The 72,089-nt window shown below is 35.4% G+C and overlaps 1 protein-coding gene, 2 long non-coding RNA genes and 1 pseudogene across 4 annotated transcripts; 3 read left to right on the top strand and 1 right to left on the bottom strand.

The window, feature by feature from the left end:
* Positions 1-37,309: 37,309 nt before the first annotated feature.
* Positions 37,310-45,605, top strand: LOC120091615 (uncharacterized). 2 transcript variants are annotated; one of them, XR_016531874.1, is made up of 4 exons: positions 37,310-37,964; positions 38,570-38,717; positions 39,914-44,858; positions 45,473-45,605. It is a non-coding gene; the product is annotated as an uncharacterized LOC120091615 (long non-coding RNA). The 2 variants fall into 2 exon arrangements; XR_005485753.2 differs by lacking the exon at positions 45,473-45,605 and having other exon boundaries at positions 39,914-45,312.
* A 1,311-nt stretch (positions 45,606-46,916) lies between these two features.
* Positions 46,917-49,320, bottom strand: LOC120091593 (cytochrome P450 CYP82D47-like). Its single transcript, XM_039049691.2, has 2 exons — positions 47,794-49,320; positions 46,917-47,685 (listed from the first exon to the last, which is right to left on the bottom strand). The coding sequence occupies exons 1-2, from the start codon at positions 48,766-48,768 to the stop codon at positions 47,062-47,064; spliced, it is 1,599 nt and encodes a 532-aa protein (XP_038905619.1). The 5' UTR covers positions 48,769-49,320; the 3' UTR covers positions 46,917-47,061.
* A 4,862-nt stretch (positions 49,321-54,182) lies between these two features.
* On the top strand, positions 54,183-56,760 carry LOC150033993 (uncharacterized). Its single transcript, XR_016531819.1, has 5 exons — positions 54,183-54,562; positions 54,663-54,764; positions 55,323-55,923; positions 56,323-56,392; positions 56,641-56,760. It is a non-coding gene; the product is annotated as an uncharacterized LOC150033993 (long non-coding RNA).
* Positions 56,761-57,375: 615 nt separating this feature from the next.
* Positions 57,376-61,106, top strand: LOC120090831 (GDP-mannose 3,5-epimerase 1-like; annotated as a pseudogene).
* Positions 61,107-72,089: the final 10,983 nt, after the last annotated feature.

Genomic DNA, 72,089 nt, shown 5'->3' with positions numbered 1-72,089 from the left:
CTCACGTTTTTCTCTTCCTCTCTCACCATCCCTCCCTCTCTAACAAAATGGTTTTGTTTGGCAGAGGGAGTAGAAAGGCTCTCAAACTCTGTGTGTGTTTTCTTCTTCTTGAGAAAAGAAAGAAAATTTGTTCTGTGATATTTCCAAATCCCAAAAGAGAGAATTCCACAATTCTCTATAGCCTCAATTCTCTACAAGAATATGGAGCTTTCTAAGTGATGGTGCCTAATCCCAATTCAATAGAAAAATTCTACAGAATTATCAAAAAGTTTGCAAGGTATAATTGGTCTTTTTGGGAATTGTATTCTTAATCGTTATTACCTTTTGTTCCAATATAAAATTATTTTGATTTTCAATGGCAATTTGAAAAATAAAATGATTCTGTATTTTGGCTTCCACTATGCCTTAGGGTTTTCATCCCTTTCACCAGAGACATCACTTAAGGGAACACTAATCTACTTACCACTTAAGGGAACACTCATCTACTTACCCTAAAGTCGGGAAGGAGTGAAATTCATTTATTATTATTATGTTCTCAGCTCCTCACCCAGTCTTGTTCCCAAAATGGTAGGTATTGAGTCGACGAACTGACCACTCTCACCCATACAAATCAAAAGACAATCCCTTGTGAACAGGAGTTCATGATACATTGAGGATTAAGATTAAGTTGTCTAGGTCATTCTATTGAAATAGAAACTCAACTAGTCAACGGAGTACTAGTGGTTACTATTTTGTGGTTTGGACTTATGTAAAGTGATTGCATAGGATACCCCTACTCGCATGTCATCTGCACGAACAAGTTGGATCATTACATTTGTATCAAATACAAAGTGGGTAGTATCCATAGTGTCACTAGGATAAGGTCTCGACCTTATTCTTATACTATAGACCCTTTAGGCTGTATCTTGAACATTGATCCTTGTATGTCTCCATATACAGTTCAAGTCTCATAAGATAACTTAGGATATCAGTTTGTTGGATTTAGGGTTTGAGAAAATTTCGAGATTTACGTCGTTAATAAGCCCCAGACTTGGTAGAAAGAAAATTTGTAAATACCGAAATACTCCTATAACTACCAAAATGTAGCAATAACGGTAAGTCCGAGTTGATCTGGAGGGAAACACATTTTGTTTCATTAAGCCAATTTTCTAACTAGAGCGGTAAATGGGCATTTTGGTGTGGAAGAGAAAAATGTGAGAAATTGAAATAAAAGGGTAAATGTTAATCTAGAATAAGGGTCTATCTAATTTCTAGAGCAAGAAAGAGTTTCCTATGCAATTTCTATCATGGAAATCAATAATTAAACAAACATTCCATTCTATGCCTACACAACTACTAACTCGATTCGACTTAATTAATCTCTACAAAGGCTGACAATCAATTAAATTAAAATCAATCAAGCATCCTAATAAACATTGTAAAGACCATACCCTAATTAAATTATATGCTCTTAATTCTACTAGGTTCATAGCGATCATATAGAATTAAAAATCATATGCATTAAGAATGAGGATTCAATCATTTAAATAAATGTCAGGAAAAACCTTTTTCAACTAACCAATTTATTCTTTAAATCTAGATTAAACATGCAATACCAAAATTCAAGGTCAGCCTATAAATCTAAGCATTCACATCTAATCTTTTGCTACCGGGGTAAATTTAAGAATAGACGTATATAAGAAAACGTGCAAGCTCGAAATTAACTAGCGGAAACATGCAATTATGATAGGGTCGTAAGTCCAACACACAATTGCAAATCTAATTACACCAAGATTTGAAGAAAAACATAGAATTGAAGAACATCAAATTTAATTATAGAATTCTCAAGGAATTAGACATAGGGCTCTTGCTCAAAGAAATTATATAGAAATTACCTCTTAATTCATAGACAAATCTGAGATAAACATTTGATCCATTGATCACAACCCAAAAGCAAAAGAAAAACTAACCTAAGATACTACAAATTAAAGGAAAAGAAGATGATTGAAGATTAATGTCGACCTCCACCAAATTCGGCCCCCCAAAATTTAGCATAAAGTTAGCCCCCCTCCCCTCCTTGACCTAACGATGTAGAGACATATTTTAAAATAAATCGCATCGTTGCAACGCTAGGGACAACATTGTAACGCTACCCTGCACCCCAACGTTCTGCCTTCTAGTGTCAGGCGAGCATTGGTCCAAGGTATAGGTTGAGCGATGTGACGCAAAAGTAGGGGAATTTTTGTCTTTTTGCTCCTTTGAAGCCCGGATGCTCAAATAGACTCCAATTTTCTTCAAATTAACCCCGTTTAGCTCTAAATACTCGATTCTACTCTTGATTGCTCGATACCTACAAAATAACACAATAAACACTTAAAATCCAATAACAAGCCCAAATTAAGTTAGAAATAATAGATCTTTTTGAGAGCTATCAAACACCCCCAACTTAATTCTTGCTCATCCGAGCAAGGTAAAAACACACAAACAAACAATCATGAATCGCATGCTTGCTTTAGTTGCAAGGTTGATGCTCCAGTCTCAACAGTCAATTAGAATAAAGATTACAATCAAGAACGAAATTCAATTACAATCAATCAATGAAGCATAATATCAAGAATGATTCTTAATCTATTCATGCATGAGTGAGCCTAAAGTCTTGCTAGTTAAGCTCGCACAGCCCATAAAAGTTTTATAAGATCCTCATCTTGTTTTCCCCTACTCTAGCTCGGTTATCGACCATGAACATACTAAACTTGCAAAAAAAAGGGCAACATTAAGACAAGGGTGCCTAAACACACACACACACACCAAACATAAAGGGCATTTATTTTACCTAGAGGGCTAGCGTTTACACTCCACCACCGGGAACCTATCCACTCTTTTCTCATGGGGCCCTAACTAGACACAGCGGAGGTAACTCTTTTCACCTCTATCCATGCACATATACACACTATTTTTTTTTGGCAGGCAAGCTAGCTATTGCCTTCTTTTTTATTTTTTAATTGCTTTTTTTTATTTTTTTTTTCAGAATTGCAACTAATTTGCTTTTATTTCTTTTCTTTTTTTTTTTTTATCTCTCTCTCTCTTTTTTTTTTAATTTTTTTTATACACAATAGGCCATATTTTATCTACTTTGTCTAGTTTTGCTTCAAAACAAGTAAGTTACTCATAATTCAAAGGTGGACCTTTCGAGGTGACAACAGAAATACAAACCAGATAACCTAATTCTAAGCATGTAAGACTTTAATTTCGCAAAACAATGACTTAAAGATGCATGAGAGAAAAGATTTTTTTTTTTTTTTTTTTAAATTGGGCTAAAAATCATGATTATGCTTTCCTAATGTTCTTTCATGCAAGTTTAATTATAGGAAGAGTGCGTCATAAACCATCAGAATAACAATAGAGTAATAGAGCAAACAAAACAATCAAAGAACATAAAGCATAGTCTAAGCATAGCGCTCAAGGACCCCAAGATAAAACTACTAAGACAAAACTACCCAACAGGTACCCCACCCCCAACTTAAAATAATACATTGTCCCCAATGTATCTCAAATAAAACTAAAAAATGAAAAGAACAAGAGAATAGAAAACCTCCATTGAAAACATAATCGCACAAGGGATGGTAGCAGTAGAGCTTGCCTCACAGAAAGATGCTCTTCACTTTTAGGTTGTCCCTACAAAACAAAAACAAAAAGAAAAGAAAAACAAAAGCAAAAGAAAACTACTAAACAAAAAAGAAGTTAGCAAAAACTAAAGGAAAGAAAAAAAACTACAAACTACAAAACAACAAAAACTAAGGAAAATAAAGAAAATAAGGAAAGGAAAAGAAAAATACTGCAGAGGGCACAAGAAGGAAAACTAGCCTCAATCGGGGTCGGGTAAGTCCAGTTCCCTTTGAAGGCTGCTCTGGAAATTGATGCTAGCATAGTAAAGATGGTTCTAGTCATGAATGTAGTTTACCGTCCTTTCCATATGCCTTGCCCGAGGAGCAATCTTCTGACTCACCCTTAGGGACTCGGTAGCCACCCGAAGGGCCTCAGTGGAAATCCTCAAAGCCTACTCCTCGAAAGACTCCTCTGCTACTGGCACATCATACTGATCCTGAGAATCAACATGGGGAAGCTTCTCTGCTATGGAATATCCTCGTACTCCTTTTCATCTTCGTCCTCTAGATCAACATCGCATCCACAGAAGACGACTACTGACGACTTGCAAATGGGTGCCCTAAGCCCCATTCTCTCTTCATCATAAGAGATCTGCACCTCGGAACTCCGGCACAGCTCTGTAATCAAGCTAGGGTGCACTAAGCTAACAGTGGTGGAGCAATGGCCATATTGACAGATCGAGGCTCTAATGACCCATCCCTCGTTAACAAACATAACTCGAACTAAACAGTATAGGAGCTTTGCTTGATCTTTGATGATGTCAGTAAGGCGTAGCACTGGCATCAATCTTGGACATACAAAGGCATGCCAGATTTGGCCAGAAACGAACATATCCACCCCCTAAACCTAACTACAACACCTCGTGACCTAGCCCACTCAACTCCATGTTGGGATTGGTCTCTTAATTCTCCCGGAGTCTCGTAGTTTGTAAACTTTGTACACATTGTTATTAATAAAATAAGAGTTATTTTATTTGCATTTACTCATTTCCAATAAAAAAAAAAGATTTGTGGTTATTTCATGTAAACTTAAGCATGTATTTAATGATAAAGGAGGGATACCTTATCCTGATGTCACTACGGATACGACCCGCTTTGTAAAGATTTACAAGTGTTGTGAACTACTACAGATGGTCTGATCCTGACCATTCATGTGGAGACATGCGAGTGGGGGTGTCCTATACAAAGAGTTTGTATAAGACCAGACCACGAGATGATTTGTCTCTTTATATGACGCCGTTGATAATTAAGACTTACATCTCACTATAACGACCATAGGTGACATGACCTTAATCCTGAGTGTTTTGGGAACTCCTGCCTATGAAAGCGATCCTTTGATTAGTATGGGTGAGAGTGGCTAGATTGCCAACTCAACAAACCTACCTTTTCGAGGATTTATCTGATTAGGGAGCTGGGAACTCAGTTATATAAGACGGAATTTACTCCTTCCTGAAAGTAGGAGTAAGTAGATAGATTGCTCCCTTAAGGGCTGATTCCGGATGTTAAACACAGTGGCCACATCCTCTCTTTGGAAGAGAGGACCTAGTCATAGTAGGAATATGACTTATTATTCATTAGAGGAATCAGTGGTACTTAAGGAGTTAGATGTAACTACCGGGGCAAAACGGTAAATTGGCTTAATTGTACTTACGAGCGATTTGTGAAGGGTTATCGCACTATTGATTGGTTGATATGGACGCAGAAATATATCTGTAATGAGAAGAGTGCAACTGTTAGTAGTGGAGTGTCCGACAGTTAACAAATGGTGGATCTCGTGGCTAAAGAGTTTACCGTTGGACCTTCAAGCTATAAGTTCATAAGGTCCCTTTGGTAGATCAATTGATTCAAATTGAGAATCAGTTCCTGGGGTTAGTTTGAAGTGTTCAAATTAACTAGAGAAAATTCAATTATATACGATATAATTGGTGTGATGTATGAGATACATCAAGTGGAGGAATTAATGTAAATATGATTTACAAGTACCATAAAATAGAAAAAGAACTATGTTTTATATGTTTCATGAGATGGAATATTTAAACTATAGGTTATAAATATAATATGGTAAGTTGGTTATCTTATTTATTTATAATATATTAATTATATGATAATTAAAATTTTTTTCTCTCATAACTGATTGAGTGGGAGGTTATTGGTGGTTTTATGGTAACCGTGAGATAAAAGGAAAAATGTTTTTCCTAAAATTAGAAGTTACTTGATTCAGAAAGAACTTAAAGAGAAAAGCTATCAAGTGAAATAGTTTCACTAAGCGATAGCTATCAGAGACTAAACGATCGCTTACCTTTGACTATACGATAGTCATTCAGCTGATCATAGCTACACCATGGAGTGGCTAAGTCTATACGATAGGCTGCCATTTACTAAACGATCGAGCACATCGTCTATACGATAGGTAGTGCATTATCTCCCACTTTCTTCCTACTTTCTCTCATAGGACCTATGACGGATTTGTAGATGAGAAGCTAACAAAAATTGGGTTTAACTAGGAAAAATCAGCCAAATCCTCAAAACTGACCCAACCCCCCAAAAAAATATATAACAATACAATTCAATTCCACATGCACACAGAGAAATCCCAACAATTTATTCCAATTTCAACAGATAATTCATCAACTAGATTTTTAACAAAAAATCAAATTAAGCCTAGGTTCCATTCAATCTAAGAGATTCAACATGTGCAGCAAATGTATAAAAGAAATAAGAAAAGGAAGGCTAAAAAATTTACCTCAAATGAAGCAATTCCAAAGATTGCCCAAGAAAAAGCCCTAGAATTCGATTTGGGTTGAAAACTCATGAATTGAAGGTTGAAAAGTGACGAAAACTTGAAGAATAGACTAAAGCCAACGAAAATCGCAAGAGTTTTGTGATTTGGGTGAAGAATCGATGAAAGATTGGAAGAAATTTGGGAGAAAATAGCTAAAAATAGAAAGAAGAAGATGAAAAGTTGCTGCCTTCGACGCTGTGTAGAACTGCGTTTTAACGCAATTCTACCTCGTAGCGTTGCAACACTGCAATCGTAGTGTCGCGATGCTATGCCCTTATATATATACACATATATAGATAGATAGATAGATAGATAGATAGATAGATAGATAGATAGATAGATAGATAGATAGATAGATAGATAGATAAATAGATAGATAGATAGATAGATAGATAGATAGATAGATAGATAGATAGATAGACATATAGATAGATAGATAGATAGATAGATAGACATATAAATAGATAGATAGATAGATAGATAGAAATTAAAACTAAACCAAACCCTACTTAAACAGAAAATAAAAGAAACTAAACTTAAACTTTTAAATTAATTTTAAAAGCTAATCTAGAAAAAATTAGAAATTAGAAAATAACAATTAAAAGAAGACTTTTTACCTGGCTGCCTTCAGGAAGCACAAATTTTTAACATCGGTTGCTCAACGTGGCTTGTCTTCTGTTAAGGTACAAAGAAATTTTCATATTTCTCTGGTCCTTTTTTGGATGAGTCGGTATGGCCTGGTAAGGCTATAAGGGTTTTCATCTTTTGAAGAGAACCAGATAGGTCGAATGTGGTATTTTTTATATTAGTAAAAAAGGTAAAAAGAAAGAATCAAAAAAGAATCAAAAGATTCAAGTGACCCAAAAGAGTCAAAATAAAGAAAAGACTCAATAGACTCTTGAGAACAAGAAGAACAAAACTAAAAAAATATACGATATACCAGGCGGTAGAACAGGGCGAGGTTTTTCAACCTTTAACTCTATCAATTGGAAATTGACGGTTTTAGGCTCAGATTATTCATAGTCCTCACAAACTGGCTCTAGGCATGGCATGATATCTTCAAACTCATCTTCGATATCGACATAGGTTACCTTATCACTGCATGCCTCGGTATTGTCATATGATGTGAGTAATAAGGATTCACATCCTCTCTCAACTGAATCAAAAGATTAAGTGATTGAGTTTCTCAAACTCTGAAGATCAGCTCCAACCTCAGTTTGAAAACTAAAGCTCTCCTACTGGAGGTCGCAGATCTCCTATTCAAAAACAAGATTATTAATACAAGTTCCCTAATCACATCTTCTAGTGACATACCCGAGTCGGCGGTGTGAGCTTACATCGACATATCGAATGTGGCAAGGTGCGGATCATAGTGGTACTGGTCCCATCCTAGGTTTCCATAGCCATAGGACTCCTCCCATCTAGGCCAATGAAAACCGTCATCCATATAACTATGATACCCTCCCATGGAGTAGTCTCATGGAATAGGGCTCCACTATAGGTTTGGACATGCTTGCTCAGGGTGATCAATCCTACATGCTTGCACTTGCTATGGTTTACCTACAACTAATTGACTAACCAAAGAAGTTAACTCAGCAAGTTGACCTGGAAGGTCACAAACCTCGTCACTAGGCCAAGAAGCTCTACTTGATCGTCTCCATCCTTGTTGATGATATCTGTCCATGCTTATACTACTAACACAAAAAAGGAAAAAAAATAAAAAGCAAAAGAATGCTCTATCTAGAAATTTAACTAACGAAACGTAATGACCATCCTCGACAACGGTGCCATTTTGTCAGGGCTGAGACTTACGTCGTTAATTAGCCCCAGACTTGGTCAAAAGAAAATTTGTAAATACCGAACTACTTCTATAACTACTAAAACGTAGCAACAATGATAAGTCCGAGTCGATCTGCAGGGAAGCGTGATTTGTTTCGTTAAGCCAATTTTCTAACTAGAGTGGTAAATGGGGTTTTGGTGTGGAAGAGAAAAATTCAAGAAATTGAAATAAAAGGGTAAATGTAATCTAGGATAAGGGTCTATCTAATTTTTAGAGCAAGAGAGAGTTTCCTATGCAATTTCTATCATGGAAATCAATAATTAAACAAACATTCCATTCTATGCATGCACGACTACTAAATCGATTCGACTTAATTAATCTCTACAAAGGCCGACAATCAACTAAATCAAAATCATTCAAGCGTCCTAATTATTAATTAAGGTCATAAAGACCATACCTTGATTAAAATATATGCTCTTAATTCAACTTGGTTCTAAGCAATCATATAGAATTAAAAATCATATGCATTAAGAATGAGGATTCAATCATGTTGATTAAATGTTAGAAAAAGCCTTTTTCAATTAACCAATTTATTTTTCAAATCTAGATTAAACATGCAATATCAAAATTCAAGGTCATCCTATAAATCTAAGTATTCACATCTAATCTTTAGGTAAATTCAAGCATAGACGTATATAAGAAAACACGCGAGCTTGAAATTAACTAGCGGAGACATGCAATTATGATAGGAACGCCAGTCTAACACACAATTGCAAATCTAATTACACTAAGATTCAAAGAAAAACATAGAATTGAAGAACATCAAATTTAACTACATAATTCTTAATGAATTAGACATAAGGCTCTTGCTTAAAGACTCTTAATTCATAGACAAATCTGAGATAAACATATTTATAAAATAAATTGCAGCATAAAGTTAGCCCTCTCCCCTCCTTGACCTAACAGCGAAGAGACACATTTATAAAATAAATAGCATCATTGTAACGCTAGGGACAACAATGTAACGCTACCCTGTGTCTGGGTCAAAGAAGACGCGCACGTGGACGGTCATGGGGAGCGCAACTCCAATCGGAGCGTTGCAACATTGTAGGCAGCGTTGTAACACTGCCCTGCACAACACCATTCTGTTTTCTAGCTTCAGACGAGCATTGGTCCAATGTATAGGTTGAGCGTTGTGACACTGAAGCAGGTGCATTTTCATCTTTTTGCTCATTTGAAGTTCGGATGCTCAAATAAATTCCAATTTGCTTCAAATTAACCCGTTCAGCTCCAAATACTCAGTTCAACTTCTTGATTGCTCGATACTTACAAAATAACACAATAAACACTGAAAGCCCTATAATAGGCCCGAACTAAGCTAGGAATAATAGCTCTTTTTGAGAGCTATCAGGGTTATTAAGATAAAATAATACAATACAATCAATAAAACTTATTGAAATAACATCTTTAACTCTTTATTAAGACAATCATTTTTTAATGATTTTTATTTACGAGTTGTAGGGTATAAAACCCAACAAGCTTGGCAATGCACTAGCTTTGAAATCTAAGTGTTGGTAAGCCAATATGGATTCATTAAGGAATGGTAAGCATGATAAGTTATTTAATAATTAAGTATGGACTTGAAAAAGGAAACTAGAGATAATTTTAGAGAAGTCAAAAGGAAACATAAAAGCTAATTTAGTTAAAATAAATTTAAGCTCAAAAGGGAGTCAATATCATTAACCAAGAGTTATTTATATACTTGGTAGGCCAAACAGAGATAGGGAAGACCTATAACCCCTTGGGAGCTAACTAGAGACAGTGAATGAAAAAGTTTTATGAATGTTGTACTTAATGTGATTTCGATACACATGTTTGATGGATGTTTATTTTAATGGTTTCAAGTATGTTTTATGTTGAATGCATAAGTTTTAAGGATGCTTTCTCTAAGTTGAGTTCAACACAGTTCACTCTAAAGGATGAATATGTTGGATGTATGGTCCACCCTAAACTAAGGTTTTCTAGCATATGCTAAATCATGAGTTTTCTCTTAAAGTATGCTATGTGCTTCAATGTTTTTAAAAGCACCTTATTGAGCTAGATGCTCCAATGGTTTCAAAGCATGTTTCAAGCATGAATGTTTTTTAAAGGAAAGTTTATAAACTATGAGGCTAAGCAAAGTCTTAAGCATGATTTAATCAATGAGAACATTCCTATATATTATGAGCTTCTATACTTTGTCAATCTATTTGAATGCCGATGTTTTCCAAGGAATCTTAAGAGTTAAAGTACTATTTATGTTCAATAAAAAGCATGTTTCCAATACTTCAGTAATAAAACTCGATACTCAAGGTAATGAAGGTATCTGGGGCAAACATAATGAATATGATTATATTAGCCTTTGGGGCACATCTACTTGTATGTATGACTATTATCGATGCTGATTGTACTAAGACTACCCTACATCAGCTAAGGTTATCGATGTTGAGTGTATAAGCAAAATGGGTTTTACCTCAACTAAGGAAAACGAGTACAAAGAAAAGTATGAATGTTTTACGAGATTAGACAAAGCTATGATTTAATTTTAGGGTTTTTGATATGTGCATGATATGAATTCAAAGTATAAAGTTTATGTACATGAGCTAAGTCTGTTTTTTTAACCCTGAAGATATGAAAGTATTTCTGTTTATCAGTCATTTTTTGAAGAACCCAATATGCCTATATTTTTTAGTTTATATTTTAAAAGTTAGTCACTCACTGAGAACTGGCTCACTCTTTAAAAAATGTTTTACTTTCCAGTAGCGGCCGATTTCCCAGAGCCTAGCTAACCACTGCCAGTCTGCCACAAAATATTAGGATTCTAAAAGACCATACGTCTGCCTAGTCCAAGTCTTGTCTTGTTAAGTTTTGGAACTCATAATCACGTAGTTGGGAAAGGGTAGATCCTTAAGTTGTAAATATTAGTGTGTAATGATGTGATAATTACCTGGTCGTGAGTATGTATATAAGCAGTGATGTGTTGTTCTGATGTTGGTTGAATTCTGAATGCCTTCATGGCTATAATTGGAATGCGAGATATGATGTGTTGTTAAAATATAAAACTGTTTGTCAGGTTGGACAGGTGCGAGAGAACAAGTCATAGGTACTAGTTGGATAGTAGATGTCATAAGAGGGTTGACATCAACTGTTTTCACATCTCTTCTCAAGTTAAGAAGGTAGCTTGGGAGGGGGTGTGACAAGAACTGCAACCTCTAACTACTCGGATCTAACAAAATTCTTGAATACTTGCTCTCAATTAAACTCAAGAACAAAATAAAGAAAAAAAAGAAAGGAGAGAACTCTTCACTTTAGAATGAGATACTAGAAATGAAGAACAAAGTTGCTATTTATAGACTAACAACTTAGTATTTCTCCAAAATATAAAATAAAACCAAATAAATACAAAAATTGAAACACTTGTCAATTTTAACTCAATCGAGTTGTTACTTGACAAAAACCAAACATAACTCATTCAAATTGAAGAAATTACAAATTTAACTCAATATATGTTAAAGTTGTACATGAAACATCATTTTAATTGGAAGTTTCAATTTAATTTGAAAGTTTCTAAACAATGAATTCAATCTACACAATTAAATCCAATTTTATGTTTCAAAATGATCCAATGCGTCCGCTATAGATTGAATTGTTCATTCTCTTCAAATATTTTTTAGATATGTATATCGATATATACGAAAGTTGAAATTCCGATATCGGTATTGATATCGATATCGATATCGATATTGACATCAACATCAATATTTTAATTGATATGGTTAAGAGCATGGTATTAAATTTCCATCAACATCTTAATATGTCTATTGATATTTCCACGTTTCATGGGTTCAACATTGACATGAGGGGTTAGACATTTTCATTATATTGTGGAAACATTCACGAAACATAAAAACAAGCAATAAAATGTTAATAATATAAACAGAAAAAACTTGTTACCTTGTTTAAAAATCATAATATTTTAATTTACTAATTTAAATATATTTTTTATTATTTTTATTTTATAGTTTTTCCAAAAATATTTATCAACTTGATATTTTATCAATATTTTCATCTATATTTCTGTAAAATTAAAATATCGAACATTTCTACTATATCGATATTTTTTTTAGTCAAAGTCTTTCTCAACGATTTAAATCCAACTTAAGAGGAGCGATTACTCTTAAAAAAAAAAAAGAAAAAAAAAAGAAAAGGGGGGCCACTGAAGAAACTTTATCTTGATGACAATGCAGGTATCTCTCACTAATTTATTACGCTTGGAAAATTATAGATTTAGAATATCAGATTTTAGTGAAATTTGTTGATTAGTGTAACAATAATTGAGATGACGAGTCAAATTACAAAAAGTAAGAAAATAACTGATTAAAAAAATAAAATCACATTGAAATATAAATTATTCTTTTGTCATTTCCTTCTTATTTTTTCCCATTATTCAAGAAACCAATCTCATCAAACCTCACTAAATGTAGTAAAAAGAAATAACTAAATGAATGATTTGAGAATATAGGTTTGCTATTCACCTCTTGCTTCTTCCTCAGTCTAGGTTCATTCCAAATTCGACAAAATATTAATGTTTCTTCAACCTCTTTATTCATGAGTAAAATATATCACCATTTTAAAAATTGATTTGACCTGTAGGTGGGCCGATTTGGGGGTTATTAGGTTTAAGGGGTGCTTTTGAAATTTAATTAGAGAAAAGGGGTATTTTGAAGTTATTTAGGGGAAATGAGTTCTTTTTTTATCCTCATCCGAATGCGTTTCTTGAAGAGACGCATTTGTGAATATTTTATTATTTTTTCCGACTGAATATTCTCTTGAAGAGACGCATTCATTAAAAAAAAAGATGTGTCTCTATTCCTAAAAAAAAAAATAATTTGAAACCCAACTCTTTAATTAATAAAATAATAATGGGATGTTAGGTGTAAAAGATATGGCAATAGGTGCACGTGGAGACTTTGCGCTGTTTGCCGTAAAAAACACAGTAAATTTGAAATTACCCAGTTTAATGCCCTGCATTCCTATATGTATGCAAGACTGAGTCAGGATCACAATCAATCTAGTTGCATACGCCATTGTACCAAAGGAAAGTGCTGACTCATGGGGTTGGTTTTTGAGAAATTTATGGGATCATGTGGTGCATAGAAGGGAGGGAATGTGTCTAATTTCAGATAGACACAAAGGCATTATATCTGCCATCAGAAACCCTAACAATGGTTGGGTTAGAGTACACCACAGATTCTGCTTGAGGCATGTGGCGAGTAATTTTAACGACAAGTATAAAAATAGTCTATTGAAGAGTTTGGTGTATAGTGCATGATCAAAATTTCAAGTTCGGAAGTTTAATGACTGTATGGCCGAACTTCAAACAGCAAATCCTAATTGCTTACGATATTTTGCTTCCATAGATCCTAAGCAGTGGATACAGTCACATGATGGTGGTCATCGTTATGGATTACTAACTATGAATGTGGCCGAAAGTACAAATGTTGTTCTTAAAGGAGCCAGAAAGCTACCCATCACTGCAGTAGTCCAAGCAACATTCTATCGAACTATTGCTTATTTCGCTGCTCGTCGTGTAGAAATAGAGACTGCTCTTGAATCGGGAGAGTGTTTCACAAGGTAAATTATTCACATCTTAGTTACCCACATTTTTATACTGACTGTAGAGATATTCTAAGTTATTGTCGTATTTGTCATAGGTATGCGGAAAAGAAAATAACTTGTTGGGAACAACGTGCAATTAAACATTCTGTCAACATATTTGACCATCGAATAGGGTTGTGTGACGTCACCACCTCAATCAATCCAATAAACTAAAATTCAACTTGTGATTGTTGTAGATGGAATGACAACTATTCTGTGATTAGAGTACCAACGCATGTTCTAGTACAATATAGGCACATACTAGATACATATATGCCTAACCAGGTAATATTTTATCCATTCATATATCATATACTCATAATGTTTCAATCTTCTGGTTAATTCATATTTTGACATATATGCATGCAGAATATTTGGGAGCCATATAATCATCTTATCCAACTACTGCCGCCATACTGTCTCGATGGTAATGAGATATGGACATCATATGCTTCTTTGTTGTGGAGTGGCATCACCTAGATCGTGTGATGCGTCAATTTGGGATGTTGCAACAAATTCCTCAACCTTGCAACACGGACACCCGACTTCATTCACACGATCTAAGGTGCAGGCATGAGCGAGACTAGATGCATATTTGGCTCCTCAAATTTCATTCTGGGAAAATCGACAGAGTTTAGTTGTTAATGGACCTTTTATTAACAACAGTGTAGGTACCGAGCTTGGATATATTGAATGGTATTCCATTATGAGCAGGCGGTATATAACTAAAGCAGGAGCATCCTATCACTTGTTGGTATGAGTTTATTGATTACTAGGATTATTTGATTTTATTTCTTCATTGCACACCAAAATAAATTTTAAAGTCATTACCTTGTTATTCAATTCTTTTTTAGGCCGAGCTTCCAAATTTTCCATTATCTACTAAAAGAGCCTTGCGTGGACTCACCTCTATATATCGAGTGCGATATTTCGATGGTGATGTTCCAATGGAAGAAAAAGGTGATCTAGCAAGACATGAGGATGTTCCTATTCGACCTAATGTTCGGAATGAATATCCAACAACGCCACTCGATCATTTTACACATATTTCCATGATATCCTTGAAGGAAATCGAACACGAGATTTCCATGAGCAGCGAAAATAAGATCATTCCAAATTATAATCATGAATGAACATTACAAATTACAGTGGTCTACAAAATAAACAGTTATGCAATTGATACAGAAATTACAACATGAACAACAAATCAACAAGGAAGAACTCTACGAACATTTTTCGTCTTGTCTCCACGCTCCTTGCTCACGAACGCTCGATCTACATGACCGCAACCTTGCATGAACACTTTATGCTCGCCCTCAACAATCGCCTTGGTCCTGAACTCCTCAACAACATGAACGACCTCCACAAAACCTCAACGGTGTCGAGTTGAGTATGAAACCACCAAGAAGGCTACTTTAGTATTCTCGGTGTGAGAATCCAGAGAGTGGACTTTGTTCGGACTTGGTATGAGGCAGATGAAGGAGGAAAGAACAATCATGTACACGATTGGACAAGTGGAAGATGGCAGAGACCTATCGTATAGGTCGATGCCCAATCGTTTAGCTAAAGCTATGCGATCGTCTAGCAAAAGCTATCCGATTGTTTAGCTCATTGTTTTGCTCGGTGTCTATCGCCGACAAACACTACACGATCGTTTACTTCGGGCAAGTGATCGTCTAGTAAAACTATGCGATCATTTAGTAAATACTGTACGATCGTTTAGCTCGCCACTTCACGATCGTTTAGCTTGCCCAAGCTGTCGTTTAGTAAATCTATATTTACTTGACAACTACCATGAGTTTTCTTTTTGCCGAGAGAAAATCTCAAAACAAATTTTTTTCTGACGTTTTTAAAACGTGTTACAATTCGTTCTAAAAATAGGAAAAGAATTTTCCTTTTAACTCATGGTTACCATGAATCACCAATAACCACCCACTCAATTGGTTATTAAAGAAAAAGAATTATTTATCTAATAATTAATATTATTATAAATATAAATGATAACCAACTTATCATACTATATTTATAACCTATAGTTTTAATATTTCATCTCATGAAACATATAAACCATAGTTCTTTTTCTATTTCATGGTATTAAATATAAATCTCATTTACATAAATCCTCCACTAGATATATCTCATACATCATACCAATTATATCATATATAATCAAAATACTTCTTGTCAATTTGAACATTTCAAATCAACACCAAGAACTAATCCTCAACTAAATCAATTAAGCTACCAAGGGAACCTTATGAAATGACAAGCATAATGTGATGATGCGATGATTGTTAAATAAGCATATGGACAGTGATGAATGATGGACCATACAAGCTCATGCTGCCATAAACTTAATGACTTGAAAGATGGAAATGGAATGTGGATGCTGTGTTGTGCTTATTCAGACTTTATGCGATACTACTTCTAGATGTATGCGTTATTAATGGAATGCTTATAGTATGCTATGTGTTGTCACAAGTTTCCTTGCGTTGAAACCAAGTATAATTCCACCGCAAGTTTCTCGAAGAGATCTGAGGTCGAACACAGGAATTGCGTAGTTAATGCGTTACGTTCGTGATATATGCGACCGAGGGTTTTTCAATTAATAAAAGAGTGTGGTTATACAGGTATTTAAAGTTGCGATAAAGTAAAATTATGTGGTAAAATAAAGTTGCGATAATAAAATAAAATGCGAGTAAAGTAAACTTAAGCTATTATGATACAAGATATAGGATACTGATACATGATACCGAGTTTGAGACTAACTGTGAAGATTATACAAAGGGTCATGTTATGCGGTGGCAAGTCTTAACGTATGGAACAGAAATAGAAAGGGCAATTAATATAAACATCGCAAGTTATTAATTGAGTTAAAGATATAACTACGGTTTTGCTTTCCCTTGGCGTACACCTCTCGGTGATCGTCCGTGTTCTCGCATCTCTGTGGTGATACAGGGATGAACGTAATAAATGCAAGGTTGCTTCCATCTCTAGAAGTACTTCTCGCTTTAGTTAACACATTCTTCTAACCTTCTCTCGACAGGCAGAATGGCATCTTCACTTCTGCTCTCACAGGTGAAGATGCCGTCTAGCATGCTTTAGCTAAACATATTTATTTCTTTAGCACAGATTAATTTACTTGTTAGATTCATGCTAATTACCAAGGGATTAAGAAAACATCGTGAAGAAAGTGAATTACAGATGAACGGAAATAGACAGAAAGATGGAGATGAAAATGATCATGACATTCAATACTAATATTTACCATTTGATGCATGGTGTGAATGATAGAGATTAAGAAGATGAACACAATTGATGATAAGAGATAGAAACAAATACAGAAGAGTGCCAACGTCTTGACACAGATCTGGACGGTGGATTTGCTTGCCGGCGAAATGGACTGAATGGAAGGAAGAGCTTCTTTCTCAGGCTTACTTGTCCGGTAGAAGTGACCTTGGTATAGAGCTTCACGGTGGGGATTGAAAGGATTTGCCCTGAGACTCACCTCTCAACCTTGTCTCTTAAATCTTCCCGGATCTTCTCCAATCAGCACTCAGACCAGTCTCTCTCTCAATATACAAATATCAATATATGCCCGTATCAAGTATATCTTGCAATGGAATTTCAGAGGCTATTTATAGGCTTAACTTTGACCCTCTGTAGTGTGGACCCCACTTTATTGTTATGGAAATTCCGAAAATGGTGGAATGAATATTCCTTCTATTCCGCAATCAATTCTGTCAGAAATGCACAACTGTTAGCTATACACGTGTTTGAATCCTCTGCAATTGCATTGCTCTTTTGCATCTTCGATTGTTTGCCCGCATGCGGTGTTTTTTTTTTATTACCGCATGCGGTTGAATTTGCGTTAATCGCTTAGCTCTTGATCGATTGTTGCATGCGCTGTCATTGCGTTGATCATCTATTCATTCCTGAATGATAGGTGCAATGCAACGTAGATGTGTTGTTCTTTTTATCTTGAGCCATGAATGCATACGGTGACTTGATTTCCAACAAAACAAACTTGAAATATTCTTTTCTACCATCGCAATGGTGTCAGTGGGTGTATTGACGACAAATTATAATTCTTGCATTTCTTAGCTAATTCCCATACAATTGATGCAAATTTCCTTCCTTTTGGCCGCAATATCTAAATAAAACAATATAAATAACTTGTATTTCTACAAGTTATCACACCCTAAATTTAGATATATTCTTGTCCTCAAGCATATCTTCTACTCAAGCAATAATGCTCAATTCCTATCCTAAATTTTGCGTCAATTGGTTGCTCCTAATGGTCCACTTAGGCACATCACTTGACAACGCAATTTTCTTCTATCCTTGCTAGTTCATAACAAAACCCTACTTTATTCTTCTATACTACAAATTTCTGCTAAAAAATGCTTTTCTAGTTTTAAAACGAATGTTTACCTCTTCTTGTCAAAACAACTTGATGCGTCTGGATGCGGTGGTCAAATTTTGCGTTATTTATTAGAGACTGTTGATCATGGTTACACCCTTCGTTTTGGCCTGTTTCTACGGGTGTCATGCGAACATCCAACTATGGTTGTGTGTCAATCTCAACTTTAACTCATGATTTTCAGAGGAGTTGTCTCTTGCTTCTTTTATTTTTCTTTTGCATTTTTCTCTTTTCATATTGTGTTGTTCTTGAAAACCCACCTTCGTTTTGGTTTGCTTCCACGGGTGTCATGTGAACATCCAACTACGAGCAGGCTCCTTTCACAATTAACTCTTATCAGGTTGGGAATGTTTTTGAGGTTTCCCTTGCGCTGACATTGGAGTTTATATGATTTTTTTTTTTTGAAATAATGAGCGCATTTCTCTTAATGACCGCATACTCTTGATCTCATCTGCTTAGACCTTCCCCGCCCCCAAATTTAGAGATGCGCAAGGTCCTCATTGTGTTGTTTGGACAGAATAGACAAACACTTAGACAAAATTTCAAAAAGAAGGTTTGAGCCGAATTTTGAAGGGTAAAAGGTAAAGCATTGCTAAGCTACGAATTAGCTAAGTGTTAGTTAGAAAATACAAAGTGTGGGAAATGTTCCTAAGTGAATGCATATTAGACATCATGGCAGCGCAATAAATAACGCAAAAGGAAAGATTAAGAATATCACATAGTTTGACAAAGATGATAACGAAGAGGCACAGGCATATAGAGAGAATTGCTACTCAGTTGTGTTGAAAATTAACTAAGTATATAAGTAATTACGAATATCGCAATACAATAATTTTTTTTTGCCTGTACAAAGAATCAAAGAATTTAGCTAAACATAGAAAAATAATAAATAAAGTTATCTTTTGAATTTGATTCAGATGGGTGCACGATTAAAAATTAACACCGTGCTTCCATTAAAGCAAATACATTTTTGCTGAGGACGGACAACAACGCATGTATTCTCGCAACACACCCCTTAACTCAATGCATTTCTGGAGGACCAGGCGCACGATATTGCTACCAGCACAACACTACCTCAACATAGTGCATTTTCGCTAAGGACGGGCAAAGAACACATACGCGCGCAACATACCCCTCAACTCAAATGCATTTGGGTGTAATGGACGCAAAGTGTATCTGCTATCATGGAATGCACCCATCATCGCGTTACATACCAATTTTTATTTTATCTTTTTAATTCATCAATAACGCAAATCGAAAAGACTTGGCGGTGTTCAACTTTTCATCCATTCATTCACAAAAATTTAAGAACGACGCTACTAATGCCTACGAATTAAAGGAATTAAACATGACATGGAAAGATACTAATGAATTAAACTGAAGGAAAATATAGAAAACATTAAAGGCTAATTCTAATAAGCATTAAATAACGCAATTTAGAAAGCAGTAAAGAAAGCAATAAAGAAAGCGAATAAACATAGATAGGGATGCTGATTGGAGAAAGTTTTCAGAATTACTGCAATAGCATCCCCCCCGCAAACGGTTAATCCTGCTTACCCAAGTCAATGGTATCCACGCGTCGATCCACATCGCCTCCGTAATAAGGCTTAATCTGTTGACCATTGACTTTAAATGCATTGTTTCCATCTTCAGTTGTTAGTTCCACCGCTCCGTGGGGAAAGATAGTTTTGATTCGAAATGGCCCAGACCAGCGAAACTTCAACTTCCCTAGAAACAATCGCAAACGTGCGTTAAACAATAATACCTGTTGACCTTCGACGAATGTCCGGTTGTTTATGCGGTCGTCATGCCACGTTTTGGTTCTTTCCTTATAGATCTTGGCATTTTCGTAGGTGTCCCTTCGCCATTCGACCAGCTAGTTCAGTTGCAGCTTCCAAACTTTCCCCGCATTTGCTAAGTCAAATTTCAGCTTCTTGCATGCCCACATCGCCTAATGTTCCAATTCGAGTGGCAGATGGCAAGCTTTTCCAAAGACTAGGGCATATAGGGACATGCAAATTGGAGTTTTATAGGCATTCCTGTATGCCCACAGTGCTTCATCAAGCTTGGGTGACCAATCCTTCCTGGAGGTACTGAATACCTTCTCCAAGATAGTTTTGATCTCTTGGTTAGAAATCTCTGCCTGCCCGTTAGTTTGTGGGTGATAAGCGGTTGTAACTCTGTGGCTGATGTTAAATTTAGTCAACAGGTTGGTGATTATGTGATTGATGAAGTGAGAGCCTTCATCACTGATTAAGGCTCGTGGCATCCCATATCGGGCAAAGATATTCTTCTTGAGGAACTTCGCCACTGTGGCCGCATCGTTCTTGGCACATGCAATAGCCTCAACCCATTTCGATACGTAATCAACCGCGACCAGGATGTAGTGATGACCTTTTGATGATGGAAATGGGCCCATAAAGTCGATTCCCCATACATCAAATAATTCAACTTCCAAGATTGACGTCAACGACATTTCATTTCTTTTAGACATATTCCCTGTTCTCTGGCATCTGTAACACTAAACAACGTGGGCATGGGCATCTTTAAACAGTGTTGGCCAGAAATAGCCACTCTGCAGGACCTTTGCAGCAGTCCGCTGCCCCCCATAATGTCCTCCGTAAGGGGACTCATGACAGAGCTCAAGAATGTGCTTGACTTCGTGCTCAGGGACGCATCGATGTAGAATGTGATCAGGTCCAAGTCAATATAGGAATGGGTCGTTCTAGAAATAAAATTTGACGTCATGTCTCAGTTTCCTCTTCTGCTGGTAAGTATATTCCTCTGGTACTTGGCTGCAAACTATGAAGTTCACAATGTCCGCATACCATGGAACATTAATACCTACCGACATCAGAAGCTCATCAGGGAATCGTTCTTCAATATCTTTTTCTTTCCTTAAAACCTCACAATTTTCCAATCTTGATAGATGATTAGCGACTTGGTTCTCAGTGCCCTTCCGATCTTTGATTTCTAGGTCAAACTCTTGAAGAAGCAACACCCACCGTATCAGCCTCGGTTTCGCATCCTTCTTTGTCATCAGATATTTTATCGTAGAGTGATCAGTATACACCACAACATTTGTTCCGATTAAGTACTGGTGGAATTTCTCTGGTGCAAATACCACTGCGAGCATTTCCTTCTCCGTGGTTGTATAATTCTCCTGCGCATCATTCAACATTTTATCGCATAGTAGATAGGATGCTATACTTTGTCCTTGCTCAGACTTAACACTACGCCCACTGCATATCTGCTAGCATCACACATCAACGCAAATGGTTGCGTCCAATCCGGCGCAATCAGAATGGGTGCGGTGATGAGCGCATCTTTAATGTGTTGAATGCTTCAGTGCACGCATCGTCAAAATTATATTCATGGTTAGCTTCAAAGAGTGCACTTAAGGGCCTTGCGATCAACTGGCCCAATAACCATTATGCCTCTGTAGTTATATCTGTCTCCTTAAGTACCATTGATCCCTCTAATGAACATAAGTCATAGTTCTACTATGATTGAGTCTTCTCTTCCAAAGAGAAGATGTGGCCACTATGTTCAAGCCCCAGAATCAGCCCTTAAAGGAGAAATCTCTCTACTCCTGCTTCAGGAAAGGAGTGAATTCCATCTTATGGATTGAGTTCCCAGCTCCGAGATCAGACAAGTCCCCAAATGGGTAAGCATGTTAAGTTGGCAATCTGGCCATTCTCACCCATACTAATTAAAGGATCGCCCTCAAAGGCAGGAGTTCCAAAATACTATGGATTGAGGTCGTGTCACCTATGGTCATTTAGGTGAGATGCAAGTCTCTAGTATCAACGGTATTATATACAGAGTCTAGTCATCTCATAGTCCAGGTCTTATAAAAACTCTTTGTATAGGACACCTCTGCTCGTACGTCTTTACATGAATGGTCAGGATCTACCATCTGTAGTAGTTTATAACACTTACAAACCTCTACAAAGTGGGTCGTATCTGTAGTGTCACCATGATCAGGTATCCCACCTTAATCCTTATACTATAGACCTATTTAGGTTATCACTTTGTTGGGATTGGTGTCTTAATTCTCCCGGAGTCTCATTGTTTTGTAAAGATACACATTGTTTAATGAATAAAATAAATGTTATTTAATTCTAGAATTTATTCATATCCAATAAACAAAGCTCCTTGGATATCTTATGTGAACTTAAGCATGTATATGTGATATACAAGTTAATCATGCCTTAAGTGATAACCTAAATAGGTCGTAGTATAAGAATTAATGTGGGATACCTGATCCTGGTGACACTACAGATACGACCCACTTTGTAGAGGTTTACAAGTTTGTAAACTATTAAAGATGGTAGATCCTGACTATTCATGTGGAGACGTGCGAGCGGGGGTGTCCTATACAAAGAGTTTATATAAGACCTAGACCACGAGATGACTAGACTCTGTATATAACGCCATTGATACTAGAGACTTACATCTCACCTAAACAACCATAGCTGACACGACCTCAATCTTAAGTGTTTTGGGAACTCCTGCCTTTGAGGGCGGTCCTTTGATTAGTAAGGGTGAGAGTGGCCAAATTTCCAACTCAACATGCCTACCTTTTTGGGGACTTGTCTGATTTGGGAGCTGGAAACTCAATCTACAAGATGGAATTCACTTCTTTCCGAAGTAGGGATAAGTAGAGAGATTGCTCCCTTAAAGGCTGATTCCAGGGCTTGAACATAGTGGTCACAGCTTCTCTTTCGAAGAGAAGACTCAGTCATAGTGGGACTACAACTTATGTTCATTAGAAGAATCGGTGGTACTTAAGGAGACAGATGTAACTACAGGGGCATAACGGTTATTGGCCCAGCTAAACTTACGAGCAATCTGTGAAGGGTTGTCGCACTGCTGATTGGTTAGGATGGACACATAATATAGCTGTGGTAAGGAAAGTTTAGTTGTCGATCTTTAGTGGAGTTCCTGGCAGTTAACGGATGGTGGATCCCGTGACTAAAGAGTTTAGTCAGTTATTCACGTATCGTTGGAGCTTCGAGCTACAGGTCCATAAGGTTCCTTTGGTAGCTCAATGGATTCAATTGAGGATCTGTTCTTTGTGTTGATTTGAAATGTTCAAATTGACAAGAGGTATTTTGATTATATATGATCTAATCGTTATGATGTATGAGATACATCTAGTGGAGGATTGATGTAAATGAGATTTACATTAAGTAACATGGAATAGAAAAAGAACTATGGTTTATATGTTTCATGAGATGAAATATTAAAACTATAGGTTATAAATATAGTATGATAAGTTGGTTATCATTTATATTTATAATAATATTAATTATTGGATAATTAATTCTTTTTCTTCAAATAACCAAATGAGTGGGTGGTTATTGGATTCATTGTAAACGTGAGTTTAAAAGGAAAATGGTTTTCCTATTTTCAAAAAGATGATTTTCAAACTATTGAAAGTTTTTTCCTAAAAAAGTTTTTTGAGTTAAACTCACGTAGTCATCAAGTAAATACGGATTTATTAAACGACGCTAGGGCGAGCTAAACGATCATGCAGTTGCGTGCTAAACAATGTAAAATATTTACCAAACGATCTCATAGTTTTGCTAGACGATCGCTTGCCCAAAGTAAAAGATCGTGTAGTGTTTGTAGGCAACAGACCAAGCTAAACGATGAGCTAAACGGTAGCATACCTTTTACTAGACGATCACATAGCTTTGTCTAAAAGATTGGGCATCAACCTATACGATAGGTCTCCGTCATCTCCCACTTGCCCAGTTGCGTACACGATTGGTGTTTTCCTCCTTTGTCTGCCTCATACGAAGTCCAAACAAAGCCCACCCTCTGGATTCTCACACCGAGAATACCAAGGTAGCCTTGTTGGTGGTGTCAGACTCAACTCGACACCGTCGAGGTTTTCTGGATGCCATTCATGCTGTTGCTGAGGAGTTTGTGGCCGAGGCGATCGTTGAGGACGAGCGTGAAGTGTTTGGGCTATGTTGTGGTCATGTAGATCGAGCGTTCGAGGTTGCTGTTGTTCGAGCGGTCATGCACAAAGAAGCGTGGAGACGCATCTGCCATTGTTCGTATAGTTTTCCCTTTGTGCATTTGTAGTTTTTTTCATGCTGTAATTTCTATATTAATTGTATAACCGCTTGTTTGAAGTCGACTGTAAATGTATTGTTCATTGAAGATTGTGATTTGGAATAATCTTGTTTCCACTGCTCATGGAATTCTCGAATCCGGTTTCCTTCAATTGGCATCAGAGCTAGGTTCTCTAATATTCCAAATTACAGATTTGAATTGAACGCATTTTAGAATCGCAGTGGGTTTCTGCATTTGTGGTTAATTTCTATATTAATTGTATAACTGCTTTATTTTTTACAAAGTGTTAATTGTAAGGGCCCCTGTGTTTTTTAGCGAAATTAACATCGCAATTGAGTCTATAATTCAAAAGTTTTGAGTTTGTCGAGTCGTTCATGATGAAGCTTCGGCGCATGGTGATGTGGTTCTCAACGAAGAAGAAGACCAAACATTGGTCGGATTGTGTAGCCTCAGGTAAACGATCTTTGGGATTTAACTAAGTGATCGTTTAGATATTTTTCTAGACGATCATGTATTATTTTCTAAACGATCGTTTAACTAATGCTAAGCGATGGGGTAAATCGTTTATCATATCGCGTAGCGTTGGTTGCCCGATTGCGTAGGCGCTGGAGGTAGATGATCGTAGTGGGAGCATGCGATGCTCTTCGTTTAGTATAAGGTGTGCCCTAGACGATCGTGTAGTTAGCAATCTTCATCGCTTAGTTACTACCTATGCGATCGCACGTATGCGATACAGAGGTGCTAGCTAAGCGATCGCTTAGGCGATGGTGCTTCGCGGCATCGTAGTCGCTTAGACGATCGTGAAAGGCAGGCGTTAACCGGAGCGCGCTAAACGATCGTGTACTCCAGGCTTCATTGCTTAGTAAAGGTACATGATCGTGTAGTAAAGCTAAATGATTGTTTGGATTTTTCTGGATGATCGTATAGTAAATGCTAAACGATTTTTTAGCTCTGGGAGTGCTGGTTTACGATAGAGCAAAGCATTTGTTTTATCGTGTAGACAATCGCAGGGTGCTCAGTACACGATGGTTGGAGAAGCGATGCTTTGCCCAAGCGGTTCAAGACTCGGTTCACCTGTTTGAACTGGTGACTCCTTGTCTTTAAAATAGTTAGCTTTTATTTTTTGTTTTTAAGGCAGTTTTACCTAGTTTATCAACTTTGGTTGTTTATACATGTGATGTATGGTACTTATATGCCAAAGTATTTGTCATATAGTTCAAAACCCACCTTAGGTTGTATAATTACTCATGCATCATGTGTTATAAATGTTATAATTGAGCATGAAGAAATTACTTGAAAACATGTGCATGCATCATGAAAATAAGAGTTATATTTTGCATGCAATGAGCATTATCATACATCATCCTTTTATTATAAGTATTATAGTCTAAGGGTGAATGGAAGCATGTTTTGCTTGTTTCATTGCTGTTTTGTATAAGTGTTATATAAAAGAAGTAGCAATGAATGGACAATGCATTGAGCATGACACTTAGGCTATTTATAAGCGTTATGAATACATTGCATGTGTTAGCTTCGCATTGTGATGGTTGTTTCCGTTTATAAGTGTTATAAAGGAAATTAGACCTAAAATCAATAATTCAAAGTTGCTTGCGGACTTAGGGTGAACTCAAGTTTTTAAAAGGGTTTTAAAATTGGATTGAGATAGACCTAAGTTCAAGTGGTTCTAAAGAGTTTAGTAACCTAGATCAATCTTTAAAATCAGTTTAATAGGATTAAATTAGTTGGCATAAAAGATTAAATTTGTTGTAAACTTATCTATAAGGGACCTTTTGTTTAAGGCGGGTTCTAGTTAGGCTGGAGTTCTTAAGTTGACGGAAACGTAATACCCCTACCTGGAAAGGCGAATTATATAGATTTTCAACAATGTGACGTTTTGGTCAAAGATTCCGTTAAAGAGTTTAATTGATGATGATCAAAAGTTATTCAATTATCCAAGGTAAAAGTTACTCTTGGGCAAACCTAAAAGTCACTTAGTTAAATTCCTTAGCCGTGTTTTTTCTAAGTAAGCTAAACCCTAGGTTATAAAATACTCAGTAGGAGGAAGAGGCGTATCAGATATGTCTATGATTCCACTCACATTTTTCCTTGTATGTTCACACCGTGAGATTCATGCTTGGCTTCGTGGTGCCCATGATGCATCCCCCTTCGGATGGTGTTTGCATGAGTCAGTATCAAGGTGAATGGAGAAAGAATTTATAATAAGTGGGTGAAGGGTGTATGTCAACATGTCCTATCGTCTCTGTCATTGGTTCACACCGTGAGATCATTATATATGCCCTCATGTCACCTTTGGAATGTCCCCCTTCGGATAAGTTTTGTGCAGTTGGTCAATATCAAGGTGAACTCCATAAATGGATAGGGTCGCTTTAAGTTTTGCCCCAATCGGATTTTTCCCTTCGGATTGGCCTTTTGGGATGAACCTCTAGGGCTTAAAATGGTGAGTCACACTTACAGGAGATTGTTAAGTAAGTTAATGATCTCTTGGCCAAATCAATGATGGCTAGTCATTATCGAAGCAAGAGTTGTTATGGTATTAATGACTAGTTGAGAACTTCTCAATTAAGAGGAGGGATAACTGACCTCCCTTCAGCGGCTTTTGTCCTAAACCTTTGAAGCGTCACTGCGAAACTAGATGTCACATGGGGTTCATGTTAGTTTTGCTAAAACCTTATTGGATGTTGTTTTGTTTTACAACAGGTATTTACTTAAAACCTAACATAGGTCAATGTGTTTTTCTTTTCAGCAACTCGTTAGTATTTCCTTTTAAAGCTTTTTAAAATGACCGATTATTTATAGTGGAATGAATTGTGTGAAACAAATTTCGTGGCAAACGACCTCCATCCTACTACTCTCCAAAAGAGGAGACAAAACAATAAATATGATTTATTGGTCTTGGAGACATGTCTGGTAGAGAACGATGATTCTGCCTGGATTCTCGATTCATGTGCTACCAATCATGTCAGTTCTTTTTACCAAGGATTCAGTTCCTGGCAAACGTTGCCACTGGGAGAGATGATTCTTCGAGTCAGAACTGGTGAGGTTGTTTTAGTTGTTGCTGTAGGCAGGCTGAAGTTATTTGTTGACAAGAAACGTTATCTGTTGCTAGATAATATTTTTGTAGTTCCTCATATTAAGAGGAACTTGATCTCAGTTTCTTGTCTCATTGACCAAAGTTACACTGTCTCTTTTTCTGAGAATAAAGTGTTTATTTTCAAGAATGGAATGGAGATTGGTTATGGTTCAATGGAAAATAACTTATATGTATTAAGGCTGTTAGTCATAAAAAGCCTCGTTTAACACTGAAATGTTCAGTACGGTAACAACAGCTAAAAGACCAAAGGTTTCTCCAAGGGAAAACGCCCATCTTTGGCATCTTAGGTTAGGTCACATCAACCTCAATAGGATTGAGAAGTTGGTGAAAAGTAGACTTCTAAAGAGTTTAGAAGAAAACCCCTTGTCGGTATGTGAATCATGCCTCGAAGGCAAGATGACCAAATGACCGTTTACTGGAAAAGGTTACAAAGCCAAGGAAGCCTTGGAGCTTGTACATTTAGACCTCTGTGGTCAGATGAATGTTAGAACTCAAGGTGGGTATGAATATTTAATCTCTTTCATAGATGATTATTCAAGGTTTGGGTATCTCTTCCTAATGCAACGTAAGTCGGAAGCCTTTGACAAGTTCAAGGCGTATAAGGCTGAAGTTGAAAACTTGTTTGGTAAGAAGATGAAAACGCTACGATTAGATCATGGTGGAGAGTATATGGACCTCAAATTCCAGAACTATATGATAGAACATGGGATTGTGTCCCAACTCTTGGCCCCTGGTACACCTCAGCAGAATGGTGTATCAGAAAGGAGAAACAAAACGTTGTTAGACATGGTTCGATCTATGATGAGTTATGCTCATCTTCCAGACTCGTTTTGGGGTTATGCAGTGCAAACTACATGTTATATCCTGAACAACGTTCTCTCGAAAAGTGTTTCTGAAACACCTTTTGAGTTATGGAGAGACTATAAAGGTAGTTTACACCACTTCAAGATTTGGGGCTGTCTGGCACATATGCTTGTGATAAACGTAAAGAAGTTGGAACCGTGTTCGAAGGTTTGCCTCTTTGTAGGCTACCCCAAGGAAATGAGACGAGGATACTTCTATGATCCGAGTGAGAACAATGTGTTTGTTTCCATTAATGCTATCTTTTTGGAAGAAGACCACATGAGGGATCATAAGCCACGAAGTAAGCTCATTTTACGTGGGATCTCTAGTGAGACTGAGACTGCTGAGGGTTCAACAAGAGTTGTTGAACAGGTCGACAGATCAACAAGAGTTGTTGAGGTTGAAACGTCTAGTCAACCAGCTCAAGAGTTGAGATTGCCTCGATGTAATGGAAGGGTTATGAACCCACCAGATTTCTATATGGGTTTTAATGAAGCCCAAAACGTCATTACGAATGATGGGGTCGAGGATCCGTTGTCTTTTAAGAAAGCAATGGAGGATGTTGACAAAGATGAATGGGTTAAAGCCATGAACTAGGAAATTGAGTCTATGTACTTCAATAACGTCTGGGAGCTTGTTGATCCACCTGATGGGGTAAGATGTATTGGGTGTAAGTGGATCTATAAGCGAAAGAGAGGTGTAGATGGAAAGGTGTAAACCTTTAAAGGGATATATCCAGGTTGAGGGAGTTGATTATGAGGAAACTTTCTCACCTGTTGTCATGCTTAAGTCTATCAGGATTCTCCTGTCCATAGCCACATTTTCTGATTATGAAATATGGAAAATGGACATCATGACTGCATTTCTTAATGGTAATCTTGAGGAGACCATCTATATGACTCAACCAAAGGGGTTCATAGTTCCAGATCAAGAGCAAAGAGTTTCCAAGCTTAATAGGTCCATTTATGGGCTGAAACAAGCATCTCGATCGTGGAACATCAGATTTCACACTGCTGTCAAGTTGTTTGGCTTTGATCAGAATGTTGATGAACCTTGTGTCTCAAGAAGATCATCAACAGCTCAGTAGCTTTTCTGGTACTGTATGTGGATGATATCCTACTCATTGGGAATGATGTAGGATATCTGATTGACATTAAGAGTTAGCTAGCTACCTAGTTCCAAATAAAAGATTTGGGTGAGACACATTATGTTCTAGGGATCCAGATTATTCGGGATCGCAAGAACAAACGGTTAGCCCTGTCTCAGGCATTGTACATTGATCAAATATTGATCAGGTACAAGATGCAGGATTCCAAGAGGGGTTTGTTACCCTTCAGGCATGGAATCGTTCTGTCTAAGGATCAATGTCCTAAGACACCTCAAGAGGTTGAGGAGATGAGACGGATTCCCTATGCTTCTGCTGTAGGAAGCTTGGTGTATGAAATATTGTGTACTCGACCCGACATTTGCTTTGCAGTAGGGATTGTCAGTCGGTATCAGTCCAATCCAGGATTTGATCACTAGACGGCGATCAAGACAATCTTCAAGTATATTCGGAAAACGAGGGACTACATGCTTGTGTATGGAGATAAGGATCTGATCCTTATAGAAAACACAAACTCTGATTTTCAGACCGATAGAGATTCTCGCAAATCGACATTCGGGTCAGTGTTTACTTTGAATGGAGGGGTTGTAGTTTGGCAAAGCATCAAACAAGGATGCATCACAGATTCCACTATGGAAGCCGAATACGTAGTGGCTTGTGAAGTAGCTAAGAAGGCTATTTAGCTGAGGAAGTTCCTTTTAGATTTGAAAGTTGTTCCAAATATGGATCTGCGTATCACTCTTTATTGTGATAACAACAGGCTGTGGCAAATTCGAAGAAACCTTGGAGTCATCGTCGGGGTAAGCACATAGAACGGAAATATCACCTGATCAGGGAGATTGTGCATCGATATGATGTGATAGTCACGAAGATCACATCGGAGCACAACATTGCTGATCCCTTTACAAAGGCCCTCACGACTAAAGTGTTCGAGGGTCACCTGGAGAGTCTGGATTTGCGGGACATGCAACATCTTGTCTAGGGCAAGTGGGAGATGATACTAGGGTATGCCCTAGTTTATTGTATATTGTACATTTTCATATTGTATTGCACATTAGTCTCCCGAGTCATTAGGACAAGTGGGAGATTGTTGGGATTGGTGTCCTAATTCTCCCGGAGTCTCGTTGTTTTGTAAAGATACACATTGTTTATTGAATAAAATAAATGTTATTTAATTTTAGCATTTACTCATATCCAATAAACAAAGCTCCTTGGTTATCTTATGTGAACTTACGCATGTATATGTGATATACAAATGGATCATGCCTAAAGTGATAAGCTAAATAGGTTTGTAGTATAAGGATTAAGGTGGGATACCTAATCCTGGTGACACTACGGATACGGCCCACTTTGTAGAGGTTTGCAAGTGTTGTAAACTACTACAGATGGTAGATCCTGACTATTCATATTGAGACGTGCGAGCGGGGGTGTCCTATACAAAGAGTTTGTATAAGACCTAGACCACGAGATGACTAGACTTTTGTATATAACGCCATTGATACTAGAGACTTACATCTCACCTAAACAACCATAGCTGACACGACCTCAATCTTAAGTGTTTTGGGAACTCCTGCCTTTGAGGACGGTCCTTTGATTAGTATGGGTGAGAGTGGCCAAGTTGCCAACTCAACATGCTTACCTTTTTGGGGACTTGTCTGATCTGGGACCTGGAAACTCAATCTACAAGATGGAATTCACTTCTTTCCGAAGTAGGGATAAGTAGAGAGATTGCTCCCTTAAAGGCTGATTCTAGGGCTTGAACATAGTGGTCACAGCTTCTCTTTCGAAGAGAAGACTCAGTCATAGTGGGACTACAACTTATGTTCATTAGAAGAATTAGTGGTACTTAAGGAGACAGATGTAACTACAGGGGCATAACGGTTATTGGCCCAGCTAAACTTATGAGCAATCTGTGAAAGGTTGTCGCACTGTTGATTGGTTAGGATGGACACATAATATAGCTGTGGTAAGGAAAGTTCAGGTGTCAGTCTTTAGTGGAGTTCCTGGCAATTAACGGATGGTGGATCTCATAACTAAAGAGTTTAGTTAGTTATTCACGTATCGTTAGAGCTTCGAGCTACAGGTCCATAAGGTCCCCTTGGTAGCTCAATGGATTCAGTTGAGGATAAGTTCTTGGTATTAATTTGAAATGTTCAAATTGACAAGAGGTATTTTGATTATATATGATATAATCGGTATGATGTATGAGATACATCTAGTGGAGGATTGATGTAAATGAGATTTACATTAAGTAACATGAAATAGAAAAAGAACTATGGTTTAAATGTTTCACGAGATGAAATATTAAAACTATAGGTTATAAATATAGTATGATAAGTTGGTTATCATTTATATTTATAATAATATTAATTATTGGATAATTAATTCTTTTTCTTCAAATAACCAAATGAGTGGGTGGTTATTGGATTCATTGTAAACGTGAGTTTAAAAGGAAAATGGTTTTCCTATTTTCAAAAAGATGATTTACAAACTATTGAAAATTTTTTTGTAAAAAAGTTTTTTGTTTTCTCTTTCACACAAAAGAAACTCATGTAGTCGTCAAGTAAATACAGATTTACTAAATGACGACTGCGAGCTAAACGATCGTGCAGTACTTACCAAATGATCGCATAGTTTTGCTAGACGACACTATAAGAAATCTAACTTCTCCCGGCGTCACATTTCGTTGGGAAAGTGTGGAAAATTCGTTGGGAGAGCCTCTCCTAACGCATAAACAGTCGTCGGGAGTTTGGTCGGGAGAAACCTTTCAGGAGAGGATCTCCCGACGCACTATTAAACGGCGTTGGGAGTTATGGAGGAACTCCCGACGCACATGTAGTGCATCGGGAGTTCTCCTAACTCCCGATGCCCAGACGGTGTTGGGAGTTCCCCCATAACCCCCGACGCTGTATGTGCGTTGGGAGTTTTACAATAACTCCCAACGTCGTTTTAAAGTGCGTCGGGAGATCCTATATGCGTGGGGAGTATTAAAATTTAATATTCGTTTGTAATTTTTTAAAATTTGATCTGAAAACTTGTAAAACATATTAAACCAAATAAAGATTCACATAACTAAAAAACGAAAATGAAGTTACCATATGCAGGAAAGTCATTAATCGTCCATAATAAGGTAGCATATAGTTGAAAAAACTCACCAGCAACAGAATCATAAGTTTGCACAACAATTGTCCACAAGTCTTTCAACTCTTCAATCAACGGTTGCAAGTAAACATTAATTTCCTTTCCAGGAGATTTTGGACCAGGTATGAGCAAAGACATGAAGAAGTTTATTTCCTTCATGCATTTCCAATGGGGCAAATTATAAGAAATTATCACCACATGCCACATACTATAAGAAGTGCTCATATTTTCAAACAGATTGAAGCTATCTGAAGCTAATCCCAAACGAACATTTCGAGGATCTAAAGCGAAATGAGGGAATTCACGATCAAAATGTATCCACCCCTCTACATCAGATGGATGTCGTAATACATCCTCCGTTTCTCGTAATACATCCTCCGTTTCAACTCTCTTATCTTTATGTCATCTCATGTCAGAAGCGCCTTCTTTTGATGCAAACAATCATTTTAATCTCGTATCAATGGAAAATGACACAATACCTTATGTGGTATTTTTTTACCCTTGCCATCATTAACTTTGTACCGAGACTCACTACAAACAGGGCATTGTTGTAAATCTGCAAACTCTTTCCAATACAATACACAATCATATTTGCACGCATGAATAGACTCATAACCTAGGCCTAAATCACACAATTTTCGCTTAGCTTCATAAAAGGAAGTAGGTATAGAGGTGCCAGCTGGAAACGCTGCTTTTAACAATTCCAGCAACATGTCAAACGATTTGTTACTCCAGCCCTACAGAACCTTGATATGCATCAACTTCACTAAAAAGTTCAAGGACGAAAATTGCGACACCCAGGGTATAATTCATTACGGGCTTCGGTCATTAAATCCTCGAATAAGTTCGTGGTATCTCTTTCTTGACCATTAAAGGGAATTTCATTCTCTATCCTTCATTTTGCATTTTCGTTTTCAATTGGAACTTGTAAATTGTTTATAAGATTCAACATCTCATTTTCTTCGACAGCATTACTCTCTATACTGTCTACTTCAACATCCTATATTGAATGACTTGTATGACTTCTAGATAAGTTTACTGGCTCTCCATGATATATCCATTCACAATATGAGGGAGATATTCCATATGTTAAAAGATGTCGTTCCACAATATCTATCTTTTCTCAAATTGAATTCATACAATTCTTGCATGGACATCTTATTCGTCCGGAATCATTAACATGAAACCTTGCCATATCTAAGAATTGTGATACTCTTTCTCTATAATCCACTGATAACTTATTCCTTAGTTTAATCCATTCTTTATTCATCCTTAAAAATAAATATTTTTTGACCAACGTATAATCCAAAACAAAACCTGGATTAGAGGACAAAGTACAAAGTATTATTAAGCATTGAGTTCCATAATTTTCATTTTTTAAAGCAAAATAAACACATAGGTCCCTAGACCGTTTAAATTGTCTTAACAACTTTCAAATGTTTTATTTAATACGTCTCCAAGCTTTCAATTTTGTGTCTAATATAGGCTTTTCATCTATTCAACATCTTCTAACGTTTACAAGCCTATTGGACACAAAATTTAAAGTTAAATTTTCTATTAGACACAAAATTTAGTTTTATGTCTAGTAGATTCTTTAAACTTTTTTAAAATATTAAATGCGTTAAGTACCAAATTGGAGGTTTAAAGATTTATTTTATCTTTTTTAGATTAATATAGGCCTTTCATTTATTCAACATCTTCGAAATGTTAAATCATGCATGCTTAGGCTCCAAATAACCAACATCATATGACATGTTCGTTATAAAATTACTCTTAACAATTTAAGAGAATTGTAAAACAAATATATTCTGCAAAATTGACGAGATATTGAATATTAATGGGCATGATTTGTACAAAAAAATTTCAGAGAAGATTTTAATGGGCATGATTTTAATGGACATGATTTGTACAACGATTTCAGAGAATTACCAAAGGCGAATACAATATTGAAACACATTTTAATGGGCATGATTTGTACAACAATTTCAGAGAATTAACAAAAGCAAGTACAATATTGAAACACATTTTAATGGGCATTTCACATATGATTTAAATAAATATACAAGATAAAATATAATGAGAAAATTACTGGCGAGGAGACGACGGCAGCGGCGGGCAGTTGATTGCAGCTGCTGACCGAAGGGAGGAGCGGCGGCGGCAGACGAAAAATGGGGGGAAAATGGGAGAAAAATGGGAAAGGGAGGGAAAGGAGTTGGTGGAAAAACACTTTTTATATTATAAAGGGAGAAATGGGAGAAATATGGGATGGGGAAAATGGAAGAAAAATTAGATGGGAAAAATGGAGAAAATGGGAGGTAAAGTGTAAAAGGATGGGAAAATGGGGAGAGAGAGGGAAAAATTTGAGAGGGAGAGGAAGAAAATGGGGGCGGCGCCAGTTGGGAGGGGGGGGGGGGGGTTGGGGTTAGGGTTTTATGAAAATGGGGGAAAATTGGGGTTAGGGTTTTATGAAAATGGGGGAAAAAATTGGGGAGTGGGGAAGAAGAAGGGGTCTGGTTTAAACCAAACCCCTCTCCCGACGTCGCTCGACGGGAGTCGGAAGATCCGTCGGGAGTTCCCGGGAACTCTCGACGAGTCTTTATGGCATTGGGAGTTCAACATGAACTCCCGACGGGCATTTACTCTTCCGATACTCTATTTAGGCGTCGGGAGAACTCCTTTTTCTTGTAGTGCGATCGCTTGTTCAAAGTAAACGGTCGTGTTGTATCTGTAGTGCAACAGACCGAGCTAAACGATGAGCTAAACGATTGCATAGCTTTTGCTAGACGATCGCTTAGCTTTATCTAAATGATTAGGCATCGACCTATAGATAGGTCTTCGTCATCTCCCACTTGCCCAGTCGCGTACACGATCGGTGTTTTCCTCCTTCGTCTGCCTCATACCAAGTCCGAACAGAGCCCACCCTCTAGATTCTCATACCAAGAATACAGGGGTAAGCCTGTTGGTGGTGTCAGACTCAACTCGATACCGTCGAGATTTTCTGAAGGTCGTTCGTACTGTTGGTAAGGAGTTTGTGGCCGAGGTGATCGTTGAGGACTAGCGCGAAGTGTTCGTACTGTGTTGCGGTCGTGTAGATTGAGCATTCGAGGTTACTGTTGTTTGAGCGGTCGTGCACAAAGGAGCGTGGAGATGCATCTGCCATTGTTCGTACAGTTTTCCCTTTGTGCATTTGTAGTGTTTTTCATGTTGTAATTTCTGTATTAATTGTATAACCGCTTGTTTGAAGTCGATTGTAAATGTATTGTTCATTCATGATTGTGATTTGGAATAATCTTGTTTCTGCTGCTCATGAAAATCTCGAATCCGATTTCTTTCACACTTAAGGCATGATCCACTTGTATATCACATATACATGCTTAAGTTGACATAAGATAACCAAGGAGCTTTGTTTATTTAATATGAATAAATGCCAAAATTAAATAACACTTATTTTATTCATTAAACAATGTATATCTTTACAAAACAACGAGACTCCGGGAGAATTAGGACACCAATCCCAACAGTCCTCTCCCTCAACATTTGAGTTTTTTCCAATAACCCTCAGTACGCTAAGTATGGAAGAAGGACAAACTTTACATGTCCATCCAAATGTCCATGACCAGTATATGATACACTTTATAGAGGAAAGTCAACCATCAAGTGTAAGAGGGCGTGGCAATCATGGACACTATGTGACTCAACATGATCGATCTAAGCATAATAGAAGATCTTCTTCCAGTCGTGAATAAAGAACATTGTACATATGATTAAATTTATTAATGAAATTCAATTACGAAAATGCACTTGCAGTCTACAACATATCCTAAAGAACCTTGAATATTATTTACAATAGTTGAAAGTTAATATCTATGTTTTTGCATAAATTTCTAACAACTTTAAACAAAACAATAATATGAAATTAAAAATTAATATTGAGTATATCAAATCAATCATAGAAATTTCTTAATCTCAAAATAACATTATTGTTTATATTGTTAAAAAAACTAGTAATACTACTATCAAAAAAAAAAAAATGAGAGTAGTGAGATAGTTGATTTTAGGTAACAATGATTTAGAATTAAACAAATGAGATATTATTAACTGTAAAAAAATAGTAACGAAAGAGTTGGGTTTTGGGTTGTTAAAAGAATGATAAAAATAAAAGCAAAAATATTTTATTATTTTATTAATTAAAAAGTTGGATTTCAGATTATTTTATTATTATTTTTTTTAGGAATGCGTCTTCAGATTATTTTATTATTATTTTTTTTAGGAATGCGTCTCTTGAAGAGATGCAATCGCCAATATTTTGTCCGCATTCGGATGGGGACAAAAAAAGAACCCCTTCCACCTAAATAACTTCAAAATACTCCATTTTTCCTAATTAAATTTCAAAAGCACCCCCAAATCTAAATAACCCCAGATTTGGTCCGTATTTGGATTGATCATCACATCGACCTAGTAGGCTTATGATGGATATATGTAAATGTATAGGTTTTCATGTGGGCAATTGCAAGAATGACAAAAAGTTACTATAAAATGGTAAATTTAGCAACAATTTTTTTGAAATTTACAAATATAGTGAAAAAAAGTACTAGATTTGATTTACGTTTTTTATTATTCCATTTTTACCCTTTTTAGTGCATCATCTGCATAACAATAGTATATATATTTGATATACTTTATGTTTGGTCTATTAATTAGTTTATATATTTTATATGTGGTGTATCAATCAACTGATTTATTTTCACTACAAGAAATTTGAGTTTTTATGTCGGTTGAAAAACTAAATATGGATGTACAATGTCGGTTTCTTAACAAAAAAAAAAAAAAAAAGAAAAGAAAAAATGGGTCTTTAATATTGGTTTTAAACTGACATTGTAGGTGTGGGTTTAGACGATCTATGTTCCTGTTCATCAGATTTGTCGTGGGTTTAGATCTGTTCGTTCCCCATGTGTTTCGTCACTCTAGCTCCCCGTGCATTCCACCGTTTGCTCCACCACTCAAATCTGTTCTCGATCTGCCATTCTTCAAGGTCTATCAGCTCATTTCACACGCCATTCACCAGATCATGCCAAGGGTTCCGCCGAGCTCCATCGTTCTTCCAATTTCGACCACTGCTCAGATCTATCCACGATCTATTTGATCTTCGAAGAACAAAACCAGCTTCATCCTTTGCCTCAATAACAACAACAAGAAGAAACTCAATAATGTTTGAAGAATAAACCCTAACATCCATTTAATTTCTATACCAAAATGTCGTGGCAAACATATGTTAATGATCATTTGATGTGCAACATTGATGGCCAAGGCCAGCTCGGATGGTCTTCAAGGACACAGAGAATGGGAGGTTTGCATTTCAATTTTAGTGTTTTCTTCTTCAGTTTCGTCTTTCGATTCTATAAAAAAAAATTTGTTTGAACTCAACTATATGCATTTTAATCATACAATTCTTTTATTTGTTGGTTGAGAGAGGAAGGCTCAGTGAGGAGAGAAACTAAAGAAAACATTTGCCTCTAGTGCTCATCTTTTTCTTTCTTCTCTCAAATCCTAAACATGATCAACATAGGGATTTTTAGATAATTTAAAAATTAACTGTGTAAAATGATAGGCACATAAAGAGGCGTTAGAGGGCATTCTATATCATTTAACTTTATCTTTATTACTTTAATGTCATTTGATTTGAAGAAAATATCATTGAAAAAATCAAGAATGGAGGATTTGGTGGCAGACACTTAGAGATAGTCCAAAGATAAGAATGGAAACGACTGGTCAGTTGGGAAATTAATTAAAGTAATGAATAGTAACTCAACTCTTGATTTTTCAAAAGGGTCTATAAATTTGGGATCAAATGATTGATTTTAATATATTTTATTGTAAAAGAAGATATTTTAGTAATGAATATGTAGAATGGATAGGTATTTAATAGCTGAAATCTCCATGAATGTATTGCAGGCTGAGGTTAGCTTTCTCGGAGAGCTTTTACCATCCCAATCTTGTTAAACTTATTGGATACTGTATTGAAGATTATCAAAGGCTTCTTGTATATGAATTTATTACGCGCGATAGTCTTGAAAACCATCTTTCTTGGAGGCACCATATGGTATTCAGAAAACATTATCTCTAATAATATTGTTTTCTCTCTATCCTATGGACGTAGCTAACACACCGTTAGTGAACTACGTATATTAGTGTGTCGATTCTTTTACATTCTTTTATGTTTTTTGATTGATGTGAAGATGTTGCCTGGACATTTTTATTGGAACAACAACAATGTTTTTCTACTTTACCTACATTATTATTTTTTTTTTTTTGAGAAATTACAAAATAGACTTTTATCTTCATTTCATTGTTCTTTTTTCCTGTTCACTCCTCTTTAGTGTGGATTTTTGTACAAATGGCAGTTGAGAGCTATCACAATCTCATCAAATATATACCTTTCGAGAGAAGATTGCGGAATTTAACCCCCCTTTCCAACTCTGTCACCATCATTATGTTTTTTCCCCTCTTTTTTCTGTTCTCTCTTCTTGTGATTAGATTAAGAAGTGAACCCACAGAAACTAAGATACATGACATGAGAGGGTAAGGGAAGGTAATTGTGTATTTTACATAAAGAGGTCAGTAAGTCAAGTTGTGCAGTGATGAAATGCAATTAGGATTAATCTTGTGGTGTTGCATTTATTTCTGGTTTTTAGTTGTTATTTTGTTAATAGTTGCTTACTCGTGATTTTGTTAGGGACGACCTTCAAATTGAGTGATTTTAGAGGGAAAAAAAACTTTACTAAGCACTTATATTGAAAATGCTTAGTGATATATCTATTTAATATTTAATTTTATGTTATAAGAATTATTAAAACACTCTTCTGATACTTTATCAAAACACACGTTTGAGTGCCCTTTACTTTTTCTAACAGCACTAATAAATCACTTCTGAAAGTAGTCTATAAATAATGGATTATCTATGGTATTCTTACTGCATTTTGAATAAACAATAAAGAGTCAAAGACTGTTGTTGCACATGTTAAATATATGTAGAGATTATTTATTTAAATGCTAGATTGGATCGTGTAGGCATGTTTGATGACCACAGTACTATATTACGTTTATAAATTATAGCAATAGTAAGAACCAACACTACTAGAATCAATGAAATATCAATAGCAATACTTAGAACCAACACTACTAGAATCTGGAATGGATTTAAGAACGTTCATTCCTCATGTTCATCGTTAGAAGCAGACAACAAATGTCATTTTTCTTAGCTTGCTATCTTCTTGTTTCTTTTTCTTGTGCTTGCAGTGGCAGCCTAGGTACCATTGCTAACCTCTATTTTTTAGAGTTGGAGCTGGGGTTCCTTCTTTTGTGGGTAAGGTTCTTTAATATGTCCTTGTATATTCTTTCATTTCTTTTACTTAATACAAATTTTTTAAAAATTTATGTTGTAAATCATTTAGGTGGTTGCTTTGCTGTGTCTTTGTATATTCTTTCATTTTTTTAATCATTTATGGCGGTTGCTTTGCTTTGTTTCCCAAAAACCATGATGAGATAGATCTTGAGTTCTTAGAGAAAACTCGAGACAGATTTGAGGGTTCTGACCAATATTTATGGGAATGAAGTACACAACATTTTCGGTAAGTTTTATGTTTTAAACTTTGTCTATAAAATCAATTAAGGCACTGCATATTACTTTACAAACCTTGGAAAATCCCTTATTTGTAGTTTGAAACTAATTAGGAGTATTCAAGTTAATTTCTAAGACAATTTTGAATTCTATCATCATTCTTAAGATTCTAGTTTAAATTTTATGATATACTGCAATAATTTTAACTGAAAAGAGAAAGAATGAGGGAACAAATTCTATCAATATTTGAATTCTCCTTTAAAATTTAGCTCTTATGACATTTATGTTGATTTTGTGGTTCGTTCTGTTTAGAAGAGTAAGATTTTGAAGTTCTTGGGATTTATATTGAACCCTCTCTCATAAATCATGGAAGCTACAACTATAATGGCTATTACCCTAGCTAATAGAGGAGTGAGTTTTTTTTTTTTTTTTTTTTTTTTTTTTTTTTTTTTTTTTTTTTTGTCTCTTATCAAAGAAAAAAATCAACCTTTGTTCTATTCATTTATAATAAGTACAAAAATATTTATGCTAACTTATGTTTCTCACTTCCCTTTTCCATGAAGATGAAATTTTACAATATATCAGTTAATGAAAACATCACGTTGAATAATCTAAATTTTTGTATTGATGTTTAATTTTTAACTGCAGTTTTCTATAAGCTAAGGCATGTTTTTTTTTTTGTCTCAAGTAAAACTCTAGATTGGTAGAATTTTGTTGGTATGATGAGATTCAATTGTACGATTATTTTAGTTTTTTTCTTGTTTTTCTATGTATTTATATGGCCCTCCAAAGTAGACAACCAACTCTCTGATCTTTATGCTTTTGAATTTTATATATATACTAGTCAACGTAACTTGTTGATAGATTACTTGATTGTATAACTTCTCACTCTTTTTGTTGTGTATTAGTTAATTTTTGTATTTGCTTAAAGTTGAGTTGTATATATAATGGCAATTAAGATTTTATTTTGTGCATATACAAATAAAAGAAAAATATTATTGATTTGCATGTAGGTAAGCAAAAAAAAAAAAAAAAAAAAAAAAGTGTATATGTACTTTTATTTTTTCAATAACAAAACCATGATTGACATTTAATAACAGACAGTTATTGATAAAAAGTAGGTGAAAACCAACATTAAAGATGATGTTCAACCGACATTGAAGATAGTATTCAATATCGGTTGAAAACTAATATTGAAGGTAATTGACATTGAAATCTTGGACATCTATAATGTTGGTTTTAAACCGACATTAAAGACAACCGACATTGAAGACTTTTTATAACATGATCTTCAATGTCGGTTTTCAATCGACATTGTATCCTTATAATATCAGTTTTAAACTGACATTAAGGCCCAATTTTGTAGTAGTATTTATATTTAGTATATGTATTAGTTATATAATTCATATGCCAAATTTACCAATCAATAAGTGCTCATGGCCTTCTTATAATTCATGGACGTAATTTGAATCTTTATTCCTTTGTTCTAGAGTATTAATTTTCTAGTATGTCTGAAGGAATCGAATTTCTTTGCAGAAGCGTGTGATTGTTTTGCCTCAATTTTATTATAGGGATTAAATTATAAAATTTAAGAAAAAACAGTAAATTAAGCATGCTTCTATGTGAGATTGATAAGGGACAATAGCAAATAAACTTTTGAAGAAAAATATTCAATGTCTTCTCCCGATCTTCTAAAAAATATAGCACGTACCAAAACCCTGGAGACCACAAAAAAGTCTTCTATGTTATTCTCTTAGACAAGGATAGATTTGGGATCCTTTTGGATGGGAAATGAATAGATTAGGAGAGGCTCAGTTTATTCTTGGGATTAAGATCTTTAGGGATCAAACAAACAAATTACTAGCACTGTCTCAAGCATCGTACATTGACAAGATGTTGATCAAGTACTCGATGCAGGACTCCAAGATGGGCCTATTGCCTTTTTGGCATGGAGTTACATTGTCTAAGGAACAGTGTCCGAAGACACCTCAAGAGGTCGAAAAAATGAGACGGGTCCTTTATGCATCTGTTGTAGGCAGTTTGATGTACGCGATGTTATGGGGATAGTCAATAGATATCAGTCTAATCTAGTACAGGGTCACTAGACAGGCTTCAAGAACATCCTCAAGTATCTTTGGAGAACGAGGGACTACATGCTTGTGTATGATTGTATGAATTTGATCCTTATAGGATATACGAATTATGATTTTTATACTGGTAAGGATTCTAGGAAATCCACCTCTGGATCATTGTTCACTTTTAACGGAGGGGTTGTAGTATGACGAAGTGCCAAGTAGGGGTGCATCCCTGACTTCACCATGGAGGTCGAGTATGTAATGGCTTGTAAAGCTGCTAAGGAGGCCATTTGGCTCAGAAAGTTTATGACTGATTTGGAAATGTTCTAGACATGTCTAGGCCTATCACCCTTTATTGTGATAATAATGGTACTTTGGTGAATTCCTTTGAGCCTCGGAGTCATAAATGCGACAAACACATTAAGTTGAAATACCATCTCATCTGAGAGATTGTGCATCGAGGGGACGTGATTATCACGAAGATAGCTTCAGAGCACAACGTTGTTGATCTGTTTATGAAGGCCCTCGTGACTATAGTGTTTGAAGGTCACCTGTAGAGTATGGGTCTATGGGACAGACCACGGTTGGACGAGGGCAAGTGGGAGTTCTTGTACTAGGCGTTTGTGCCCTAGTTTATTATTTTGTGTACTTGTAATTAGATTATCTTGTACATCCCACTAGCTTTAGGACAAGTGGGAGATTGTTGGGGTTGATGTCCTAAATCTCGTAGAGTTCTGTAGTTTGTAAACACTAGTATGAACAAACATTTTGTGATTTATAATATATGATAATTTATTCACTTCAGTCTATGAAATATGTGATATTTTAGTTGCATTAACCATAAACCAATAAACTAAGATCCATGGTTATCGTTGTAACTTAAGCATGTATGTGGAGACATATAAGTGGATCGTGCTTTAAGTGATAACCTAAATGATTTGTAGTATATGGATAAAGGAGGGATACCTTATCCTGGTGACACTACGAGTGTGGCCCATTTTGTAGGTGTTATTTGTAAAGTGCTACAAATGATCTGATCCTAATCATTTATGTATTAGACATGCAAGCGGGGATACTCTGTACAAAGGAGTTTGTATATGATCGGACCACGAATGTTTAGTCTCGTTATGCAACGCCATTCATAATTGAGATTTTCATTTCACTAGGATAACCATAGGTAACATGACCTTAATCCTGAGTGAGTTGTGAACATCTGCCTATGAGGGCGGTCCTTTGATTTGCATGGGTGAAAGTGGGCAGATCGCCAAGTTAACAAGCCTATCATTTTAGGGATTCGTCTGATTGGGGAACTAGGAACTCAGCTACACAATATGGAATTCACTCCTTCTCCAAAGCAGGGGTAAGTAGATAAATTGCTCCCTTAAAGGTTGATTTTGGGGCTTGAACAATTTGGTGCCACACCTCTTCTTGGCCCGAGAAGGGTTTAGTCATAGTAGGACTATGATCTATTGTTCATTAGAGGAATCAATCGTACTTAAGGAGTTAGATGTAACCATAGGGGCAAAATGGTATATTGGCCCAACTATACTTACGAGCAATTTGTGAAGGGTCATCGTACTATTGATCGGTTATATCCAATGGACACAGAAATATATCTGTAGTATGAAGAGTGTAGCTGTCAGTCTTTAGTGGAGTGCCCAACAGTTAACGAATGGTGGATATCGTGATTAAAGAGTTTAGATAGTTATTCACGTACCGTTGGAGCTTTAAGCTACATATCCATAAGGTCCCCTTAGTAGCTCAATGGATTTAAGTTGAGAATCAGTTTTTGGGTTAATTTGAAATGTTCAAATTAACAAGAGGGAATTTGATTATATATGATACAATTAAATTGATTCAATTATATATGATATAATTGATATGATATATTTGATACATTATTTGATTGGAGGAATTAATATAAATATGATTTATATTAAATGTTATATAAAGAAAAAAACTATGGGGTATATGTTTCATATGGTGCAATATTAAAACTATAGGTTCTAAATATAATATGATAAGTTAGTTATTGTATTTATTTATAATTTATTAATTATGTGATAATTGATAATTCTTTTTCTCAATAACCGACCTTAGTGAGTGGTTTTAAACGGTTTGTGGCAATTGTGGGATAAAGATGAAAAATAGTTTTTCTATTCATTCTACGCGCAACGAGTTATCAGATAATTAATCGAGAGACTAAATGATAGAATCGAGTTCACTATACGATAGTACTCGTTTACTACACCATCGAATGGCGAGTCTATGTGATAGACTTCCGTTTGCCATACGATCCTTCTGTCCAATACTAGATCGTCTCCTCCTCCTCCATTCCTCCTTCCCTCAATCCAAAATCATACCGAGCCCACAACACTTGGATTCTCACACCGAGAATACCAAAATAATCTTGTGGTGGTGTCTATCTGTTCGAGGATCGAGTTTTACTCGCTGTGATCAAGGAATTTCCAGTTGCTCGTTGCATTCGTGCTGTTCGTTGCGTTCGTGACTGATCGAGGGAAATGCGTGAAGAAAGAGTTCTTCAAAGGTATTGTTTCCTCGATCCCTTGTATTTAATTTAAGAAGTATGCTGTAATTTATTTTTAATGCATAATCGTTTCTGTTTAATTGTAAATGTTTGAATTCTTTCACAATGGAGTTTGGAACGATCCGCTTCCGCCCACAGATGCTCTAGTTTTAGAGTTCCTTCACATAACTTATTCAGGATTGAGATGGAGTTACATGGTTATCGTTTAAAATATTAATCTCTTTAGTTAACGGTATTACAAAGAGAGATTATATATTTCGTAGTCCGGTCTTACACAAACTCATTGAATAGGATACTCCTATTTACATGTCTCCACATGAATGATTTGGATCAAATCGTTTGTAACATTTATAACATTTGTAATACATACAAAGTGGGTCACATCTATTGTATTACCAGGATAAGGCACCCAACCTTTTTTATATACTATAAACTTTTTAGGTTATTTCCTGAATGCGATCCGCTTGTATTTTAACCACATATCATTCAAGTTATATTAAATATCCTTGAATCTTAGTTTATTGAACTTGGATTATGCATGAAAATAAATAACACTTTATTTATTAGTAGATAAATGACATTTTATTTATTCAATAATTTGTCTACATTTACAGACGACAATATTTGTAGGACATAAATCTCAACAACGTCATCATCCAATTACAACGGTTCAATTTGTCATGCTATTTGGAATAACATATGTTGATAAACTCTTGATACACTAATGTTACACTTGAAAGTAAATTTCGAATGACTGGTTATTTACAATTGATATACTATAATAAATATACTTTTAAGAGACAGTGATATATTAATGATACAACAATGTCATGCTTGAGATGATTTTTGAATTGATGTTGATTTACTAATTAATATCCCAATGTTATACTTGAAATTTAATTGAGAATGAATGTAAGTGAAATACTACTTTATTTTTATAAGGTAATTGATATATTATTGATATATCGATATCAAACTTGAAATGAATTTAGAATGAGCGTTTGTTGATATACTTAAGATGATTGATTGATGATTACTAATATACTATTGATACGTCACAATTAAATTCTAAATTATTTTTAAATGAATATCGATAAATTGCTGATGCACTGATGTAACACTTAGTATTGTATTTTTAACGAATGATGATATGCTAGTGGTACACTAATGATCTACTTGAGATGCATTTTTGAACTAGTACTGATACCAAATGTTATTCTTTAAGCATATCATTTTGAATAATACTTCTTATTTGATATATCAACAATATCATTAATATATATGTTTTTTCTTCTCTAAATATAGTATATCAATCGGTCAATATACACGAAATATTAGATACATACATTTTACAATTTACTTATTAAATCAAATGAAATTTACATGTTGTCAAAATCATATAAAAATTTTGGAAATAAAACAAATTAATTGATATACTTTATATATTGCATATTAGTTGACAAAATTAATACAATTAAGATATACAATCAAAATTAGATAAACAAATTTTAAAATACAAAAAAATTAATGTCGGAGCATGAATCAAACCATCAAAATCAAATTAATCAAATGAAAACAACTCCATAATATAAGAACAAAACAAAATACAAAAACAACTTTCACCCTGATACAATTAATTAAAATCATGATACACGAGTTGCATAATTAAATAATGTACTTTATATATTGATACCTATCATTAATTTTACTAAAAATAAAAAATAAAAATAAATTAGAATAAATTTAAGGGAAATACTAAAAATAAAAAATAAAAATAAATTAGAATAAATTGAAGGGGTAAATACATTTTTAAAAACCAAAGTCATGACTTCAAACTTTTTTGTAATTACAGGTGTGACAATCACATAACAATTACATAAAAATCAGATAACAATCATATAACAATCATATAAAAATCAGATAACAATAAAATTTTCAGGCGAAAATTATTTGACATGTTTGCAAAAAAGTAAAACTTAGGGACGCACGCCCAATTTTTAATTTTTTTTTATGAAAGTTGCAATTGCCCCTAAATTTAATAGAAAAAAATTAATAATATTTGATTAAGAAAAAAATATAGATATATATATTTTAATAATTAAATGATTAACCTTTAATGGTCTAATATATTGGACCGACCCAAACCCAACACAAGCTCGTACTGCACTATTTCATTTTGTCTGTAATCATTTTTGAAGCTTAATCATAGATAAACTCGAGCAGAAAGACGCGGAGTTAAAACAACTTCAAGTGGGGTTGTTTTCATACTTGTTATTCCAACACTCTCTTCCATATTGATTAGCTCCTGAGATGGCCTTCCAATTTCAAACCCATGAAGCAAATTTGCAAGCGTTAGATGAATAACTTGGTTGGAAAACGAAACTCCTGGGCACATCCTTCGGCCTCTCCCAAATGGTATCAACTGGGGACTTTGTCCTGTAACATCGAAATCCTTATGTGTTGTAAGAAATCTCTCTGGTTGAAATTTATCAGGATTCTCCCATACAAGCGGGTCTTTTTGAAGCTTTTTGAGATTCACTATTAGACGTGTTCTTCTAGGAATGTGGTAACCAGAAACATTACAATCTTCCATGGCCTCATGGAAGGCAGCAAGTGGTGCAGCAGGGTACAAACGCATTGTTTCCTTCACAATAGCTTGAAGATACAATAAATTTTTTACATCCGACTCTACTACCAACCTCTCTCTACCTACTTGTTCATCTAGTTCAAGTTGGGCCTTCTTTAGTGTATCTTCATTATTGAGAAGTAAAGAAAGAGCCCATGTCATGGTTACTTGTGTAGTGTCTGCTCCACCCAATATTAAATTCTACACAACAAGTTCCAAAACATTCAATGATCGCTGATAGAATCATCCTATCCCAACATGCTTAAAAGTATAATTAAAACTTTAAATGTTTAAAATAAGAATGCTTACCAAACATGTAGATTTGGTTAGAGTACCAACATCATAGCCAGCAAGTTCTTCAACATCCCGAACTCTGGACAACATCACATCCATGAAGTCCTCTTCCTTGTGCTCTCCTTCGCCACAATTATTATAATCTCTCCTTTCCTCATGTTCTCTAAGCCATTTATCAAGTGTCTTGTCCAAAACTTTGGCAGTCTTTTTCATAGCCTTTTCATAGCCTCCCAAATCCAACCAACTCAAAAACGGAAACGAATCTGACGGAACAAAAGCCATAAACAATTCGAGAAAATCCCTTAGCGCCACTTGAAACTGCACTCCCTCAGCACCATCGTCGCCGCTCCCTTCATAAGCAGTTGAAAATGGCTTTCCAACCACCATTCTAAAAATGATGTTCAAAGTTAATTCTCCAAACCAATTCTTCATCTCCACCAACACTTTCTCGCCTCCCTTGACCACCCATAACTCATGAAGTTTGTTAATGGAGCTTTGAACCTCCGATCTGCGGATGTGTTGTAAAAGGTCAAGGCGGTGGTTAGAGAGAATTTCATGGGTGGTTATTTTGCGGATATGGCGCCATAATGGACCATATTGGGAGAATGCAAACATGGTATTATCGTAGCCCATATGCTTTGCGGCTACAACCTTGGGGCGAGAGGCAAATACTCTGTCGTTTGTTGTAAAACACTCTTTCGCTATTTCCCAATTGCTTACAACCACAGCTCTATGGCTTCCCATTTTCAGCGTAAAAATTGGTCCGTAAGCATCCGCCATTTTCTCCAAGATTTTGTATGTTGGTTCAGAGCCACCTAAGAGATGAAGATGGCCGATCACCGGCCAGGCGCCACCGACTTCCGGTGGGTGAAGTTTCTTCCGTTGTTGGGAATTGGATAGTAATCTTCTAGATAAAACCCAGAAGAGAGCATAGAGAAACAAGAGAAAACTGATTAACATCCCGAGTGCAGTTTTGGAAGGTGATTCCATTCGCTTTGGCTCTGTTTTTTGGTTTCTGCAAGTCGGAATATTTTGAATTATTTGCTTCAAATGCAACCCAATGAAGGATATATAAATAAATGGCTTCTTGAATCTACAAAATGAGATCTGAAAGTTATTCTCTTTTTTATAATAATCCTCTCAATTCGACCCTTTCATTAAAAAAATTAAAACGTGTTAGGTTTTTAATATTGCTTTTAGTTTGCTTAAAAAAAAAAAAGAAAAAGAAAAAGGAAAACAGAAAAGATTATTTCTGGTTCTTAGTAATTTAAGTTTAATAACATATAATAATTTTAGGGGTGATCATCCGGCCGAAGTGGTTTTGGACAAAAACTGTCGTCGACCACTGACAAATCCTATTTTTATCGGTTAGGTCCGACAGTTTACGGAGACGTTGAAGACGTCGGCCGGCCGCGTTGGCGATTTTGTCGGTTCCATATTTCCGATGAAATGAGAAAAAAAGTGAAAAAAGAGAATAGAGAAGAAAATAAAAAATAATGAAGATAGAGAAAAATTGACAAAGAAAAAACATGAAAGAAAAATAAGAGAGATAGAAGAAAGATAATGTACTTTATATATTGATACCTATCAATAATTTTACTAAAAATAAAAAATAAAAATAAATTAGAATAAATTTAAGGGAAATGTATGGTAAATACATTTTTAAAATCCAAAGCCATGAGTTCAACTTTTTGTAATTACAGGTGTGACAATCACGTAGTAATCAAATAAGAAAAATAAGAATTTGGTAGGTTATCCTGAGAGATGGAAAGAAAAATAAGAGAGATAGAAGAAAGAAAAAGAAACAATGGAGATTGAGAAAAAAAAAAAGATGAAAAAAGAGGGAGGACAAGAAGAGAAATGGTGTAGTAAAAAAAGAGAAAAAAGAAAAGAAAGAATTTGGTAGGTTACCCAGAGAGTGTAAAAAAATTGAGAGGGTTTTCTTCGGAGTTGGGAGAGGATAAAATAGAGAGAGAATGTAATTAATTAATTGTTTTATAAATTCAAAGTGATTTTTTTTTTTTTTTTTTTTTTGAAAAACCACTAATAGTGCATGGTGTTGAGCATTAATGAGATATATCTTTACATGATTGTCAATTTTCCATCCTCTCATGTGTGCACGTTTTTTTAAAAAAATTAACTAACATGTAATATAATATTATATATATATTGAAGGGGTTGAATTTCTGAAGCAGAATCGCGACAAGAAGATCTAATGCTAACCCGTGAAGAAACACTTCTTCACGATTTCTTTAAATCTCACAGGATCCTGTAGTTTGTAATTGTATTGTACAAACATTTTATTTACTTAATAAAATATGAGATATTTTATTTGACATTTAGTAGCATTAAACCCACAAACGAATAAATTAACCTCCAAGGTTATCATCTATAGCTTAAACATACATGTGGATCATGTTTAAGTGATAACTTAAATGATCGTAGTAGATGGATATGGTTGGGTACCTTATCTTGGTGACACTACGAATATGGTCTGCTTTGTAGATGTTACAATTGTTGTAAAGTGCTACAAATGATCTGATCCTGATAATTCATGTGGAGACATGTGACCGGGGTATTTTATACAAAGGAGTTTGTATAAGACCAGACTACGAAATGACTAGTCTCATTATATAACGTCATTGATAATTGAGACTTACATTTCACCATGATATTCGAGATGAAATCAGTATCATTAATTCAATTTAACCAAAGGCAAATGAAATTTATAATACTTAAACAACAACTAAAACTAACATGTAGTTATAGCGGAACTAAGAGGTCGATCTACAAGAAACTTCTATTAATTAACAAGATTTGACTTTTGAATTCCAAATTGTAACAAATGGGGGAGGGGGGATTGTTGGTTTTAAAAAAACTAAGTAAAATCAAAATAAAAGCAATTATAACACAAACTTTCTTTTTTCTTTTTAGTAAAGATTCAATAGAAAGAGATTCTTGGGAAATCTTTATTAGCTAGGTTAATTCTATCATTAATCTTGAATAAATACATGAAAATTCAACATCCCATAATCGAATAGGGTAAAAATTCTAAAGATCCTATTAGCTAATTAACATGTATCATACCAATTAGCCCCAATCTAAGTAAAAAACACTTCAATTAAGCAAATTCATGTTAATTTCTTAGATTGCTTTGGAAACTAGGGTTCTCATGATTATGCATTCAAGAAACACTACAGAGTTAATTTCAAGAACGATTGTTTGAATGCTCCAACTTAAGAGATTTAAGAATTAATTTCAGAATAGAAGTCTGAAATAAATCAAGAAGACTTAATTTTGTAACCTATCTTACCATTATGCACGGTGCCAAACAAGATTTGCTAATAAGAAACTAATAGAATCAAGGCGTCAACTTTTGTCATTAATTTATATTCAAATTCAACTCAACAACATTCAAGGATGCAGAAAATCCAAGAAAATACGCAAAAGTTATCAAGAATTTTACCCTAGACTAGAAAATTCAAGACAATACACAAAAGTTCTCAAGCATTTGTTGGTGCATTCTGTCTTATAGCGTTGAGCTAGTATTGGGTATAGTTATGGAGAGAGCATTGCGACGCTCCGAGTGGTGCTGAAGCATGTTGAATTGGTTCAATTGAGAGGTAGAATGGTAATTTTCCAATTTATTTTCTTAAGTGATCCTGTTGACTCTATTAAGCTCCAAATTTCTCGTGATGACTCCAATGGTGTTGGGATTGGATTTTTACCTATAAAATAGATATTTTAAGCAAACAATTAACACAGGATTGAGGAGTTTAATACTAAGAAAATATTTCTTTTTAAAACTTATCAAAGTATCCCCAACTTAGTTCTTGGTCGTCCCGAGCAAGTTAAAAACTAGAAATATGCATTTATTCAAGCAAAATGTGAATTTGTTTATTTGTTCGTTGTTTGTTCAAACTTTCATTCACTCATTCAAATTGTCTATACATTCAATTGACTTACACAAAAATATTATTCTCATATCTTTTCTCAACAATCAAGAAAGTGATGATACAAATAAGCAATTAGAAATTTAACTTTTGCTAACAAAGAGTTGAAACTTGTTTTTGAAAAGAAAAAGTTTTTTTCTAGCAAAATTATGAAAGAAAGGAGTGCAAAGTTTTAGTTTATTTAATAGTCTAAGGCTAGTGGAAAGATTCTATATAACTCTCAATTCTAACTTAGTTATCAGTCTAAGATATACCTAAACTTGCAAAAAAAGAGAGACAATTCCAAGACAAGAGTGCCTTTTATAACCTCACGAACACAAATCTTGATTGGCATTTATTTTACTTAGAGGAATAGCTTTCACATTCACACCGTTGCGAACCTATCACTCTTTTCTTGTGGGCCCTAACAAGACACGATGGAGACAGCTCTTTTCACCTCTATCCATGCATACACACACGCGTTAGTGAAAGTTATGTTATTTTGCAAGCTTGCTTTAATTTTTTTATTACTAGCAACCTTTTCTTTTTGTTAACACTAGGCCACTTTTATTCCTCTTTGTCGAGACTTGCTTCTAAAACAAGTTGGCTGTTCTCAAGACCAAAAGTTGTCCTATCGGGATGACAACAAAAAAATTAAGTAGACATTACATTTCTAAAAGTCTAGGATTCTAAATAAATCTAAAAGCTAAGTATTCGTTTTTTTATGAAATTAAAAGGAAAAGAATTTTTTTTTTTTGAAAAATGGTTCCAAAATTTTGTTAAAAATGTTCAAAAGGTCTAAAATTTTGTTTATTTCTTTACTAAAAACAGTGCGTCATCAAAATTTCATCGATGGAAAAGAAATGATTGTATAAATCAAATGACGGTAAAACAAAATTAATGTGATTCTTTTATTGTGTGTTTTCATGCATTCAATCATTCACGCATTTATTCATTCAAAGCAAAATAGTCTTTTGGAGCATTAAGAATCCAATGATTATGTTTTCAGAGAATCAAAGTTATGCTATCAAAATGTAGCTAAGCCTCAAATATATCAGGATACGTCAATTCAGAGTCTCAAAATTTCATCAAGATAACAAAATATCAAAATGAAAAAAATCAAAATTTAAATCTAACCCGAGCTCAGATGCTCAAGGGTTCCGCACATGCATTTATATATCATTATAGGACAAAAAAAATTTAAGTAAGACTCATTTTTCTATAAAAAAAATATAAAAAACATTCAAGCAATATTTCCACCTCAACTTAAAAATTGAACATTGTCCTAAACGTTTAAGCGGTTCAAGGAAAAAAAAATATATATATATACTTTCAGAGCGACCAAGAAACTCTATGACCAAGTTTTCTTCACATTGCATTACACCGTTTTTTTTTTATTATTGTCTTACATAATTGAAAATGGTGGAAATCAGGAATCTAGAAATGACATACCCCACCACAGATTACAATACCTAACGTAGGATATGGGATGTCATCAATATATAACCATAAAATCTGTTGACAGACTTAGAACAACAAAACATATTTATCAAAATAGATGGCAACTAAAAACTTGCTTAATAAATATTATTATAAATATCGATAGAGTTTCTCATGAAATTTGAGTAAAATAGGCTATGTATAAACACTTTCAAAATATTTTGTTATATGTACAAAAACATCTATCAATTTCGATCTTTATAATGTATCTACCGAGATGTATAAACTAAAATTTTTGATATCAACATCTTCGTGGGCCATTCAAGAAGTTATAAATTGTCATATCAAACTTGTAACATCCGGATCAAATTTTAGATCATGACAATGCATGTGCATTTTATTTTAATGTTATTTTCGCTTTTTATTGAGGCCTTATCTCTTAGTTTATTAGGCTGAGAAAATTATTGATTTAGAAAATTATATTTTAGTAAATTTTGTCCATTAGTGTGACAATAATTGAGAAGACAAGTCAAAATTGTTCTCATATTATTAACAAGTAAAATGTGATCATCGATTAGAAAAATAAAATCACATTGAACAATAGACTATTTTTTGTCATTCCGTTCCTATCATTTCACTTTATTCACGAAACCCAATCTCATTCTCATCAAACCTCACTAAAGGGAATGATTTGAGAATATAGGTTTGCTTGAGCTGATTGCACTTTTCAGTTTTCATCCCTTCATCGGTGCCTATTATTTGTTCGATAATAAATATTTAGAAAAACATATCTTTAGTTTTGTTCTTTTATCTATTTTGAAATAAAAGTTATCTAACACATAGCCACCACTACAAGAATTTTGGACTTTAATATTGGCCGTAAAAAATGAAATCGGATGTATAATGTTGGTTTTTTTTTTTAAAGCGGATCTTTAATGTCAATTTTAAACCGACACTGTAAGGGTACCAACGGACATTGTAGGGGTACCCTTAATGTCGGTTTTAAACCGACATTAAAAATCCACTTAATTTATCCTCTCACTTTCTATTTTCCCCCAATTTTTTTTCATTTCCCTATTCACTCTCCCCCTTTTTTCTTTTTCCTCTCATTCTCATACTTCCCTCCTCAACCCTCTTTTTTCTCCCTTCTTTCTTCTAAACCCTTGCCATTCGTCCGTCGATCGTGGGTGAAGAGTCTGTCATGGTGCAGATATGGCCTCCTTGTAGATCTGTTCATCGTGCAACCTGCGCCGCCGCACCCAATCGCCTGGATATGCTACTCATTCTGTCGGATCTATTGCTCATTCTGCTCGGATCTACTGCTCGTTTCACCGAAGCGCCATAGCCATGTGCCGTTATTCGCATATCTCCGTCGCACGCGCCGCCAAGTTCGTTCTTGGCCAAAAATCCCCGTAATTTTCACTACTCTACTTTTCAATTTTTCAATTTGGCCGAAAAGGAATCCATCGGAAAGAAAAAAGTTAATAAATACCTTTTAACTTTTGAAAATAGAGCTCTAACAAATGAGATCAAAGATTTTTGTGATAGTTGCAAGCCAACAAATTGGGACTTGCACCCAAACCTCCAACGCTCACACCATCAGCGGCAAACCAGGTCCTCTCATCCCTTGCTCCAACAAGCATATTTCCATTGTTCCCCTTCAAAATTTCTAATATTACATGCAATCTTCAAACTCTCATTCCTAATTCGACTTTAACATTAATTTGATGGGCTGTAAAGAAGTTTTTAGATGAATAAATATATAAGAGCTCCTTTGTCTTTTATGATAGTGTGACAAAATATTGTAGAGCTCCTAAAAAAAGCAACTGTTTTACATATAGCACTTTTCAGCTTGTCATAGATGAGGCTAAAATATATAGTGATGTATTTTATTTAGTAAGAACAATTGCTTCAGACTAACTAAAGAAAATGTAAAACATACCATCATTTGGTAGCTTTTATTCAAGTTCTTATTGTTAGTTTCTATTGCCTTTTGGTCTTGTCACAATTGAATATTGTTTTGCTGATTTTTCATGTTTGCTGTTAATACCTTGCCTACTTGTTTTTTATTATCTGTGTGAGTTTCTGTACTGTTATTGACTATAGTTCTTCTATGTCTTTCATCTTGAGCAAGCTTTAATGAGTATTCTTTTATGGATTTATCTTTTCCAGTTGATATTGGATAATGTTCTCTTGCTTCCCTCAAGTAGCCAAACGATTATAGGTAAGCCAACAGTACCAAGTGCAGTTGTGCAACTCCTTTAGTTGGTGGAGTTCAATTGGAGTGTCTCTTTGTTCTTGTTTTCTATCCCTAAAACTTGTCTGTGGATTTTTTTTTTAGTTTCTTTGTTGTTTGATTGTGGAGAAAAGACATCAAGAAAGAGGCAAAATGGGTATGTTTCTATAGTGGCCACTTTGAACAAGTGGAAGAAGAAATAGGTAAAATGGGTATTTGGGTTTGTTTACTTCAAGATTTTTGTTCTAGTTTAGTACTTCAAAACTCTCCTTCTAAGTTTCTTCAGACATTCTTCACATAGGGTAGTATAGGGATTTGTGGAGTCATTTAGCAATTTTTGAGAAATAGAAGTGTTATGTAATTGTTTCTATTATTGTTTCATAATAATTTATGAACTTGAAGAAGCAACAAAATTTAATTTCGTATTAGAGAAAATATATTTTTCCAAATACTATAGGTCTTGAAGAACATCGCTTGGAGAAGAGCAAATTTCAAGAACATCATTTTGATGTTTATGAGAAATGCAAGAACGGAGAGGTATTTTCTTAACTTAGTTATGTGTAAATCCTGATCTATTGATTGATTGTTGGATGTTTAGATTTTGTTATTATTCCATAGAACTACATGTTAGAATTGTGATATGTTTCCATCTATTAGATATTTTATTCATTGTTAGCTTTTCTTGAAGTATTTATAGAAAGAGTCTAACTCTAAGGACACGAGTCTCGAAATATATCTGAAATTAATCTTTAGAATTCTCGTTTCTTATTTGATAGATGGTTGTTAAGAGTTCTCCTTTCTTATGATAACTACTTATGTTTGTTGGCTTTTGAGATCACTTCTTTCTGTAGATGGTTTATTAGGATATTTGTTTGGATTGATGAAATTTTGAACTTTGCTGAGTTTTTGTTTTTTGGCTTTTCTTTTCATTGATAGGAACTGAGTCCATGAATCTGGAGGTATAAGATCGAATGCCCATGTGACAACTTTTAAGATTTGAAGTCAAGTGAGTAATCAGATCTGAGTTTTTGTAAATCATTATTGTTTATGTTTGAATATCTGAAGAAACCTACAAAGAGAGTTTATGTAAATCATTGTTGTTTTTGTGACAACTTTTGAGATTTGAAGTACATTGTGAGCTAAATTTGCTTATTGATGTATGTGTTCTTGAATATTCATTTTTTGGGAATTCTGATAGTTCTGTTGAGAACAAGTGGTTGTGGAATATTATTGGGAGTGTGTTTCTTTGAACAGGTTCAAGGTAATTTTTTTGTTTTGTTGTGGTAGCATCGTTATGCTACCAAAAATTTTTCATCGTCTTCATAGCTCATATCAAGGTAACCAAGCTTCTCTTCTTCAAGATCTTAAAAAAGAAGATTCTCTCATTTATTCAACTATTGAGTTTTCTTGTTTTGCAGGTGCAACAAAGGAGTAAAGATTTGGTATCACAACCTCTTTATGCTTTTTCTTGGGGAACTCTATATCCAACACATTCAATACAAGAATTTTTCCTTGAATGTACCAATATGCACATTCCCAATAAACATTGTTAGTTGAATATAAATTCTAATCACATTTTCACTTTCAATCCTTTGTCTGAAACGTTTGATGTTTGTGATTGTATGAACAACAATGGTCAGACAAAGATGCCTATAACCAGACATTGCTGAAGCTGGGGGGTCTGTTCAAGAAGAATTATGAAGGGATCCATACTTACCAAGTGGAGAGGGATAGTAAACTGGCTGAGAAAATTCTTGTAGCTGGTCCAATTTTGTAATAAAATGGTAAATGAAGCTCTTCAAGAATTTGGATGATATCATGAAATGATTGGTGTTGGGTGGATTTTACAAATGTAAGTGTGAAAGTTTCAAAGTTGAGAGGTTTTATTCATAAACAAGATATCAATCTTTCTTCCATGTGTAGAAGTTTTTTTTCCCATTAGGCATCGATTCTCGTTTCTCGCAAGTACTGCTCGACCTATGATGGTTAATGTTTGGAATGGAAATTTTACCCTACAACCCAGATGTTAAAGTGTCACGTAGGCACTTGGGTATATGGTTTGTCAGTGTGACAAGTTTATAGTTTTGTGGTAACTTTGTGATTATGAAAGTTTGTTCCTTTTTTTTTTTTAATCAACTTAAGAATTAAACATGACATATTTTAAGCCTCAGTCACTTTGGTAATGTAAATAGGTCAAAGAGCATTATTTAATTTGAAAGATTGGATAAAAGACAAGGTATGAGTTCCTACCCCATGTTTATACAATGTAACATTTATAATTGTGCTACTAGTTAAGATAAATATGATATGTTACTTATTTGTAAGTTTTGAGGCTATATTAATTGTTTTGGCTTCTTTCTTAGACACTTGGATGTATAGTTTGTGGGTGTGACATGTTTATAGTTTCGTGGTTACTTTGTGATTATGAAAGCTTGTTTGCTTGTTTCTACCTATTTGATCCATTGCTCAATCTTATTTAATTATGATATAAACTTTGGAATTCTTTTTTGTTATGCGTTGGATTTTGACCATTATGACTTTGTACTGATTGTGTGTGTATTTTGCATATTAAGTTGTGAAGGTTTTGCACATTGCTAGGCGTTTGAAGAGCAAAGAGCATTACATCATTACTTCTGACTGGAAGAAGAACGAACACATGATAGAGGATATGTTCTACCATGAATTTCATCTTGTTGATCTCAGAGAAAGTTGACCATGTCTATAATCTGGCTGCTAATATGGGTGGTATGGGCTTCATCCAATTCAATCACTCTGTTATTATGTATAATAACACCATGATCAGCTTAAATATGCAAGCTACAAGAATCAATGGAGTTAAGAGGTTAGTTTTGAAGGAAACTTTTCTCAATTCATGGTGTTTAGGCATGCTTTTGATCTTTAAGGGTACAAGGTTGGTTGGTCAATGTTTTTATGCATTATAGTTATGGCTTGTCGGGGGGGGGGGGGTTATGATGAGCTAGAAATTTTTTAAATAGAAATATTTTGTATTCTAAATATTTTTAATCTGAGTTATTCCCTCCTTTGTTGTTGATTTTGTGACTACCAATGGGAAAGGAAATACCCAACATATAATTTGATCTTCTATAATGTGAGTGCAGGTTTTTCTATGCTTCTAATGCTTGCATCTACGCTGAATTTAAGCAATTGGAAACTAATGTGAGCTTGAAAGAGTCAGATGCTTGGCCTACTAAGGTTCATATATACTTATGTGTTAATGATTTTGAAACAAAATAACTATTAGATATGTGCTTATAAAACCGTGTTAACGTTTGTTTCGTAGCCCCAAGATGCTTATGGTTTGGAGAAGCTTGCTATAAGGAAGTTGTGCAAACATTATATTAGGATTGGTGTCCTAATTCTCCCGGAGTCTCGAAGTTTGTAATATGTACACATTGTTATCAATAAAGTAAGAGTTGTTTTATTTGACATTTACTCATATCCAATAAACAAAGCTCCATGGTTATTGTATGTAAACTTATGCATGTATATGTGATATACAAGTGGATCATGCCTTAAGTGATAATCAAAATAGGTCTGTAGTATAAGGATTAAGGAGGGATACCTGATCCTGGTGACACTACGGATATGGCCTACTTTGTAGAGGTTTGCAAGTGTTGTGAACTACTACAGATGGTAGATCCTGACCATTTATGTGGAAACATGCAAGCGGAGGTGTCCTATACAAAGAGTTTGTATAAGAACAGGCCATGAGATGATTCGTCTCTATATATAACGCCGTTGATACTTGAGACTTACATCTTACCTAAACGACCATAGGTGACATGAGCTCAATCCTGAGTGTTTTGGGAACTCCCGCCTTTAAGGGCAGTCCTTTGATTAGTATGGGTGAGAGTGGCCAAATTCCCAACTCAACATGTCTACCTTTTTAGGGACTTGTCTGATTTGGGAGCTGGGAACTCAGTTACACAAGATGAAATTCACTCCTTCCCTGAAGCAGGGGTAAGTAGATAGATTGCTCTTTTAAGGGCTGATTTCAGGGCTTGAACATAGTGACCATAGCTTCTCTTTCGAAGAGGAGACTTAATCATAGTAGGACTATGACTTATGTTCATTAGAGGGATCAGTGGTACTTAATGACTTATATGTAACTACAGGGGCATAACGGTTATTGGCCCAGCTGTACTTATGAGCGATCTGTGAAAGGTTATCGTACTTTTGATTGGTTGATATGGACACATAATATATATGTAGTAAGGAGAGTTCATTTGTTGGTCTTTAGTGGAGTGCCTGGCAGTTAATGGATGGTGGATCCCGTGATTAAAGAGTTTGGTCAGTTATTCACGTACCGTTGGTGCTTCGAGCTACAGGTCCATAAGGTCCCCTTGGTAGCTCAATGGATTCAAGTTGAGAATCAATTCTTGGTGTTGATTTGAAATGTTCAAATTGACAAGAGGAAATCCGATTATATATGATATGATCGATATGATGTATGAGGTACATCAAGTGGAGGATTAAGTAAATGAGATTTACATTAAGTACCATGAAATAGAAAAAGAACTATGGTTTATATGTTTCATGAGATGAAATATTAAAATTATAGGTTATAAATATATTATGGTAGGTTGGTTATCATATATATTTATAATAATATTAATTATTGGATAATTATGTCTTTTTTTCTAATAACTAATTGAGTGGGGGGTTATTGTTGGTTTCATGATAACCATAAGATAAAAGAAAAAATGTTTTCCTAAATTTAGAAGATGTTATGAGAGTTTCTATTCTCGAAAAAAACTCACGGAAAGGATGTCAAATGAATAGGATTCACTAAACGATAGCTGAAGAAAGATTAAACGATCGTGGAGTGACATTACATGATAGTTCACTCAACTAACCATTAGCTAAACGATCGTGGAGCATTTGTTAAACATTGGGCATCGTCTATACGATAGACTTCGGTCATCTCTCACTTGCTCAATCATTTACATGATTGTTATTCCTCCAGTCTATTCCTTAAACCGAGTCCACACAAAGCCCACACTTCTGGATTCTCACACCGAGAATACCAAGGTAGCCATTGTGGTGGTGTCTTACTCAACTCGACTATGTCGAGGTTTTTGGAGGCCGTTCGTTGAGTTCGTAGTGTTCATGTAGTGCTTGCTGATTAATCATGTTGTGTTGTGGTCGCTACGTTAGAGTGTTCGTGTGTTGCAGTCTTGGAGATTGTTCGAGCGTTCGGGATTGAGGGAGATTAAAGATGAGTCTTCAAAGGTATGATATTCTTTCCCTTGATCTTATTGTAAAGCATGCTGTAATTTTGTATTGTGCATGACTTGTAAGTTTCCATTTCATTATTGTAATTGTATATGTTCAAATAAAAATGGAATTTGGAATGATCATTCTGCTGCTCATGGAAATCCTCATGTTCGATTTCCTTCACATTATACTAAGAATTTCGGCATTGAGTGCCGAATTGGGAGGTTCCACAATATTTATGGTCCATTTGTAACATGGAAAGGTAGATCCAAATGCAAGAAATGGTTATGTTATCTCTATACAATTCATAGAGTAAGATCAAATGCTATCGATTCATTCATATAGGTGGAAGGGAAAATGCTCCTGCTGCATTCTATAGAAAGGCCCTCACTTCTGTAAACAAGTTTGAGATGTGGGGAGATGGTCTTCAAACAAGATCTTTCACTTTCATTGATGAATGAGTAGAAGGTGTTCTAAGGTAAGAAAGCTCAATTGTTGTAAATTCCATGTTTAAAATTTGTTCTTTCTTGGATTTGGTATAATCTTAAGCACCTCAAGAGTTTCAAAGGTGGAAAGAGTTTGAGACATTTGGAGATACCCTTCAAGGACTTTGGGATTAGTTGGGGTGGGCTATGTACATAATGTAATAGGAAAATAACCTTAGTTTAAGTAGTTTTTGGCTTATTAGTTTCAGCTCAATTCTAGCTAAGGGAAAATAATTAGTGTATATTTTGTGTTATGAGCAACTTCTGTATATAAACTTTGAAAGGTTGGAATTGTATATTAAGTTTGTGAAGATCTGCAACATTGAAGAACAAATGGTATATTTTCCTGATGTTCAACATTCTTTAATATGTTTTTTAAGTTCTTATTATATGTTGTTTGCCCATTTTTCTCTACTTGCAGGAAGTCATGCTTTCAATTTGGGCCGAATCTATGGTGGATGGTGGAGAGAACATAACGAAGGAGCAATTGAAAGACTATTGGGAAAATACTATATAATGACAACAAGTGTGTGTGCACATTTGTTTTTTTATTTTGTTTTTGTTTTTGTTTTTGTTTTTGTTTTTTTTTTTTTTGGGGGGGGGGGGGGATATTTACAAGTTTTAGTTTGTATTTTCTAGTTTAAAAGTAAGTTCTCGCTCTTGTTTGGATCAAAATTTTAATTTTTTTATATAACGCTTATGAGTTTTGATAATTTGTTAATTACCTTGGTTTTAGAGTTAAATTATCATCTCCAATTCCTCTTTTATAACTTATTATTATGGATTTGTGAAAGCAATTAAGGATTTATTTTGTGCATGTACAGGTTGATTACCTTGGTTTTAGGGACGTGTCATTTTTAACTTTGTGATCGATATTAAAAATGGATTGGACAATAATTATATCGAATACACGGACAATAATTCTGGACAATAATTGAAAAAACGGACATGGTATTTATAAAAAATGAACAATAATTGAAAAAAATGGACATTAATTTTGGGCTTTAATGTTGGTTTAAAACCGACATTAAAGATAGTGTTATTAAAGCCCTTTAATATCGGTTTTAAACCAACATTGTACACCCTCTTCAACCGACATTAAAGCCTAGAATTCTTGTAGTGGATAATTTTTATTCAGGATGTTATAGCAATTCAAAACACATTAGAGATAAACAAAGAAGGAATAAAATAAGAACAAAAACACATAGTTTGGTAACCCAGTTCGGTGCAAATTTACCTACAATTTAGGGGTGCCAAGGAAAGATAACTTCACTAATATAATGTCAAGCAATTACGACGTTGTACATGTTTGTAAATAGATCAAAATTACAACAACGAGTGAAAAAGCTTAACTCTTTTAATGATCTCATAAGCTCCCCCTGAGTATGAGACTCCCTCTCAATGAAATTTAGACTCCTCTAAGTATGTGAATATTAGTGAATGATTACTTAAGCTCCCTCTAACTATGAGACCCCCTCTCACCAAAACTTTATCTTTCTACCTTCAAATGAATACCACTTCATTTGATGAACTTAGGCTCCTTCTAAGTTTGAGGATCCCTTCTCAAGTTGTAGTAGAACGACTCGGCAAGAACTTGAGAGACACTCAAGATCTACAATAGAAAAACCTTCATAGTTGCAAGATTGACACACTTGTGATTTCCTTTGACATGACCATAAAAATAATAACTATAATATTCTTTTGAACGACCAACTAAAAACTGAAGCAATACCTTCTTACATATGCACAATGAAAAAAATGCAAAGAGAGAACCTTAAAATAGATTTGACAATGTTCAGAAAAAGGAAAGAAAATTGAAAGAATAAATAGCTAGGATTTTTTAGACAATGAAAAAAATATTAGGGAGAACCAATAATCTAAGGGAGAACATACTACCTAGAACAACAATTGTAACGACATCCTGAAGGACAAACCAATATACAAAATGACAAATGTCACAGAGAATACCAACCACCACACTCTTAAACAAATATAGCCAATATCAAATAAAATCTCTAACAAACTCCCTTTTTTACTATTAATTTTTAAGGAGAGGCAATCTAGTCACACACATTACAAGCTGTTACAGAAAGACTCGAAAATAAGAACATCGTTGCAGGCAGTTGAACTGTTGTCGACATCTTTCTGTTATGTGTTGTAATCACCAGAGCTTCATCGTTGACTATACGCCTGCATATAAAAAGAAAACGAATGTGAGATGAATGAAAAGGAGAGAATAAGAAAACGAGAGAGTAAGACATTCGTCCTATAATGACTTTGAAGAAGAAGTAATAAAAGGGACCCTCCTGATTTGCACAGTGGATGTAGGCGTTTGGCCGAACCACTTAAACTTCTATGTCTTTTCTCTCTAACTCTACGATCGTTTAGCATTTACTAAAGTCTCATTTACATGATCATGTAATTCCTATCGCTTCGTGTACTCGATCGTTTAGCTTCGCGTCCAATCGTCTATACGATCGTTTAGCTCATCAGTTGTTGTCTACAGAATCGTCTAGCTCCAATCAACTGTTGTCTACATGATCATTTTGTGCTTCATCCTATCGTTTACATAATTGAACTATTGTTTAGTTCTTGGAGCTTCATCTACACGATTGAGCTGTCATTTGTTAAATGATAGAAGAATTTCAAGCCTCGAGCATATAGCCTCCCTTGACATTTGGATTGTTCTTTACCGTTAATTTTGAGTAATTTGTGATTGTGAACGTGAAGATCATAGCCATTTGGGACACCAAGTAGTATCAGAGCTCAGTGAATAGTTTAAGATAGATCCAAGATTTGAATTCTTGCATACTTCGTTTCCTAATAGTCAATCTTGAAGATCAAGAATGGAAACTACCATATATGAAATTGAGAAGTTCAATGGTAAGACAAACTTTGAATTATGGAAAGCGAAAATTAAAGCAATCTTGGGATAGCAGAAGGCTCTACTGGCCATTACGGACCCTGCAAAGTACCCAGAAACACTCATTGAGGCAGAGAAAGAGACAATTGAGGTAAACGCATATGGAACCATTGTCTTGAATGTCACAGACAACGTTTTGAGGCAGATTGCAGACCAGCCTATTGCGTATGTGATAACTGGCAGAAATGCACGTTATTACAGTGCTAAGTTATAAAACAATGCAGGATTACGATGATAAAAATATACAAGATTGAGTCCAAAAAAGCATTAAATTCATAATATTGCGGTTGCATGCGTTCATCGCATTAAAACAACTAACTTGTGTATTTTTGTGCAGAATATGCGTTGACGAAAGGAAGAAAATGCGATCTAAAGAAATCAACGGTCGAGCGCATCAAGAGATTGCGTTAACGCAAGGCTATGCGATCATTTACGCTCGCGATTATCTACTCAAGAAGGTTGCCGCATACAGCCGGTGCATCCTGGATGGGCCTATTGCAGTCGTTCGCCAAGAGCATGGGGTGTGTCATGATGTTATTTGCATTTTCTGCTCTGTCTTCTAATTGTTCCACTATGTTGGGATTTCTCTCTTGTTGTTGATGTCGGCGGTTGTCTCTTCTTCTTCTTCAGAAATTTCTCTCAATCTCTAGGTCGTAGTTGGGCTCCGGAACTTATCCTTTGCTCATATGACACCCACTTCTTCCCTTACCAAAGAAGAGACAGTCACAGAGATGGAAAGCTGCAAAGAAAATAAAAAAGTTACCGTTAGCACAATATGTACTGCCGTAGTCTCCGGCAACGGCGCCAAAAACTTGATGGGCTGTAAACGCGATGAAATAATGGTATGAAATTGCGGTGGTGAATTATGAATTGCACATGCAAGTTTTCCTAGTAAAATCCAAGTATAAATCCTACTGGATTTCCTAGTAAGCCCAGGGTCGAACACAGAGACTACTGAGACACTATGCATTAGTAAATTTTGATTCCTTTGCGGTGGCGAAAATCAAATAAGTTTGTTTGGTATTTTGTTTTAAGTATAAATTCTATGCAACGAAATTGAGTAAAGAGTTGATGACAGCAAAAGTTACAATAAGTATGCAGGAAACGGGTTGAGAAGGGATTTAGCTAACACTTCCTAAGATTTCATTCAAGCTATGCGATCATGCTACACACACACAACAGTAAATCATCTTCCAATACAAATTCCATAGTTATTATTTCTAGGACGCATGCGATATATACGATGATGACTTATTCCTAAGTCTCTATTCTTGTCTATGTGATGATGAATGATGCACACATACACAAGGTGACCACATACTATCATATCATATCTCTATGGTGCATGCGATGTGTTAATAGCAAACAAAACTTATTCCTATGTTTCTATCTCTTGCTTATACGGTTCTAATCTCTCTCCCGAACCTAGATTCTAATATGACTTTCCTAAGCCTAGATTCTATCCTTAGACCACCCTCCTGAGCATCTTTAAAGGACGAATGACGCATACATATTATAAGATGATCACATAAAGTGAAGATCTCTGGTCATGCTAGCTAAGTATTTCTCAACCTATTCAGAAATTTAGTTACTCATGTGAAATGTGAAGAGATTGAACAGATGTTGAGATGAAAACTCCATTTTATAACTAAAGTCAAAATTCAAAACAATAATGGAAAGTAGGGATAAGAAGCCTGGTAGCAATGTCTTGCTTCCCGAGGCTTTTACACTGTCTTTTACTCTACTCTGCCCAAAAGAATGTTCTTGCTTCCACAAGTGTAGACCCTCTCTTCGTTTACAGTGCCTCCCAGCAGTCTTTCGAGCTTCCTAAGAGTTATCTCTAGGCGTCCTCTTCTCTTCACTCGCCTCCGCCTTCTTCTAAGTGTAAGAAAACTATGAACAACGGCTAACTATCTTCTATATGGCGAACTCTCTATATGGCTAAGCTTGTTTATCGATGGTGGCCTTTGGTATTTATGGACATCAAGGTGAAGAAGTTTTTCTCTCTATTGATTGCAATGATGGGAGGTCATTAAGTCTTCTATCTAATGCGTCGATTAATGTTCACTGAAAAGTTAAGTGTACTTGCTACAGTGTGTCGTTAACAGCTTGTCAACTTAATTCGGATTCGACCGTCGCCAGCTTTCCCTCCCATCATGATTTATTATGCTTTCACCTTGATGCATCATCCTTATTTGGCCACCTTCTTGAACAAATCTTCGTGAGCGCATACGATCGCTTAGCTTTGCGGTTGCAATCTTCTATTGTGCTCGGGTGCCAAATTCCTTGGACCGCAATTTTCTTTGCGCCAATGCATTTTTCTGCACAAAAAAGGTAAATTAGCTGCTTTAATGCGATGGGTGCATGCGATCCCAACATTCTCAACTTAAAACTATCGGACACGATTTTGCATATTTTTACCGTCGCATTCCCACATTGTTTTATATCTTTACGTTGTAATAATGTGCATTTTTGCCCGTTACAAATCTCCATGCTTCGAAACTTCATCACGAACGACTCAACAAACTCAAACACTTTGAATTACAGACTCGGTTGCTTGTTAATTATGCCCAAAAATGCTAGGGCCCTTGCAAATTAACACTTTGTAATCGAAAAGAAAGCTTTAAACAGAGGCAATTAAACCCATAAACATTCATCAACAACCATCCACAAACACATTTAACACTTAAATGCAATGTAGAAAACCCACCACGACTGTAAAGGATGTTCAAAATAGAAATGGGATTTGGAATATCTGAAAAACCTGGCTCTGATACCAATTGAAGGAAATCAGACATGAGGATTTCCATGAGCAGCGGAAGAATTGTTCCAAATTTCATTCAAAATTGAACAACAACAATTACAGTCCAAGAACGAAAACTAATAGGTCATGCATAACAAGAAATTACAACATACTTACAAAGAGGATTAAAGGATAGAGTATGCATACCTTTGAAGAACCATTCTTTAAACTCCCCCGATCAATTTACAAGTGTCCACAACAACACAGCCCTTGAACGCAACGACCGGTGCAACAAGATCACAAGCATGAACATAATGAACACAATGACCATGAACCCAACAAACGACCTTCAGATCCTCGAAATCAATCGAGTTGAGTGAGAACACCACCACAATGGTTACCTTGGTATTCTCGATGTGAGAATCTAGGAGTTGTGGGCTCTGTATGGACTTGGTCAGAGGAAGAGACTGGAGGACAACAATCGTGTAGACGATCAAGCAAGTGGGAGATAGGAAGTTATCTATCGTATAGACGATATGCTCGATCGTGTTGTAAATGAAAGCCTATCATATAGAAAATGCCACACGATCATTTAGCTATAACCAGCTGATGAACTATCATATAGTTGATGATGGGAAATTGGAAACCAATTTTACTCGACGGCCAACTTCCTTTGGATGCGTTATGTGATGTATGTTCCTGAGATATGCGTTGATAGTCATGCTTCGATGGTCATGCGTTGGAATGAATATGCATTAATAAATGTATGCGATGACCATGCGTTCTGCCACAAGTTTTCTTACGTTCATGCCAAGTATAACATGAACGCAAGTTTCTCAGGTAATCTGAGGTCGAACACAGGGACTTGTAACTATATGTTTATGGTGATGTGCATGCGACGGTTTAAATAAAAGAATGGAGGGGATGTTGCTAAGTTAATCCTACTCCTACTTCTATCTATCAGACAATGCAATGAGAATATGCATGGAAGGTAGAGATGCGACAAACCTTGACATGAAATTAATGTGTGGAAAAATAGATAAAATGCGGAGATGTTTTCATTGCAAAACTTAAGAGTGATCGCAAGGGCAACCCTAGTCAACGCAATCAATGCAATCAGGCTACAACCATACACGACAAGTCATTTTTCAATGGAAATGCAGTGCTCCTAATTCTAGGACACATGTGTTGAATGCAAAAGTGTCCATAGAGCTTATTCCTAAGTCTCTACTTTTGTCCTATGTGATGATGCAAAATGAATGAAAGCAAGGTGATCGGATTTAATCGTATCCTATCTCTAGGATGCATGTGATGCGTTAGTAACAAATAGTGTTCATTCCTAAGTGCCTATCTCTTGCATTATGTGTTCTAATCTGGCTCTCTCAAGCCTAGATTCTGACCTGACCTTCCCAAGCCTAGATCCTGTCCTTAGACTACCCTCCCGAGTATCCCTAATGGACGAATGAAGCATACATAATACAAGACAATCGCACAAACTTTGTTGACCTAAGATTGTTACTATCCCTAGTGAACAATGCATACCTTACTTAATGCGTCCAACCACTTACCCTCTCGGGCAGTTGATTGTTTCTGACTTTACTCATAAGATTACTCACATACTCGCACAACGCACACCTCTTGGTGGGTTGCTACATGTTTCATATCCCTAATCCACATGACTAAGTATGCAATACCCAAGCAATCCCACTAAGTGTTGCAATGAAAGTAAAGATGCTAAGCAAGAAGATGGAGATGAAGTCGAAGGAATAGAGAAATGCATTGAAAAACACATTGTATTAATTTCTTAATTCAAAATGTCATACAATAAAATATAGGAAAAGAAAGGAAAAAGGAATGACCGGCTGGAAGCAAAACATTGCTTCCAGTGGATGCTCGTCAAGGTTGCTGGTGGTTCCATGAATGGGTGGAGAAGCTAACTCTCTCGAGATCTAACTTCGGTCGAAGGCTCCGGTTGTCACTCAGAATGGCTGAAGGAGTTGAAGAACTCTCAGCCATCTTCTCACACATTTGTCTGGATCGCAGGGAAAATCCCCGGTTGATGGATAATCTCCAGATGATCAAATTTCAGCTCTTCGGCCTCTATTTATAGAGCTTAGATCGCCGACAACATTAATTGGACTGCTCTGAGTCTGACGTTCGATGCATTAGTCCTTTTCTGAAGCTCTGCCGCTAATGGCGTGGTAGGTGAAATGTCAACATCAGCTTTGGATTTTCTCGAGGTAAATGCGTTGATGCATTCATTCCACTTACCTTGCGTTAATCCCATTAGAATGAGTTGTCATGTAGCCGCAATTATTCAATGGCCGTATTCGCTTAACACCGCAACTCTACATGATGACCGCAATTGCTTGACGAGCGCAACTCCCATGCGATGGACGCATACGGCTGATTACCGCAACATCCATGTATTGATCGATATGTTTACCTTGTGATGGAGTGTTTCTCTGCATGCGGTCATCTATGCGATGGTCCGGTTCTCGCATTTGCGTTCATTTCCTGCATTGGCTACAAAAATAGAACATTGAACGCATAATTAACGCAAAATAATGGGTTAGCTGAGATTTGACATGTTGATCGACGCAAGCTCATATTCTTGTGAATTCCTATCATGATCGATGCATATTCTGCCTAACAACCTTCATAATTCTAAGTAAAAGACCTAAGATGTCTTGCATTTCAGCATGTCATCAATAGTCAAGATCCACCATTGTTTAGTCTCTCTAAAGCTACTGCTTAGTGAAACACTTTCACTTAATAGCCTTTTCCGTGAGAGAATTTCCGAATCAAGTAACTCTCTTAAATTTACGAAAATATTTTTCCTTTTATCTCATAGTTACCACAAAACCACCAATAACCTCCCACTCAATCAGTTATTAGAGGGAAAAAATATTATTATCAAATAATTAATATTATTATAAATAAATATGATAACCAATTTACCATATTATATTTATAACCTATAGTTTTAATATTTCATCTCATGAAACATATAAACCATAGTTTACTTTCTATTTTATGGTATTTAATGTAAATCATATTAACATTAATCCTCTACTTGATGTATTGCATATATCACACCAATTATATCATATATAATTGAATTTCCACATGTTAATTTAAACACTGCAAATCAACCCCAAGAACTGATTTTCAACTTGAATCCATTGAGCTACCAACGGGACCATATGAACCTGTAGCTTGAAGCTTCAACGGTACTTGAATAGCTGACTAAGTTCTTTAGTCACGGGATCCACTATTCGTTAACTTCCGGATACTCCACTAAAGACCAACAATTGCACTCTTCTCACTCTTCTCACTGGCTAAGCTCTTTAGTCACGGGATCCACTATTTGGGCCAATTTATCATTTTTTCCCTGTAGTTACATCTAACTCCTTATGTACCATTGATTCCTCTAATGAACAATAAGTCATAGTCCTACTATGACTAGATCCCCTCTTCCAAAGAGAGGATGTGGCCACTATGTTCAAGACCCAGAATTAGCCCTTGAGGGAGAAATCTATCTACTTACCTTTGCTTCGAGGAAGAAGTGAATTCGGTCTTGTGTAACTGAGTTTTCAGCTCCCAAATCAGCCAAATCCCCAAAAAGGTAGACTTGTTGAGTTGGAAATCTAGCCACTCTCACCCATACTAATCAAAGGACCGCCCTCAAAGACAAGAGTTCCCAAAACTCTCAGGATTAAGTTCATGTCACCTATGGTCGTTTAGGGAGATGTAAGTTTCAAGTATCAACGGCGTTATAAAGAGACTAATCATCTCGTGGTTCGGTCTTATACGAAATCTTTGTATATGACACCTCCGCTCACATGTCTTCAGATGAATGGTCAGAATCAGACCATCTGTAGTAGTTTACAAAACTTGCAAACCTCTATAATGCGGGCCGTATTCGTAGTGTCACCAGGATAAGGTATCCCTCTTATATCCTTATACTACAAACCGTTTAGATTAATACTTAAGGCATGATCCACTTGTATATCTCATATACATGTTTAAGTTTACATACAATCACCATGGATCTTTTTTTATTGGATATGAGTAAATGCAAATAAAATAACTCTTATTTTATTCATAACAATTTGTACAATGCTTACAAACTACGAGACTCCGGGAGAATTAGGACATCGATCCCAACAAAGAGAAGAAATTACCAAAATGCCCTCTAATCAAGCGTTGCAACCCTGTAGAAAGCGTATCTCTATGCTGGAGGACACTAGTAGCTGTGTATTGGAGCGTTGCAACTATCCTCTTACAATGAAGGAAATAGTTGCAATTCCATGAAACGTCACATTGCCACACAACATTGTACCTAAACTACAAACATTGACAGAAAAATGAAGCTCTACACGCACCTACCCAGTTCAACACAGTGTCTGAGGTCTATGCTTTGATAGCAGTTTTCATCTTTCAGCAAAAATAATCCAATTTTCAGCTAAAAGGAGAAGAGGAAGTATTCGCTCGATTGTCACCAAATTTCCAGATCTCTGGCTTAGTTCTTCATCTTTTACCCTCTTTCATTCAATTTTCTTATAATATTCTTGAAGATTTTTGTAAGAATGCAAGGCTAAGGTAAGTCCTTCCAGTCTAGGTTTGGATTGTATCCTAATTTCTTGGTTATGAGATTTTAATTTTCAATTATTTGATGAATGTTTGCTATAACTTTCGTTCTTGAATAATAATAAACTTCTATGCTTTGAATTTATGAGTTTTTGGCCCATTTTCTCTAATTCTTTGATTGCTAGGGATTGTTAATATGTTAGGTGTTTTTAATCTCAAAAGAGTAAGGCTAAAGCATGCTTGTGTCTGATTTATGTTAATTAAGATAATCTTTTCATAACATAACATTGCATGATTAGTCAACTTCAAGAATAATTGAATTAATAACCTAGGTTTTCTGACTTTTTAAATCAACATAGCTAGATTAACTTTTCGTAATGCGGATGCATGATTGATATGGACGCTATCGAACCTAATTAATTGAAGCATCTAGGTTGATTAATGAATTAATCATGGAACTAGGGCATGCATTTCTAGGCTTTTAGTGTTTATGAGCTAAGATAATAATTAGCAAGCATTTCATTTAATAAGGGTCAATGAATAACCAAGAAATTGGCAGAATTCCTAATCCCTAGACTAGATTCTGTTAAATCGAGTTAAATTCCACTTTTCAATTTTGCTTTTAAATTTCATTGCAAAAAAATTAATCAACAAAAGCTCCCCTTGGTTACCATTTAGATTCAAAATACGCTAATTATCGATTTTCCCTAAGATTCGACTC

Source organism: Benincasa hispida, chromosome 9, assembly GCF_027475165.1.
Source record: "Benincasa hispida cultivar pf3 chromosome 9, pf3_genome.v1.1, whole genome shotgun sequence".
NCBI lineage: Eukaryota > Viridiplantae > Streptophyta > Magnoliopsida > Cucurbitales > Cucurbitaceae > Benincasa > Benincasa hispida.
The sequence above is the reverse complement of the archived record's forward strand: the minus strand, read 5'-3'. Positions and strand labels throughout refer to the sequence as shown.

Coding starts and splice junctions, on each gene's coding strand:
- LOC120091593 (XM_039049691.2), bottom strand. CDS start 48,768: ATGGAATCACCTTCCAAAACTGCACTCGGGATGTTAATCAGTTTTCTC. Junction 47,686..47,793: donor TAACCAAATCTACATGTTTG/GTAAGCATTCTT, acceptor CTTGTTGTGTAG/AATTTAATATTGGGTGGAGC.